This window comes from Chiloscyllium plagiosum, unplaced genomic scaffold, assembly GCF_037043375.1.
Source record: "Chiloscyllium plagiosum isolate Xiang-an unplaced genomic scaffold, Cpla_swu_hap1 HiC_scaffold_37, whole genome shotgun sequence".
Taxonomy (NCBI): Eukaryota; Metazoa; Chordata; class Chondrichthyes; order Orectolobiformes; family Hemiscylliidae; genus Chiloscyllium; species Chiloscyllium plagiosum.
This window is the reverse complement of record NW_028270175.1, coordinates 27,494,987-27,566,746: the sequence shown is the minus strand read 5'-3', so window position 1 is coordinate 27,566,746 and position 71,760 is coordinate 27,494,987. Positions and strand designations below refer to the sequence as shown.

Sequence of the window (71,760 nt, the reverse complement as noted above, 5' to 3'; positions counted from 1 at the left end):
TCACCAAAGTGGCCATTCTTCATTTGTGAGCCGAAACTGTGAGCTGTGCCAGGGTATGTGATTACTGGAGTCACAAGGACCAGGCTGGTCCTATCCTACCAATCTATGCAGGGTCCGATCCTGCCAGTTTAGACTGGCATCATGCCCGATACAGAACACCACTCACTCACTTCCTCCAATAAAGTCCCAAACTCTGCATCTCCAACTTTGGCCTCTTGCACATCCCCTGTTTCCATCAGCCCACAATCAAAAACCATGCCTTTAGCTGCGTCAGGCCTGAGCTAAAGAATATCTTCTGCAAAGCCTTCTGCCTGTCTACCTCTCTCTCTTCCTCTTTAAAATGCTGCTCTATATCTTCCTCTCTTTTGGTCTCTCACACATGGCCCAGTGTCCAATTTTAACTGATAACACGGCTTGAAGCGCCTGAAGATATCGTACAGTGTTAAGGCTGTTATTTCAATATACAGTGTTGTTGTTCCTGGGGGTGCCTGAAGGCCTGCACATTTAGCATTGTATTGTATTGATGCTCTGGTGGCAACCCCTTGCCAAGGACCACAGTAAAAAAATCGTCCAACCACAGGTATTACCAGATTGCCCCTCCAACTCAAGGAAGTCCTCATTGGTTAGAGAACGTACTTATTTTTCTTTAATCCCATCCTATTTGTGGGCGATCAGACCACCTTCCTCCCATGGGGTCCTTTCTGGAGGCTGGTAGGTCCCACTCATTATGTCCCAGTCCCATCCAGGTCAATGGAATAGAAAGTTGGAGTGCCCAATAGAAAGGTATGACAGCCTGTGTTAGCACCCCGTACACTGGAATATTGGGGAAAACATGAGCGGGAGCAATTGCTCTGTATTCTGTTTGTTTCATGGATGAATATTTTTTGGTCCCCCGGCAAGTCACCAGCATTTGTTCAGTTGGGCAAAGAGATCTGAATTGGCTTCTTTTATATCGGGTTAGGGAGTCAGTTGCAAGAGAGGGATACACAATCCATTGTGAAGGATGCAGAGAGGGACTGGATGCAGAGTTTGGGAAATGAAAGTGATATAGAGTCTGTGGGGTCAGGGTAGGAGGGTGGGGGGGGGGGGGGGTGTAGGAATGTAACATACCCTCTGGGTTTCTGAGATAATTGGAGGATTGATGCGAACCAATTGACCAATGATATCCCATGGTCAGCAGGGACCGATCACCAAGACTGAGTACATTTCACACTGTGATGACGATGTTAGAGAACTTCAAAAGGACATTGACAAGTTGGTGGATGGGGCAATTAGGGGGCAGATGGAGTTCAATATGAAGAAGTGTGAGGGAACTCATCTTGTTAGAAACAACTTGGATGGCATGGCGGCTCAGTGGTTAGCGCCGCTGTCTCAGACTCAAGCTCAATTCGAGCCCCTGACAACTGTCTGTGCAGAGTTTGCACGTTCTCCCCGTGTCTGTGTGGGTTTCCTCCCACTGTCCAAAGATGTGCAGGTTCGGTGGATTGGCCATGCTAAACGACCCATAGTATCCAGGGATGTGCAGGCTAGGTGGATTAGCCATGAGAAATGCAGGGTTATGGGGATAGGGTAGGGGGCTGGGATGCTCTTCAGAAGGTCAGCTGAATGGCTTGCTTCCACACTGCAGGGATTCTATGAGATGGTACATAAAGAAGATTACTACTCTAAAGAGTCTGCAGGAGCAGAGACACCTGGATATATATGCACATACATCATTAAAGGTGGTAGGACAGATAGGGAGAGCAGCTTTGGAGCATACAGTATTCTAGACCCCATGGGGGCATAGTGTATAAGAACAGGGAGGCTATGCTGAACCTAGATCCTAGTATTGTGTACAGCTCTGGGCACACAGTTTAGGAAGTATGTGAACACATTGGAAAGAGAGCAGAAGAGGTTTACAAGAATGGTTCCAGGGATGAGAAACTTCAGGCATGAGGCTAGATTGGAGAAGAGAAGACTGGGAGGAGATCTAATAGAAGGTTTCAGGCGACTGACTGTGTGGAGTTTGCACATTCTCCCTGTGTCTGCGTGGGTTTCCTCTGGGTGCTCCAGTTTCCTCTCACAGTCCAAAAATGTACAGGTTAGGTGAATTGGCCATGCTAAATTGCCCGTAGTGTTAGGTGAAGAGGTAAATGTAGGGGAATGGGTCTGGGTGGGTTGCTCTTTGGAGGGTCGGCGTGGACTTGTTGGGCCGAAGGGCCTGTTTCCACACTGTAAGTAATCTAATCTAATCTAATCTAATTTGATGGTGTAGATAGAGAGAAATTGCTCCCACATTTCCTTGACAATCAAGAACCAGAGGGCAGAGATATAAAATTGTTTTCAAAACCAGCAAATGTGAGGTGACGAAAAAACATTTCTGACAGCAAACAGTCTGGCAGACATTGCCTGGAAGTTTAATGGTAGCAGGTTAATTGAGACATTCAAGAGGGCATGAGATGATTATTTCAAAAGATACGATACGCAGGGTTACAGGAGATTCGCACTAAGTCAAAATGCTCAGCAAACGAGTGCATGAATTATTCAAATGGCCTCCTGCTCCATCACAATTTTGTGCTTCAGCAATAATCCATTCTTAAAAGATTCAAAGCTGCTGGATATGTGGATAAATAGACAACAGGATATAGGTAAACAACAGACTGCTAGGTACATGGGGAGACAAGGTTGATAGGTGAATCAAGACAGAGATAGGTAGGGAGGTACAAAGGTAGAATAAACATCAATGATACTTCAGTGTTTGCCACACAAACTCACAAAAGTTTATTTATTTTGGTGATAATTGGATGAAGTAAATGTGAGGCCTCTGTAGCAATCTTTAAGAGTCATTTTCACTTTCAGTGTGAGGACTAGGCTGAGTGTTGTGAATGGGCAGACAGCTGTACCTCCTGCTGAAGGGTTGCCTTCAAATTTCTGCATCTTTTCATTCCTCTCTCAAACAAAAACAGTTATCCAGCGATTCTCGAATAAAAGCACAATACTGCAGATGCTGAAAATCCAAAACACACAAAGAGACTGTTGGGGAAACTCTTCAGGTCTGCCGTCCTCTGTGGAGAGAGAAACTGAGTTAATGATTCGAGTCCGCTATGCCTCTTGTACATAGACGAGTTCAAAACAAACACGCTGTTTCTCTCTCCTCAGATGCTGCCAGACCTGCTGAGTTTCTGCATTTCTTCCATTCTGTTTCTGGGACTTTGTAGTGTGCTGCTGTGTTTGCCTCCATAATATCAGTCACAATGCTTCAACCTCACGTTATGCGATGAATTGACAAATGTTTCTGTGCAATGTGCTGTCACACTATATAAAGACAAATTTCTTTTGTTTTGAAATTTTACACCTAGGGACCAATGGAACCAATGAAGACATTTGGCAGAAAAGATCTCAGTTTCCATGAGGCCTACTCCTCACATGCACAGGGAGACTCCGAGGGGGCAGTGTCCAGAACAGCATGCAGCTCTCTCCAAACCTTCCCTGGGATAGAGGTTACTAATGTGTAGGACAGAGCTGGGCACTGGGGACGGCTGGAAGGAGTGTATACTTTTCCAAATCAACAGCCCCTTCGGAACATCAGGAGGAAAATGGAGGACTTTCCAACCAAATAAACGAGGTTCGCTCTTTTCACCTTGTCTCCAGTTGGCTATAGGTGGCCATTTTGGGAAAGCCTGAGGAGAAACTGCCTCTTACTAATTAGAATGAGCTCCATGTCACCGTCACTATACTGTGCCTCAGGACCAGCAGGTTTGGTTCCACTCTCAAACCAGCTTTCTGTTGGTGAAGGTCTTTATCTTGAATGGGTTCAACTGAACATAGGAGGGCACAGGAAGTGCACATGGCCCTTACCCTAACGACTGTCCAAACAATGTCCCTTTTTGTTGAGATGGAGGTGCTAATAATGTTCCCAATTGTGTTCCCTAAAAGGTGGGGGTATGCCTCAGCGGTCAACCTGTTGTCCACATTTTAATGGGGGATCCATGGAGCAGTCCTGACCTTCAACTAACTCTGGAGTACTGCACCAGAACCCAAACAGCTTCACTACGCACCATTGGCAAATTGCCCTCAGATTTGGCGAAAGGGAAGGAATCGATGGGGGAATCTTTTACTTCAATAAATTTCTTCTTTGTTACATGAAAGTGTTTCACCCATGCCAGGCATTCCAGTTAAGTCTTCTATTTTGGTGATAACCATCAATATTATCCTTGCCGAGAGTGGAGCCCTTGTCCTCGCTGCGCCTCTGCGTTGATGTGGGTTACGCAGGAACTCCTACACAAAGCCACGTTTCAGCAAACAGCCTGAGGGTCAGTCCATAACAGGCTGAACTTGGGGAGGCTGTGCTCCCGCTAGGATTGCAGCTTTCATCGCCCTTTGGTGTGGCTTCCCAGAGCTGGGCTGAGAAACACTGCTTTCAATTCTGCCATTTGCAAGGAGTCCCTCCACAGCTGGGCCTGACTGTCCCTGGGAGTGTTGGACATAGCGCATTACTGATTGGCAAGAACCATCCAGATTCAGCAGGTCAAACTGAGCCAGGATACAGCCTTTAATGGTATTGATCCGGAAACAGCATCAGAACCCAGGCTGCCATAAAGTGGGACATGTCTCAACTGGGCTGTGGGCTCAGACAATTCAAGGATTAAGCCCTGATCGGAATATCATAAGCTGTGACTCCTCCAGAAGGAAAAGTGAGATAGTACAATCCAGAAAGATCCCAGGTTCTAACCTTGGTGCCCAGCATCAGTTCGAAAGCCACGTTGCCCATGGTACACCCACAACATTCACCACCGCTCACATTTCACTGTGGAACAAATCAGAAATACCCTCAGAAAACGCTGAAGAGCGTGACCTCAGAGAGTCTGGCGAGAGAGCTTTGTGTGAGGAACTACAGCCACAAAAAATTGAATAGTTTCAATGTATTTGGTAAACATTGTTCCCTTTGTTCCCACTGTATCTCACGGTCTGAAGGTGCAGGAGGTTCTTAAAGAGGTTAGAATATTTCGACATCAAAGTGAATTCTATCCTCTTGAGGTCAGAGTTTAACAGTCCTCCCCAGCTTTACACAGTAACTAGTGAAAGATCCAAGCCCAGTTAGTGCCCTGATGGTGGGTCAGATTTCACAGAATCAGGATGAGGCCATTTGGCCCGTCATACATATGGTCGCGTGTCAAAGAGTTATCCACTTAGTCCCCATACCCTGCTCTTCCCCCAGAACCTGGGAATTCTCTTCCTTTTCAAACATACTTCCAGTTCCCTTTTGCAACTTCAAATCTGCTTCCACTGACCTTTCAGGAAATGCATTCCAGCTCAGAACAACTTGTCATGTTAAAGAAACTTCTCCTCACTACTCTACCCCCCTCATCTGTTGTTGTATGTTAACTTTGTGTTCGCTGGTAATCAAACCCTTCATTAGTGGAAACAATTTCTTCTCAATTGACTTTCAGAAAACCTTCATTACTTTGAACCCCTGTGATAAATCTGAACCTTCTCTGCTCCAAAGGAGAGAATCCTAGCTTCACTGATCTCTCTATATATTGGGAGTCCCTCATCCCTGGTCAGTTCTTTCAGCCAGTGAATTTTGCCTGTTCCAGCTAAGGGTTTCTGGATTCTCAAATCACTCAGAGCATCATCCATAATCGCACCAGTCGGCATCATGGGAGTTGTTTGACACTTTGACCTCAGCTCCCTTTTGTTTTCTGGGCACGTGGGGACGGAGAGCCAAGCAAGAGTGAGCGACCAAGTTACCCCTGGGAGACGGTTAGATTCAAAGCAGCTGGCAGCTAGTTGTACAGCGACATTTGGTTCAGCAGTTTCAGAGAATCTCACGCCCAGGCTGATCAGGAAAGCAACAGACTGCAGTAGCAAAGAGTAGAGCAAAAAGAGAAAGACCCACAGAAAACCATTCTGCAAGGGATTATGTTCACTTGTTCGTTAAGGTGCAGTCTCTTCAGTATGAATACAGCTTGACAAACTAACGGACTGCTCCACATTGGTGTTTGAACTGCTTGGCTAATGTACTTGATAGTGCAACCAGTCCAACACTAAGCCCTTCTATAACAAGGATACGACATGAACTGTTTCTAATCATCAAAGAATGTTAAACTAACTGTACTGATTTTATTTTGTATTCTGTGAATATTTGTTGAATAGAAAAAGGCAATGCTTTTTAAAAAAAAATTTAAACATACTCACAGAGATTTTGTTTTATTTTGACTTACTATGTTATTTGAAATGTTTGACAGAAATCTCCGTTTTCTCTGCCTTTGCTGTTTTCCCTCCAGTCCATTGCTGCTGGCTATCATGGTCACACTCACACTGCTTGCTCACAGGATCAATTCCATCTTTTTTAAAAAAGATATTCGTACAGCTCCTGGTTTCTCCAGTGCCACTCGAGATGCCTGGACATGTGTTAATGGAGGTGTCACCTCACCTCAATCCCACAAACCCCCAAACACTTTTCATTGACCAGCCAATCTGCCCCATCTTCATGATGTCCTGCCTGCCCCACTAATTAAAAAGGGAAGTGATGGTTTTCCGCAAATTTGTCAAGCAGTCAAACAGATGGTTTTCCCCTCACTTTGAACCAATTTACAAATAATCAGCAAGCCTGCTGAAAGTCATTTTGTTTAAAGTTAAAAATCACACAACACCAGGTTATAGTCCAACAGGTTTAATTGAAAGCACTAGCTTTCGGAGTGCTGCTCCTTCATCAGGTGGTTGAAGGCACACAACATCTGATGAAGGAGCGTCGCTCCGAAAGCTAGTGCTTCCAATTAAACCTGTTGGACTATAACCTGGTGTTGTGTGATTTTTAACTTTGTCCACCCCAGTCCAACACCGGCATCTCCAAATCTTCTTTAAAGATGGTTTTCTGATTTTTGTTTGAAGTAATGTCTTGGAGATTGGGGGGGGGAGCGGGGAGGAGTATGTTGCTGGATGAAGTGCTTATTCAGTGAGTCCTCCCAGGTACACTGGGCTGAATGGCCTCCTCCTACTCTCTCACGATCCTCAGGTTCTGCGATTCTAAATCCTTGGAGAGTCCAAGACTTGTCCATTTGTGTTGAGGCCAGCTTCAGATTTACTGAAAGAGAAAATGAACATAATCACTATTTGTAATCCTCAGAACACAGATTAGAAACCCCCAAAGCGATCAAAACGAAATTGTTTACTTTGTCACCATTTGTGAGTAGAGATGCCGGTGGAAAGTGACTCCTAAAATGGGAAGTGAAGATCCCGCTGACCCATACGGTCAGAAAAGGCAACTTTATTCAATCACTGCAAATGATCCTGAGGGCTTCCATGTCTTGTGTACGACCACAGAAATTTCTAATGCATTGATTTCACCATCAAATCTTCCTGATTTGATATACAGTCCAAACTCAGTACACACAATAAGCAGAGGAATCAGAGCAACAGGAGTATATTATGCAGCCTCTCAAACCTTTCTGTTGGATATTAACTGTTCACCACCCCTATTCCAGGACCAGCCTTGACTCTGTGTCAATGGAATATGTGCTGTCCCTGGTCTTTGCTTTCTCTAAACTGGGAGATCCTGACTGGAGCAGCATAGATAGTATAGTATCTATTCTAACCCCGACTACACTTCATCGTGAGGGTGAGCTTGGTGCTAACTCTGTGCAGTTTGTGAAGACAAGTTTTATTTCCATGATGACATGTCTTAAGAATGTGCTTAACAATTCACATTAAAAAAAGAACTAAAAGGCATCTCCCCAGTGGTTCTGCTGATGTAGGGAACTGAGCAACACAGTCAGATCCTGGTATTCAGCCACAGTAGGTTCTCAGTGGATGTCAGCCAGCGGTTGATCCATTTGCCTCTCCTACAAAGCTCTTGGGTGGGGATACAGGGTGAAGGTAGACTTGGCCAGGCCTGCACTGAGTAACCTACCCACATTCACTGGCTGAACCGAGGAGTGAGGACTGGCTGCCAGGTGGAGGTGTTGGAGGGCATCTTGCCCACCAGGAGCCAGCACCTTTAGGCTTTCTGATCCAGAGAGCAAATAAAGGGACCCAATGGAGCTGCTCATGTACTGGTGAAACATTGTCTTGTTATGACCTAACTAGTCTAATGTGCATTCATTACTTTGTTATTTCAGCAGTACTTCATGTAAATAAAAGATGTATAAATACAACGATACCAAACTGTGTCAGTCTCATTACATTCAGTTTTATCTCAGTGATAAGTGCAGAGTGAAGTGTTGGGGGTCGGTGACAAACTCACAGAGTGAAGTAAAGCCAGGCCTCATCTGCAGCCTGGGGCTGAGTCTCCTGCCCAATCCCAACTAAATCACCCAACTGTCTGGCAGGTAGCTGCAGACCCGGTCCCTGGTTGTCAGATAAGTGGATTGTGTTGGGTTGGTAGGGAGGGGACTGTGGATGTGATTGCAATCAGGGAGGTGGAGGGAGACAGGGGCAGTGCCAGATGAAAACAGTCTTGGCAGAGGTGATTAATGACTTCATCAGCCCTTCCCATGGTCGGTTAAGGGTCCATTACCTGCCTGTGATGGGTGATGTGCAGAAACAGTCAGCGTGGTTACCAAGTCACTTTTGCCATCCTGATTTGTAATTTTGTTTTACAGTGATGTTTTAACAAATACAAATAATGCACATAAAAAACATTGCAACTCCTGGACACTTGAATTCTGGCTGATCGACACCAGTGAACCATCCCTCACTGACTCTGAAGACAGTACATGAATATAGTTCTTGTGACTGGATCATGATGAGCCCCTGGTTTGTCAATCAGCTCCAGTCTCTATCCAGGAACTCTGTTCCAACCTGGTGTCCAGCTGCCCGAGAGAATGGTCTGCCAGGAAACACTTAACAAAGTAATCCAAGTACATTGAAACTAAAACAATCCAGTGAAGGCACTGACAATGTTCACCAGACGTCTCCGACCTTATGCATTTACACTGGCTCCCAGTGCCTCAAGTGTAAAATCCTAAACTCTGTGTTTAACTCCTTTAATGGGTCCATCACAGTTATCCTTCCCCAGACTTACAATCCCTCTGACATTGACCTCATGTAGATCTACCCCTCTTCCATTGGTCATCTCCTTGGATCACATGCTTTTAAATTCTCTCCTTAAATTCCATTATCTCTCCACCTTTAAGATCCATTTTCAAACAGCCCAACCCCCGGCCTAAGCGAAAGAACTGCGAATGCTGGAAATTAGAAATTGCCGGAGAGAAATTGAAATTAATATTTCGGGTCCAGTCAGCCTGCCTCAGAGTGGTTCTGAGGAAGCATCACTTCACCCGAAACATTAACTCTAATCTCTCTCCATAGATCTGCCAGACCTGTTGAGCGTTTCCAGCAATTTCTGTTTTTACCTCTGCCCAAGCTTGTGTTCATCCTTCCGAAATTCTCCTCCTTTAACTCAGCATCTGCCCAGTCTGGGACTTTCATTTTGACATTGAAGGTGCTCTATCAATTCAAGCGGTAATTGCTTTAATCGTTTCTTGGTAATGTCCCCTGACAATCACTGCCGCTCAGAACAATTGAACGTTGCTCTTCTTCTGATGCATAGTTTGCAATAAAAGTGATTATGTTTGTCGTGAGATTAGATCTGGTAATCAGCCATGTAGGGTAGGGATATAGATTATTGTTTAGTGATTATTTATCAGGGGATCTCTTTAACAATGGGAGATGTGATCACAGGTCTGGAAGCAGCCAGTTTCAACACACTGTTTGATCCAGGAAAATATGCAGCCAGCCAGGCATAGGGGAAAGAGATATGCTTTAGGATTGTCATATCAGTTTAACTGCTCAAAGGGACACACACCCCTGTCTCTGAGATATCCAAACTGGAATTGAGCACGACAACCCAGGGAAAAAAGATTTGCATTTATATAGTGCCTTTCACAGCCATCGTTTGCAGTCAGATGAAGTCCTGTTTGAAGTGTAGTCATAGCTGTACTGTAGGAAATGCAACAGGCAATTTGCATACTGCAGACTCACATCAAAACAATAACAACAAATAATCTGGGTTTTTTTGAGTTGACTGAGGGATGAATATTGACCAGGGGTAACTCTCCTGTGTCTTCCTTGAGAGAAGTGCCATTAATGGTCACCTGAAAGGACAGAAGATGCCTTGGTTTAATGTCTCACACAGGCCAGCAGCTCTGGCAGTGCATTACTCCCTCAGGATTGTCAGCCCTGATTTCACAATCAGCTCCTGGGGTGGGATTAGAGCTCTGAAAACTGAGTCATGCAAATTTAATCTCCAGACTCTATTGGGTTACGACTAGTGTTTTTAGAGCCACCCTTCCCCTTCAAAACTGAAAGTCGGATAAGGACAGGGTAAGGATTCATAGGATTTAGAAGGAAACCACTCCACAAAGCAATCCCTTTGACTCAATCCCTTTGTTTTGTATTATCCATTGTGCACAGAAGCAGCAGTTAATACCATATCTGCTCTGTTCCCATCTCCCTACACCTCTCTGAATCACCTATCCAATCAAAATACTTAAATACCAACATATCTCCCTCTATCACTAACTCCCACCTTGAGCTTCAGAACCTCACAACCTCCGTGCAAAGAAAATGTATCCTGTTCTCTTAAGTTTAATCTTTTATCTATGTTCTCTCATTTTAGACATGTAAACTGGCTGTTACATCTACTCTGTTCCCCACCCTTCATAAATTTTAAACACCTCTTTCAAGTAATCTCATTTGTTCTGATGAAACCTGCCTGCAGCTTTTCACACTTGTGTTGTGACTTGTACCTCCTCATTCCTGGCAGCCTGCTGGAGAAATCTGCCATGTAGCCTCTCTACTTCCTGAATGTCATGCCTATTATCTACGCACATATCTCCCATTACTGTAGTGCCTGAATGATTCACCATTCCATCTCACCTTTTAGATTTCATATTTTGTACCGGAAAACTCAGCATTCCATTGTTTACCTCCAGCAGTTACTGCTTTTAATAACATCAATCAAAGTCCTTAAATCTCTTCCTTATGGCCTAGTTCCTCCTCCTCCAAAGTAAAATACTGCATTGGAATTAAAAAAGAACATATTTACTTATATTAAATTGTTGAATTCCATCTACCACTTTTAGACCATTCTGCCATCTTACCAAAACCTGATTATAAATATTATTTTAGTTTAGTCTGCAACTATATAGACTGTTTTTCTCTGCCTTATTTTTAAATCATTGATGGTTGCAGTGAAATTAAGTGGTCACAGAATTAACTCCACGGGAATACTGTTACCTACTTCTAACCAATCTGAGAAAATGCTCTTGTTAGACCTTCTGTTATTTTTGACCTTTCTAACAGTTTTTAATGCAATTAGCTACCCATCCCCTAATTATCACTCTCTTCAACTTCACAAATAATCTCCTTAGTGGTACCTGGTAAATGGTTTTCCTGTAGTCCATATAAATTGCATCCACCACAATCCCACTGGCTAAGGTTGCCAGCTGTAGCTGGATGTACTCCCATGACCTCTATGCATACAGTACTCTGAATTTCAGCACCGCCTTGCCAATTGGAAAGTGCCGAGTAATAACCAGAGAGGATGATTCCTCTCTGCCAATCTAAAAGCCTCCTTACCTTAACGTCAGTCTCATTTTAATAAGCGAAGGTTACCACATATTAAACACAAATAAAAGTTGTTCCTGAGATTTCGACATTTATTGACCATCCTTAATTGCCGTTGAAAAGGAATCTGTGAGCTGTCATATTGAGCCATAGTGCTAGCTATAGCAGTTCGATGCAACTGCTGGGTGTGTAAGATTGCTTCAGAGACTGCTTAAGAGTCAATGACTTGCTGTAGGTTTGAAGTCACATGTTGACTAGACCAGGTTAGGGTGGCAGATTTTCTCCCCTGTGCGGCAATAGGAAATCTGATGTGTTTTATAATAATTAGAAGTTTTGTGGTCATTATTAATGAAGCCAGTGTTTTATTCCCAGTTTACTAATTAATTCCCATCGCTGTTGAAGTGAGATTTAATTTGTTTTCTCCAGAGCATTGGCCTAGCCCCCTGAATTATAAGTCCAGTGATATTGTCAATACTCAATCATCCCCGAATAGTTTTAATTCTTTTTATTTTCTTCCTGGGTCTGCCTGGCCTGGTGGTCTATCATCAGGGAGACAGTGGCAAGAAGTAAACTGACTGGTGGAGTATTTCAGAGACCCAAGTTAACGTTCTAGGGATGTGGATTTAAATCCCACCACGGCATTTGGTGAAATCTGAATTCAATTTTTAAAAAATTTGAAGTTAAAATATTAGCCTTTTGGTGACCATGTAATCATGGTTAATCATCATAAAATTCCATCTGATTCACTAATGTCCTTGAGAGAAGGATATCTCCCATCTTTAGGGGGTCTGGTTTTTATGTGACTCCAAACTGTGGTTGACACTTAATCCTTCACCCAGATGGTGATTAGGAATTGATAATAAATTGGAGGGGGTCGCTGCACAGCCTCAGAGAGAAAAGATGACCTTTGACAACTGAGATAAGGAGGAATTTCTTCAGCCAGAGGGTAGAGAATCTGTGGAACTCATTGCCACAAAGGGGTGTGGAGGCCGAGTCATTTGAAAGAAAGTTAGATAGGTGCTTGACTCATAAGGTGATTATGGCTTCCAGGGAGAGGGCAGGAGAATGGGGTTAAGAAATTTGTCCCCCATGTTCGAATGGCAGAGTAGATTTGATGGGATGAATGGCCTAATTCTGCTCCTACACCCTTCTGGCCTAAATGGGGGACTAGCCAGAGATGCCCATGTCGTGAATGAATTCAAAGAAATCATTCTTGGGCAAATACCCTGGAGAGTTGGCAAACTCTCTCCCTATCATTTCATAGTTTAGCCTCATTACCAAATACACCCATCCCCACCCCAAGGAGAGCAATGTTCGCCCAGAATTCCTCCTGGGAAAGTAGTGCCCTTTGTCATTAGGCTTTCTGTCCCTGGGTTTTTTTTTTAAACTGGAGCAGGCTTTTGGAATTATTGTCAAGATTGCGCCTCTTTCTTTCAACAGGCGACCTGCTGTGTATCTCTGCTCCTGCGTCGGATTCAGTTCCTTTTTGCAGTGTCCCTCTTTAGCCAGCAGGAGGAGACAGCGATCTCTCCTGCAGTTGGGCGTGGATTAGGTCCAGGGAGGGCGTTAGGACCCTGCGGGAAGGTGGAGCCCTAAACCAGTCCAGACTAATAGCAACGTTGAAGTGAACTATTGCTGCTGCGGGCTGGGGAGGAGACGGTTTCAAGGGTGAATATCGAACGGAAATTTGGTTCCACAACATGGGAGTGGAAGGTGAGTGAATAATGGGGAGGGGGGTATAGATCGGAGCTGTCACAGAGGGAAGCAAAATTTGAAAGGCAGCTTGGGGAGAAAAGTTTCTCCCAACTTTTCAAACTTGGGAAGATTTCCGGGTGGGCAGGTTGTACAAACCAACCCTCTCCTCCTTTTGTAAGTTTCAGGCTCTGGGCAGTTTTACTCTCCTGTAAGGTCGGAAACTTTTCCGGTTGTACTCTTGAAGGGGGCGGTTTTGTTTCCTCTCCTTCGTCGTTTCGAAAGACAATTAATGGTTTCACATGAAGTTTGACAACGTCTGATCCGAGTTTCTTAACTTTTTTGTTTTGTTCTCGCGGTTTCTTGCCTGTTGCAACATCACTCTCTGATGGGAGGTTGGTTTCTGAGTGCTCTGACCTCACCTGAATCCATTTGAGCTGTATCTCCTGAAGCCCCCTTGTTAACCCACCCTGTTACCTTCAGCCCGGCATTTGTCCCTCATACAGTGGATCTCATCGCCCCTTTCACTCCAGTCTCTCTGAAGACTTTTTGCCGAATTCCAAAACTGCAGATTTTTTTGCGCTTATTCATAAAACCACAAAATCAGCAAAGCTGCACTTCATTTATCTGTGTCCACCTCAGTTTCTCAGCCTTTTAAGTGGTATCATTCACCTTGGGCTATCAATCCATAGGGTTAGTCCAGGAATGGCTTCCTCCTACATTGTTAAAATTATTTGAATGAATGGGTTTGAAATTTTGAATGAAGTAAAATGTCATTTTTTTTCTGCATCTGTTTTGATTTTCAGTTTGGTTCTTAATTTTATTTGGGGTGGCTGTGCTTATTTTTGTTTTAGCAACTCATCTTGTCCTTTCCCCACCCAGTTCCTTTGCTCCAGGAACAGCACTTCCCAGACCTTGTCCCACTCTGAGGTTTGGAATCTGTCATGAGCCCTCCGGTGAGAGTGCGGAGTGGGTTTGGAGGAGGTGTGGGTGTGGTGCTGAGAGAGCAGGGGCTTGTCGGAGAGGGGACACAGTTGTTTATAACTCAGTGGGTGCTATGTGACAGCTGTCACTGCCTCAGCTTTGGGCCCCAAAGTTCTGGCTCACCCCCCACCCTGACCCACCCCCCAACTCTGTTTTGGAAGCTCCAATATTTTGAATTTGGAGATGCTGGTGTTGGACTGGGGTGTACAAAGTTAAAAATCACACGACACCAGGTTATAGTCCAACAGGTTTAATTGGAAGCACTAGCTTTCAGAATGCTGCTCCATCAGGTAGCTAGTGGGGCAGGATCACAGGACACAATTTATAAGTAAAAGATCAAAGTGTCATATAACTGCTGTGATGTATGAGACAAATCTAGATTGCAGTTAATCACTTAGAATGAGGATAAATTTTGTGTCCTATGCATGAGTACATTTCACACTACAGGTGACTATGCTACACTATAATTGGACTATAACCTGGTGTTGTGATTTTTAACTATATTTTGAAGTAATCCCTGAGAGATATCAAGTTATCAATGGCTATTGCAGGTACTCACCAACTCTCTCATTCTGCTCTTTTTAGTTCATGATGTGGAGGGGCTGGTGTTGGACTGGGGTGGATAAAGTTTGAAAAATCTCTCAACATCAGGTTATAGTCCAAGCTTTTGGAGGGCTGCTCCTTCATCAGGTTTTTAGTGGGGAAGGATCATAGGACACAGACCTTATGGTAAAAGGTCCAAATGCCATACAACTGATGCGATCTGTTGGACAAACCGAGATTGCTGTTAAATCTTTAATCACTTAGAATAGGGATGCAGATTTTGATTCATTAATATGTAAATCCCAGAATTTCTTTTAAGTTACAGCTCTTGAGCTAACTTCAGGTTTTATCAGTATGAAAAAAAGTGACATCTCCTCTCGGACAATGCATTAAAGGTGTGAGATTAAAGTCTGCCTCTTTCCCAACCTGGAGTTCAACTGGTTCTATTTCCAAAGTAGGAATTTATAAAATGTCACATTGGCTGCCTACCGATTGTGTGCTTTTTGAACAAAATAGAATGAATCTGCAAATACAAATTCACCGCATCAATTTTTGTGTGTGTGTGTGTGTGAGAGCATATAGTGTAGCATGGTCACCTGTAGTGTGACATTAACTCATGCATAGGACACACAATTTATCCCCATTCTAAGTTCAAGTTATGTGCAGATAGACATGGAGGAGGAAATGGCTGCACGATTACTCATACTGCCTCTCACTGTTACAATCATGTTCTCAGTAACTTACTGAAAGTCTGCATTGTTGGCTAAGCCTGTGTTTATTGGCTAAGCCTGTGTTTATTGTCCATTTCTAATTGTCCTTGAGAAGGTAATGGTGAGCCGCCTTTTGGAATTGCTGTAGCCTGTGTGGTGAAGGTACGCCCACAGTGCTGTTAGGCAGAATGTTCTGAGATTTAAACACCACAACTTTTAAGTAATTCATGAATAAAGTATATTTTTGAAATTAAAAACAAACCCAACAACAGCAAAGGAACAGCAATGGAGTTGCATTTGAGGAAACTGAGTGGCTTGAAAGGAAACTTGCAATTGGTGGTGTTTCCATGCCCTTCTAGGTGGTAGAGATGGTGGGAATGGAAGATGTGGTTGAAAGAGCTTTGGTGAGTTGCTACATGGCATCTTTGTCGATGGTGTTCAGTCACTGCCTGTGGTGCAGACAGTGAATGGTTAGAGGTGTTGAAGAAGGTGGTGATGGAGTGGGCTGTTTTTGTCATGGGTGGTTAAGCTCCTTGAGTGTCGATCCTGCATCTCATCCAGGGAATTGGACAGTATTCCACCACGCTCCTGACTTGTGCCTTTAAAGGTGGTGGGCAGGCTTTGGGAAGACAAGATCTTCCATATTACCTCACAATTCCCAGTCTCTGAGTTGCCCTTTCAACAATATGTGAAAGTTAAGGTTCTGTCTAACTGTCGGACTTGGAATATTTGATGCTGTGGGAGTTTGGTGATAATGTTGAATATCAAGGGAAAGTAGTTAGCCCTGTCAGCAAGTAGCATTCACTTAATGCCACATCAACCCAAACCTAGATGTTGTGTAGGTGTTTACTGCTTCATTATCTCAGGGTTTGTGAATGGAACAGAATGCAACCATAGTCAGCAAACACATCCTGACCTCTGGTATTTTGCATTTATGAATGCTGGACCTAGGTCAGTTCCTTGTGGAACTCTGGCAGCGATGTTCTCAGACCAAGAAGTATGGCCTCCAACAAGCACTACCAACTTTCTTCATGCACCATGTTACTCCAGGCAGTTTTCTACTGATTCACACTGATTTCCTTGGACTCCTTGATACCACTCTTGATCAGATACGGTGTGTCTGTGTGTCTCTGTCCTCTGATTTCGGCTCCTTTGTTTGGACTGAGGTCTTGAACTGAGTGACCCTGTACAGAATATTGATGCATCAGCACTGTTGATGACACCTTCATTCTGTTTGTTTAAGTGTTCGGGGTGTCAGTAATTCACTGAAATGAATTTGCCTTCCTTTTTATTGTCAGGACATTAGCATTTACCCAAAGTAAAACAAATTGTTTGCCAATGTTGTAGTGAACTGGAACAGCTTGGTTAGAAGTGCACCTACTTCTGGAGCATGTGTCTTAAGTACCATGACTGGGGATATTGTCTGGGCGGCACGGTGGCCCAGTGGTTAGCACTGCTGCCTCACAGCGCCTGTAGACCCGGGTTCAATTCCCGACTCAGGCGACTGACTGTGTGGAGTTTGCACATTCTCCCCGTGTCTGCGTGGGTTTCCTCCGGGTGCTCCGGTTTCCTCCCACAGTCCAAAGATGTGCGGGTCAGGTGAATTGGCCATGCTAAATTGCCCGTAGTGTTAGGTTAAAGGGGTAAAGGTAGGGGTATGGGTGGGTTGCGCTTCGGCAGGTCGGTGTGGACTTGTTGGGCCGAAGGGCCTGTTTCCACACTGTAAGTAATCTAATCTAATCTAATCATAGTATCAGTGTGGTTGTGAATGGTTCTGCCTTGTCTATTTACTTGCATGTCAGGATCTGTCACTAAAGGGGGGGCTTTTTGTGGAGCTCCTTCTCCTGTTAATTCTTGATATCCTCTGACACTAATGACTAGATATAAGGCAGGGGTTCAGGGCCTTGATCCAGCCTGTTGGTTGTGGAATTGCTTAACTCTTAAGCAAAGTATGCAGAAGCAGTATGTACACAGCCCTGAATTGCTCTGAAGAAGATTCATCTAGAGTCAACGTTAACTTGCTCTCTCTCTCTCTGGATGCTGTCTGACCCACTGTGATCTCCAGCATTTGCTGTTTCCAGCCCTGAAGTGCTCCTTCAGTTGGCATCTCCTCCAGTATGTGTGTGGTGCTACCCCTGACATAGTCTTCTGAACTTCCTATTAAACCTGGGATTGGTCCCTGGCTCGATGGTAATGAATGCTACTCTAGACCAGGAGGATGAACACTTTATTGAATACAATGTTGCCGTTGGTGCTTCGACACCCAGAAGGAGAACATTAATGGGAAGACAGGTCGGCATCTCCACAATGATTGTGTATTGATTATTTTTTTAAAATTCTGTTGTGGCCAGATACCCCCTCAAGTCAAAGTACCACTTACTTCCTTCCCCACCTTGCCCACTCAATTGGCCAAAGGAATGTCCATGCATTCAGGATGTGTAGGTGAGCATTCCACTCAACTCTCTGTAACCCAGGCTGTCTCACTGGCATAGTACTGAGGGAAGTGTTCTGCTGGGAGCTATTGAAACCATGGTGTCTCCAGCCTGTCCAGGTGAGGTTGAAAGATTCCATAACCCGGTTAGCAGAGGAGTAAGTTAGGTTAATATTTTTCCCTTCAACCAAGATGACCAAATTTATAAATTGTGGTGTCCCCCAATCTCTTGTGGGAGTGTTTGTGTTGCGGTCAACCAAGGACAGAGGGAAGAGAAACTCCACTCTTTAAGAATTGAACCAGCCATTGACATAAGTTTTTTTTTAGGGTATCAGATGTCAAGCTAATTCCAAAGTATTTCAGTCTGTGCACTTTGAACAGTTGCCTGCTGATGTGAAATTGCTGAGGAATCAAAGACTTGTGGCAAATCTGCTGAAAGGAAGATTCTCCCTGCCCAGAATGTGGGGTGTGATTTATAAGTGGTACAAAATGGGAAATGATGACAAAGGTATCTTTTATATAGTGCCTTTTATGTAGTAAAATATCCCCAGGTACTTCACAGGTGAGATTTCAAACAATGTTTGATACTGAGCTGTGTAAGATGCTCACTGACCAAACACTCAGTTGGAGTTGAGGGTTTTTTTTTTAGGTGAGTTTACAAGGAGGGAATTGAGGTAAACAGGTTTGTGGAGGATTTCCAGAGGTCAGTGTCGTCAGCTGAATGTGTTGGAAATTTAAAAGGAAATCGAAGGACTGCGAATTCTAGAAATCAAAAACAAAATGCTAGTGAAGCTCAGCAGGTCTGTCGGGAGGAAACAAATAGCATTGACCAGTGACCCTTGACCATCCCAGTTCTGCTCTGGTCTTTTGGAATGTGCCCCCCCCTCAGTGGGTGGAGTGATTAACGTCAGGGTTCTCGAGAACTGACATAGAGGAAGACTTGCAGGGCTGTTGGAGATGTGGAGGGCTGAGCTCTTCTAACCTGCTCTGTTGCCTAGACCTTCAAGTTCTGAAAATCTCTCCTTGTTTTAGATTAGATTAGATTCCCTACAGTGTGGAAACAGGCCTTTCGGCCCAACAAGTCCATACCAACCCTCCGAAGGGCAACCAACCCAGACCCATTCCCCTACATTTACCCCTGACTAATGCACCTAACACTACGGGCAATTTAGCACGGCCAATTCACCTAACCTGCACATCCTTGGACTGTGGGAGGAAACCAGAGCATCCGGAGGAAACCCACACAGACATTGGGAGAATGTGCAAACTCCACACACTCAGTTGACTGAGTCAGGAATTGAACCCGGGTCCCTGGTGCTGTGAAGCAGCAGTGCTAACCACCGTGCCGCCCATCATCTTCCTTTAAGATGCTGCTCTCAAAAATCTGTTGTCATAATATCTCATTACCTAGCTCAGTGTTGTACTATGTAGGAGCAAAATACTGCAGATGCTGGAATCTAACTGAAAATTTTAAAATGCTGGAAATCAGTGGGTCAGGCAGCATCCGTGGAGAGACAGCAAATCTAGAGTTCAGTCTAGGTGAGCCCATGTCAGCTCTGAAGAAAAGTCACCTAGACTCGAAACATGAGCTTGCTCTCTCTCCACGGATTCTGCCTGACCTGCTGTGATTCCTAGGATGTTGTTTTGTTCCAGTACGTTTATAGTACTCCTATGAAATGCTTTGGGCCATTTTGTTGTGTTATAGGCACTGTACAAGTGCAAGTTGTTTAGCTGGATCAAGAGCCAAGGTAGGTCGGTGGGTGAATGGGACTTTGAAAATTCTGCTACCGTATCCTAAGTTATGCAATGAGCTCCCGCTTACGCTGGGTTCAGGGTGAAACACTAGCGAGCAGAGTATTGAGTCTGCAGACTATGGAAAGTGAGGGTTTCAGTAGTTGATGGGGAGGTTTTACGAAGTTTGAAGTGGGCGACAGGGTTGAAGTCAACCACTAAGAAACCAACTTAGTGGCCAAAAGTGAGGACAATGGTTTCCATTTTCCCCGCAATTAGTTGGTCATTTTCTACTGCTGTGCTGAAGGCCAGATAGTGTGGTAGCTGAGAGAGATGGGGTGAGGCAGAGTTCTGTATGTGCAGGACCTGAAATTGGTTTTGGTAGATGAGAATGAAATACTACAGATAAGTAGTTGGGGAGCCCCAGTGTGGGATGAGAAACCATTTCTGGTCTTGCTATGACAGAATAGACAAGCGTGAAACTTGGCAAGAATAGTTCCATTTAACTGAACAATAGGGAATTGTGTGGTAAGCTGCATCAATAGCTGCTGACAGATTGAAGAACGTGAACAGGGTAGTGTATCACAGTCACCCTGATTTGTGACTCTATTGAAGGCTATTCCCATCCTTTTGGCGGTAGTCAAACATGGAGCTGTAGGCAAGGTGAGTATAGGCTTGGAAAGGAAACGTCAAACAGCGATTAACTCCATTGAGGGCTGCCCCTGATGAGCATGGATTATTTGAGTGGGACCTGTAATTGGTCATTCATTTCATTACTGCCAAAGAAACTACTGTGTGCAAAAGGGCTGCAGCATTCACCTTCTGAATAATCAGCACGTTTCAAAGTGCTTCATTTGTATGTGAGATGTGTGAGGTTGCTGAGATATAGTTCCATTAACATGCAAATGTCTTTCATTGGTTTCTCACCAGCATGAGCTGGCTGTCCAGGACTGGTGAGCCACCTGCTGGGCTCTGATTTCTTTCTCTTTGTTCAGAACCGAAGAGTTGCCAGAATTTTGAGCTCCTCCAAGACTTGGAGCAAAGTCTGAGATGGCTCTGATCCAACTTCAAGTCATCTGCTTGTTTAAACTTTTTTTTAAAACCAATGTTCTTCTCCCCTCTTCTTTCTCTCAAGGATTTGATTTTAGGAACAAGAACAGAGCTTGCTGGAGAAACTCTGGTCTAGCAGTATCTGAAGAGAAAGCTGAATTCAAGTTTCAAATCCAGGGACACTTCTGTTTTTATTTCAACAAATCCTGCCAGACTGAGTATTTCCTGCGCTTTCTGTTTTTTTTTGTGTTTCAGGATTCCAGTCGTTGCAGCTCTTAGTTTTTATGGGAGGGGTGCTAGCCACTGTCACCTCCTTACCTTACCCATGGGACCCTGCTTTTTTTTATTTCAAAATATACTTTATTCATAGAAATAAATCTTTGGTACTTGTACAATTTGTCCTGTCGTTCATAGATATATACATTGCATGTCTTAACGTTACAAAGAACAGATTGAATTAATCGAATTTACAGTTATCCTATTTACAGTTCCCTTTATTAACCATCCAGTCTCTTAGTATTTAGCTGTGGCTTCAGCGGAACCCACCTACTGAGTGGGTGCACTGTTATACGATAGCAAAGAAAACTTCTTTAACCCCCAGTTTATGGGGTTACCATTGTCCATTTGACTGTCCTGTCTCTGGGGTAGCTGTCTGCATCCCCATGGTGAGCATGAACTACTGGACCTTCGCTGGGCTGAGGTAGCTATCCAGGCTCTCACTGGGGTCATTTACCTGCTCTGGAGCCATTGAGCCAAGGCAAGGGTCCGCACCATCCAGTTCTGTGTCTGACGATGGGACTGTCAGAGGATCACAGCTCTGGGACCCTACTTATTTTTTTTTATTTCAAAAATATACTTTATTCATATATATTTAATCTATACAATTGGACATGTCATCATTCTGTAAACATTCCATTTCTTTGCATATCGAAACAGGGTGATCATTCGTATTCACAGGTTGGTGCGATTACATTGAGCTCAGACGCCAGCGGAGCCCAAATGACTGCGTGGGCCCCCTGTCCTTCTTAGGCAGGCAGATGTTAGACGGTGGTCTTTCCCCACCGCGCCTTGGCGGCAGCTGCCCCAAGCTTCAGCGCATCCCTCAACACGTAGTCCTGGACCTTGGAATGTGCCAGTCTGCAACACTCAGTCGGGGTCAACTCCTTCAGCTGGAAGATCAACAGGTTTCGGACCACCCAGAGAGCGTCCTTCACCGAGTTGATGATCCTCCAGGCACAGTTGATGTTCGTCTCGGTGTGCGCCCTGGGGAACAGGCCGTAGAGCACGGAGTCCCGCGTCACAGCGCTGCTCGGGACGAACCTCCACAAACACCACTGCATTCCTCTCCAGACTTCCTCTGCATAGGCACATTCCAGAAGGAGGTGTGTGACAGTCTCGTCCCCCCCGCAGCCGCTTCGAGGGCAGCGTGCGGTGCGGCTGAGAGTCCGGGCGTGCATAAAGGATCTCACAGGCAGAGCCCTTCTCACCACCAGCCAAGCCATGTCTTGGTGCTTGTTGGAAAGTTCTGGCGATGAGGCATTCTGCCAAATGGCTTTGACAGTCTGCTCAGGGAACTGCTCGATAGGATCCGCCCTCTCCTTTTCCCGAAGGGTCTCAAGGACACTGTGCTGACCACTTCCTGATGGACTTGTGGTCAAAGGTGTTTTTCTTGATAAATTTCTCCACGAAGGACAGGTGATACGGAACGGGCCAACTACTCGGAGCGTTCCACGGCAGCGAGGCCAGGCCCATCCTTCGCAACACCGGGGACAGGTAGAACCTCAGTACGTAGTGACACTTGGTGTTTGCGTACCGGGGATCCACGCACAGCTTGATGCAGCCACACACAAAGGTGGCCATCAGGGTGAGGGTTGCATTGGGTGTGTTTTTTCCCCATTGCACCGGTCTTTGTACATTACATCTCTTCGGACCCGGTCCATCTTTGATCTCCACACGAAGTGGAAGATGGCCCGGGTGACTGCGGCGGCACAGGTTCTGGGGATAGGCCAGACCTGTGCCACGTATAACAATACTGAGAGTACCTCACACCTGATGACCAGGTTCTTACCCACGATGGAGAGCGACCGTTGCTCCCATTTGCCCAGTTTCTGTCTCACCTTCCTGATCCGCTCCTCCCAGGTCTTGGCGCACGCCCCAGCTCCCCCAAACCAAATACCCAGCACCTTCAGGTGGTCAGTCCTGACGGTGAAGGGGATAGAGGATTGGTCGGCCCAGTTCCCGAAGAGCATGGTTTTGCTCTTGCCTCGGTTTACCTTGGCCCCCGAGGCCCGTTCGAACTGGTCACAAATGCACATGAGTCTGTGCACGGACAGCGGATCCGAGCAGAAAACGGCGACATCATCCATGTACAGGGAGGCCTTAACCTGCAGGCCCCCACTGCCAGGAATAGTCACCCCTCTCAGGCTCGCATCCTTCCTGATGGACTCGGCAAATGGCTTTATGCAACACACAAACAAGGCAGGAGAGAGAGGGCAGCCCTGCCTGACTCCAGATCTGACTGGGAAGCTATCTGATTCCCACCCATTGATTGAGACTGCACTGACAATGTTGGTGTAGAGCAGTCTGATCCAATTAGTGATTCCCTCCCCGAAGCCCATTTTGGAGAGGACATCCCTCATATATGTATGCGATATCCTGTCAAAGGCTTTCTCCTGGTCCAGGCTGATGAGGCAGGTGTCCATCCCCCTGTCCTGCACGTAGGCGATCGTATCCCTGAGGAGTGCGAGACTCTCAGCGATCTTCCTGCCCGGTACAGCACAGGTTTGGTCAGGGTGAATCACCGATCCCAGAGCAGACCTGACCCGGTTGGCGATGACCTTTGACAAGATTTTGTAGTCTGTGTTTAACAGTGAGATCGGTCTCCAATTTCTAATTTCTTCCCTCTCCCCCTCCTGCTTGTAGACGAGGGTGATGATGCCTTTCCTCATGGATTCACTCATGGTACCTGCCCGAAGCATACTGACATACACCTCCAGCAGGTCCTGGCCAATCAAGTCCCACAGAGCGGAATAGAGCTCGACCGGTAAGCCGTCGCTTCCGGGAGTTTTATTCTTTTTGAAGGACTCGAGGGCCTTGGTCAGCTCATCCAGAGATAGCGGCTGGTCCAGCCTCTCGCGTGTTCTGTCGTCTAGGACCTCCGTGATAGAGGACAGGAACGACTGGGAGGCCGCGCTGTCGGTCGGCTTCACGTCATACAGACTGGCATCGAAGGATTTACTGATCCTCATGACGTCAGCCTGAGATGACGTTACCGAGCCATCTTCTTCCTTCAGGCTGCTGAGCACAGAGCTCTCTTTGTGCACCTTCTGGAAGAAAAAAACGTGAGCACGTCTCGTCCTGCTCCACCGAGCGGACCCTGGACCGGAAGATTATCTTGGAGGCCTCCGAAGCAAAGAGCGAGGCTTGCTGGCCCTTCACCTCCTTGAGGTCCTCCGTGACATCGACCCCCAACGTCTGCAGCAGGAGCAGGTTCTGCATACTTTCCTGGAGCTGGGACAGTTTTCCCCATCTCTCTCTCGCCTCCTGAACACCTTTGAGGATGAAGAACCTCTTGATGTTCCCTTTTACTGTTTCCCACCAGTCTGCTGGAGACTCAAAGAGGGGCTTCACGGTTCTCCAACCTGCGTAATCCCTCTTGAGCTCCTCAATGTTTCCTGGGGTCAACAGCTTGGTGTTCAGTTTCCACGTTCCCTTACCAGCCCGCTGCTCATCCTGTAGGTGACAGTCGGCCAGCAGGAGGCAGTGGTCAGAGAAGAACACCGGCTTGACATCGGTGGATCTGACCGAGAGCGTTCGGGACACAAACAGGTAATCTATCCTTGAGCGGATAGACCCGTCTGCCCGTGACCAGGTGTATCTACGCTGCGCTCTGTCTGCAGGGGTGCTGAAGACGTCGTGCAGCTTGGCGTCTTTGACCGTGTCCATCAGGGCTCTGGACGTGGCGTCCAGTTTACTGTCCCCCCCCCCCCCTGCCGGATCGTCCGTCTGCATCGATGATACAGTTGAAGTCTCCGGCCAGAATGACCGGCCTGGACGTAGCCAGCAACAGTGGAAGCTGCTGCAGGACGGCCAGCCGTTCCCTCTTACCCACTGGGGCGTACACGTTGATTAGTCTCACGGGAGCGTTTCTGTATGTAACATCAGCAACGAGGAGGCGCCCGCCCACCACCGCCTTAACCTTGGAGATGGTGAAGTTGCCTCCCCGTAACAGAATACCCAGGCCCGAGGAGCGGTTATCGTTACCCCCCGACCACACTGACGGCCCATGGGCCCACAAGCTCGACCATCTCCTGTAACTGCTGAGGTGCGGTATCCCACACTCCTGCAGAAACAAGACATCGGCTTTTACGTTGGCCAGGAAGGCCAGTGTTGAAACACATCGCGCAGCAGATTTTATGCTGCGCACATTTATAGTTGCAATTTTAAACCCCATTTTGTTAACAGGTTGTAAGGTTACCCATGTCCGATTGTTGCTGGTCCTGCCCCTCTGGGGTAGCTGTCTGCATCCCCGTGCAGCATGCAAACTGCTGGACCCTCGCAGGGCTGAGGTAGCTGTCCAGTTCCTCACTCGGCCCATTTGCCCGCTTCGGTGTCATCGGGCCGAGACCAGGGTCCACGCTGTCTGTTTCTATATCTGACAGCGGGGCTGTCAGAGGGTCGCTGCTCCCAGTGACCTGGAGCTGTGTGGCAGTGGGGCCCTCCTGGCTTGGGGGGTGGTGGTTTCCCATTTCCTCAGGAGGCTCGTCCCTTGGTTGGCAGTTGCTGCTCTCCTTTCTCCTCGCAGCGCTCTGCCTCTTCTTTTGGTGACGACCCTCCTTACGTCCGTCCTCACTCTCCGAAGAGCTGTCCGTGTCTTCCACCTGCAGCTGCCTTTTCCCCTTTTTCTGGGAGGTCTTGGTGACCGGGTGGGTTTTCCTCTTCCTGTTTTTCACCACGGTCCATTCCTCTGCCTCCTTCTTTCCCTTCTCCGCCTCCTCCTCCTGTCCTGTCGGAGCTTCGCTCGGCAGCTGTACCTCTCCGGTAACTGTCATCTGCTCTGCTCCGGCCTGTCCTTCCTGTTGCGTGCCCCCTGACACCATTCCCTTGCCGGTTTGCGGTGCCTTGCCGTCCTTTTGTGGCCCGCCTCTGGCCATCTGCGCATAGGTGGCGGCCCCTCGTCTTGGGCAGGCCCTGTACACGTGGCCCACCTCCCCGCACAGATTGCAGTTCTTTTCCTCCTTGCACTCTTTGGTCGGGTGGCCCTCCTTCTTGCAATTGCGACAGATCGTGACCTTGCAGTCCGCCGCCATGTGGCCTGACCTCCCACAGGTTCGGCACACTTTCGGCTGCCCTGCATAAGTCAGGTACCCTCTGCTCCCTCCGATAGCAAAGCTGGAGGGTGGGTGGAGGATATTCCCGCTGGCGTCCACCCTCCGGGTTACCTTGACCTGTCGTTTGCTGGTCCAGATCCCGAAAGGGTCAACCACGTCGGTGCTTTGACCCTCGACCTGCACATATCTTCCCAGGAACGTCAGGACATCAGTTGCTGGCACGTAGGGGTTGTACATGTGGATTGTAACAACCCGGCTCCTCTGTGCAGGAAGCACGCACAACGGGACCGCCGACAAGATGGAGAACAGCGGCTCCCCTTCCTTTTCTTTGAAGACCTTCAGGAGCTGCTCACATTGCTTCACGCTCCCGAAGGTGACGTCGAAGTAGCCTGCCCCAGGGAAATCCTGCAGGCAGTACACGTCTGCTGCGGCGAATCCACAGCACTCGAACAACACCTTCTTGACGAACACCGTCCGATCGACTGGTGTACGCTCCTCCACCTTCTTGACAGACACCCGGACAGTGTTTCGAACCCCCTGCCCAGGGCTGCGCGCAGCTGTTGAGGCCATAGCTCTGAGGTTGGCTGGTCCCTGAATTGGCGTTAGGCCGAAGCCAGCATGAAGATCCACCAATAGCAGGTCAGCACAACCAAACGATCCTCCAACATCCAATCACGATCGCAATCCAGCGATGATCTCCACTAGCTCTGATGACTCGCAACTCGACCCCCGTCCTGATAAGAACAGACACTTGATCTTAGCCAAAAGGCTGAGAAGCTCTGGGACCCTACTTATTTCCCAGTGTATAGGCTGAGGCCTTCCAGCTGTACAGTATATCCTGCTCGTGTCTTCAGCTGCCTTCCAAATGCTTTCTGTTCTCAGTACAGGTGACTAGATTGAGGAATGCTAATTAATTCCTGCCCTTGGCAGCTAGTTAGTTGTAGTGACCCTGTCGTTGCCCTGACTAAGATCTGCTAATGAGAATTGAACCTACTGGGAGCCTGAGATTTGTGGCCTGAAGACTCAAATGCCATCCTGGAATAAATAGAACAGATCCATCTCGGATATGATATTCTTTAAAGCTCATGTTGGGGTTTTGTGGAATTAGGATTAGAATATCCTTTTTATTGTCATATGCATTCAATATAAAATAGTGAAAAGTGCGTGCCATCACTCATACATAAGTGCTATTCACAGAATAAAATAAAGGTAACTTAGAGACTCCAACTTTTCCTTCTCTGCAGCTACAGCATACTGCCCCCGGGAGAGTGCCCTGCTCTAGCTCCACCGGCCCACTCCATGCCCCAGGGGGAGTGCCCCGCTCTGGGCCCCAGGGAGAGTGCCCCACTCTGGGCTCCACCGGCCCACTCCATACCCTGCTCTGGGCTCCACCAGCCCACTCCATGCCCCGGGGGAGTGCCCCGCTCTGGGCCCCAGGGAGAGTGCCCCTCTCTGGGCTCCACCGGCCCACTCCATGCCCTGCTCTGGGCTCCACCGGCCCACTCCGTACCCTGCTCTGGGCTCCACCGGCCCACTCCATGCCCCAGGGGGAGTGCCGTGCTCTGGGCCCCAGGGAGAGTGCCCCTCTCTGGGCTCCACCGGCCCACTCCATGCCCTGCTCTGGGCTCCACCGGCCCACTCCGTACCCTGCTCTGGGCTCCACCGGCCCACTCCATGCCCCAGGGGGAGTGCCGTGCTCTGGGCCCCAGGGAGAGTGCCCCTCTCTGGGCTCCACCGGCCCACTCCATGCCCCAGGGGGAGTGCCGTGCTCTGGGCCCCAGGGAGAGTGCCCCTCTCTGGGCTCCACCGGCCCACTCCATGCCCCAGGGGGAGTGCCATGCTCCCAGACCTGTTGAGTTTCTCCAACACTTTGTTTGTAATAAAAACTCTATTTGTTTTCAAGTTGCCAGGACTGCAGTTAGTGTGTGGAGTGTATCTCCAGTCCATGCTGTAGGAGTTTTAAATTGAATCGGAGGTGCAGGCTTTGGCTAGGCCAACATTTCTACAAAGCACATAAAGGAGCAGGAACAGGCCCTTCGGCCCACTCATACTGCATTGATCGGACACTTGTCTAAACTTTTGAAAGCTTTTAACTCAGTGCTGTCTGTATGCCGCTAGTCCCTGTCAAGATGCCTGTTAAATGTTGCTATTGTATCTGCCCCCATCACTATGCCTGGCAGTGCATTCCAGACACTTGCCACCCTCCATATTTGTTTTCAGAAACCTAACTGTATCATCTCCTTTTAAACTTGCCCCTTTTTACCTCTTTCTACCCATTTCTAACCATTCTATCAGGTCGCCTCTCATCCTTTGTTCTAATGAAAACAAACCAAGTTTCTCTAATTTCTCCTCCTAGATAATACCTTCCAAACCAGACCACGTCCTGCTAAACTGTACCCCCTGTATCCTGGAAAACGTGCACCTAGTTTGTGGCACTTGATGCCAGCAGTGTTTGCTTGTGGTGTCATGGCAGTGGCCAAACCAGGTGAAGGTAATGTGGGTTAGCGGGCACGCAGCTCACAGTGAGGGGGCAGAAAGCTGGTTTCCAGCCACCTTTTCTCAGCTGCACAAAGAAAAGCAGTTTTTATGAGGTGTGGCAGAAGAGATGGCGTTCAAACCGGAACTGAAGGTTATCAAGGCCCAGCTGCTGGGGACAGCATATGGCACAGATCATCTAGTGCAGGAGACTGCATATCCTGTTGTCTTGTCTCGAGGACAGGCCTGTGTCCATTTAGAGGTTTTATAAGAATAAGGGATGATCTTATTAAATCATACGATCTCTGGATGACTGGATGAGGTGGATACTGAAGAGATGTTCATCACACAAGGAGGATTACAACTACTGCACAGCCTTTCTAAATAGTCATTTAAGTCACAAAGCAAAGTATTTGAGTCTGGGGAAGGGGGTGGTCGAGGTAGAGGCCGTTGAATATCTTTAAAATCAAGGGAGACCAATTAGTCATGGAGTCATAGAGATGTACAGCACAGAAACTGATCCTTCAGTCCAACTCGTCGTTACTGACCAGATATCCCAATCTAATCTAGTCCCATTTGCCAGCACTAAACTCTTCCTATTCATATACCCATCCAGATGCCTTTTAAATGTTGCAATTGTATCAGCCTCCTCCACTTCCTCTGGCAGCTCATTCCATACACACACCACCCTCTGTGGGTTGGTGGGGTGGGGGGGGGGGTTGGGGGGGGGCGAAGCAACTGTCTTGCTTCCTTGAATGAAAGGAATCTAAGGCAATTTAGGGTAAACAGGAGAATGGATTGATGCCACAATCCAATTTGTCATGATCTTGTTTGAGGGACCAAATTGCCTTCTGCTGCTCTTTAGTACATGGATGTGTCAAGCCATTGGGAACAAACATGCAAGGCTGAGTGGGGCAGGTAGATTAGATTAGATGAGATTACTTAGTGTGGAAACAGGCCCTTCGGCCCAACAAGTCCACAACGACCTGCCGACGAGCAACCCACCCAGATCCATTCCCCTACATTACACGATGGGCAATTTAGCATGGCCAATTCACCTAACCTTGCAATCTATCTTCCTGGTAATTGGCTTGTGTGCACTTTACCAAATCCTGTGTGCACATCCCACTTTGGACCTGGAGCACTCTACAACTCTTACAACTCTAGCCTTCCCATTGGCATTTGCTTGCGGATGATGAACACACTCTGCCTGTTTATGGCTTGGCTGCACCCAAGTGTTTTTTTTTAACCTTGCCTTCTACCTATGCATGAGGAGAGGGTGGATGAAATTTGTAACTTTAATGTATATCTGGAGTCCCATGTAGATCAGACAGAATTAGAGTGGTGATGTACTACTCGGCATATTAGTGGTCCAGATGGGGTTTTGACACCAGTTTATGACCATTATTGCAACTTGCATTTTTTCAGTTTTAGAAATAAAACTGGAATTTAAATTCCTCCTGTGTACCTTAACTCCAGAGCATTATTCTCATAGATGTTTTAATCAATCTGTTCAGAGATGTTATGATACACCTCTAGTGCAAGTAGGACCTGAACCCAGGCCTTCTACCCCATAGCTAGGGACACTACCACTGTGCTACAAGTGCCCAGAATTAGTCCAGTGACGTTAGCCAATTGTACGATTACCCCTTTGGGTCTGAGCTAAGAATAGGATGAAACATTTGGCTGTACTGCATTTATGATTCAATCACCTTCTACCACTTGAACTCTGATGGGGAGAAAAGTTACCTGGCCAAGGGCTCCTAGTATCTCTGGAATTGTGGAACCACTCAAATGATCATCTAAGGAGGAGATTACAGTTCGTACAGAATTTTATGACAAACAGTCTGCAGCAGTTGCCTCACTTCCTCTGACTCAGCACTTTGTGAACATGAAATCTAGACCGACTAAGAAATGTATGTTTATTGTTTCCATCCTCCACACCCACTCTCACTCTCTTCCCTCCTTCCCACGTCCATTTCAGGGATAATCGGAAGCAAATCTACAAACATCAAAATTTTCCTCACTTTTCCAATCTCCAGATCTCTTCTCTCAACTATATTGACGGAATAGAATGTGTCTGAATTGGTGGCCTTTTTATCAAGGCTGTGTTTGCTGCAGTTGAGTTTTAGTTACATGTTGGGCATGTGTCAAGGAGTGTCATTTAAGAGGGGAAAAAAGTGTTTAATTTTTGGATGGGAGCCCTGGGCAGTGGGCTCTTGGGACACTGTAGTAGTGTCCCCTGCTGTGGGACAGAAAGCCTTATTGATCATCCTTTAGCCTCATCTGATGAGGAAGATGTGTTGAGCCAGTATATTTGATTTTACGGCGAAGGTATTTCCACCTTGGAAGGTAGGGTTGGTTGAAAAGTCTGATTGTGGGTTTTTAAAACAGTTACGATAGACTATTGCAGGCTTGTATTTACCAGTGACCACGTAGACAGAAACTTCTCTCTTTGCTGCATTACTTCCTGGCAGCCAGCCAGAGAGAGAGAGAGAGAGACACTCACACACTTGAAGTGATTTCTCAGTAATCATTATATCCTCCAAAGGTGTATTCAGGCCAGTAACGAGCAGATGTAGAGACCTACTTTATCCCTATAGCACAGATGAGGTAGGGATATGAAATCCATACCATTGGATCCCTGTGGGTCCCAGAATGTGAACTTCTGGCTGGGTTTAAATTACCTAGTGCCCACAAAGGGACTGGTATCAGCCGACAAATCTACAAGTCACAGGAATTCCTGACATCATAGTACTTCATTCAGTAGCAAAACACCCTTAGCTGTCGGTGCACTATGATATGTACAATATAATTGGCTGTGTATGTGTGTGTTTAGGGGGGGGCCATGATTTTCAGCAACTTTAGTGCGTTCCTGCAAATTCAATTTCTTGCCTTAACTAAAAAATGTGTCTCCCTCATTAAAGCAGTGTGAGAGCCTGAGCCATTTGTAATAGTTACAAAAATAGAGTTTGTTCCAGGTGTAGAACAAAAAAAAATCACTCGAATGGTTTTAGGTTGAGGGACTTCAGTTATGAGGATATGTTAGGGAATTTAGGACAGTTTTGGGTGAGTTTGATAAAGCTATTCCGAGCCATGAGGGGCTCTGAGCAGGATGGGGAGGGAAGAACTCTTTCCACTCCTAACCAGTGATCAAGAACATCAGGGCACTGAAATAGCTACAAAGAAGCAAAAGTAGGAAGAACATCCATGCAGTAAGTTATCAGGGTCTGGTCTTTACTGCCTGAGTGTAGTGGTGGTAAGTTCCATTGAGGCTTTGGATAGATATTGGACAGTTATCTGAAAAGGAAGAATCGTGGAGGATTATGGGGAGATGGTTGTGGTTTGGGATGGAGTGTGGTGTTCTAAGCATGGTGCTAAGTGAGTTGCTTATTTGACAAACTGATGCAGACAATGGACCAGATGGCCCCATTCTGCACTGAAAAAAATTGAAGATTCTATATTTGTACTTTGAGGATGAAATATTGGGTACAGCCCGGTTTAGCTCAAGTATTTCATGCCAGTCAAGGTGTTAGCCAGTAGAATCAAAGCAGAAGGTTTTGATTTGGATGCTGCTTATATTTACAGAAATATAGATATACTTTACACTTCCACCTTACATCGTCCAGCTTCCCCATTCCCTCTGTGTGAGCATATGACTGAGACCAGACTAGATCTTTAGTTCCTTTCTGACTGTCTCACTTTTGTATGTGACTAAGTGGTGTTGTAGGTTGGTTGTCTGAGAGTCCATGATGACTGCATTTGGTTCGACCGTCTATATGTGTAGAGGTTACAGGGTTAGAGGCAAGACCTTGTGGATGAGATTTCTACGTTTCCCCCATTTACCTCCCAGTTTGGATGCACTGGGCATCATTCCAATTGCTACCTCATTTTGCTTTAAAACGTTTCCAGTCGAGGCGATAGATCAAACGCTAGAACTTGACTAATTCTTTTTTAATACCATGCTTTCCACTTTCTAAGCGCGTTTGAGTCTGATTTATTGTTATCACGTGTACCAAAGCAGTGAAGTGTGTTTTGCATGCTGTACACGCAGATAGAGTGCAGAATCCAGAGTTACAGCTGCAGAGAAGGTGTGGACAGAGATCAGAATTAGCATTTGAAAGGTTCATTCAAAAGGCTGATAACAGCGAGGAAGAAGCTGTTCTTGAATCCGTTGATTCCCGTATTCAAACTTTTATATCTTCTGCCCGATGGAGGAAAGTATAACCAGGAGGGGAGAGGTCTTCAATATTCACTGCTTTCCTGAGGCATGAGGTATAGACGGAGTCGATGGAATAAAGGCTGATTTGCGTGACAGACTGTGTTCATGAATCTGTAGTTTCTCGCGGTCTTGGGAAGCCCCGTTGCCATACCACGATGTGATACATCCGGATAGGATGCTTTCTCTGGTGCATCAATAAAAATTGGTAAGAGTCCTTGGGGACATGTTGCATTTCCTTAGCCTCCTGAGGAAGTTGAGACATTGTGCTTTGTTGACCATCACATCGATGTGGGTGTACCAGGACAGATTATTCAGGAGCATCACTCCCAGGAACTTGATGCTGTTGACTCACTCCAACATTGATGCAGTGCCCTCCACTCTGCTTCCTGAAGTCACTGACCAGCTCCTTAGTTTTGCTGCTGTTGCTGGGGAGCTTGTTGTCTTTACACCATGCTGCTATGTACTGAATCTGTTTCCTGTCTTCTGTCTCATTGTTTGAGATTTGACCTACAACAGTGTTATTGTCAATATTTCAACCAGGTCATTCTATTATAACTTGTTTCGTCAATGCCAATTCACTGTAATGCAATTGATGAATTGGAGACGCTGTTTCTACAGCATAAAGTTTTAAAATGTGTTAGCTGTGATGTGATTACATTGCCGATATTTTAAGTACTGTTTCTAAAGCGTGATTTTTCTATAATACAGGGTTGCACATGAACGCAACGATCACGTTATAGCAGAACTGACTGTACCAACAAAGATAGTAACGAGTTGATGCTGCACATTGTACAGCAGTAAAGAACAGACTAGGACTTGGGATCAGTATGGGTCTCATCAACATCAAGGAAGATAAACATGACTACTAGAGTCTGACCTTTTTATCACCTGCTGTGACTTTTAAGTACATGACTTCATGTACTCCTGTCCATCTTATATTAATCAGCAGTGACCTATTTATTTTAACTAGTGAACACCCAATTTCACAGCAGACCAGAATTGCTTTTTAATCTAGTGTTCCATCGTTTCACTTCTAAACCCAGAAGATTTAAAAATGCTTTTCAATTAGCCCTGGAAGATGAGCCACACATTGGCAATTTACACTATAGGAGGGGCAGTAAAAACAAGAAGCTGGTTAATTCCCCCCCCCCCCCCCCCTCACTCAGTAGCAGTTCTACTCAGCAGCTCTGTCCCCGGTATAGTGCCACCTCCTTTTCAAGAGTCCGGGCATACCACCTCGGTTAGTATACCTTCCTCCAGAGATAGAGCTGTGCTGTAAGGCAGTGCTCTTTAGATCACGCTGTGAAACCTTTTCTGTTTCCAGGCGTTCACTGATGTTAAAAGCCAGCGAGAGACTATTTGAAAAAGTGCACCAAGCTTTGTCCAGACCAAATCCTCTTCTCCAATGCCAGGAAATAAACAGTCTGGTCGCTGGGTGCAATACTACCTCAAATTGTCTCTGTCTCTGTGCTGAGCAGTTCCTTAGAAAGAAGGAAAGAGAACTCCCATACTATATCTAAGGGTCTTTTTTTGCTTGTTAGGGATGGTAGAGGATAGACCATGGGTGAGTCTTTAACAAGATATGCTTTATCTAAACAAGATATAGTTTGTTTGTTTTTCTGTTTATTTGATCCATCCCTGTGAAAGTTTTTTTTTAAATTTAACCTATTTTTGTAATCAAACTGTTCAGAAATGTTGTTACACCCCTCTGGAACAGGAGGGACTTGAACCCAGGCCTCTCCTTCCTAGGGAAGAGATACTACCCCTGCACGACAAAAGCCCTCTGGGTCTGTTTAATTTCCTCCACCTTTCCCCATCCCCTGAGGTAGGGACACTACCACTGAGCTGCAAGCAAGCCTTCTCCCAAGCTAGCATCTGGTTTTATCCCCCAGATCAGTTTTTTTTCCCCTTCTTTCCTCTTTGTTTCTAAAACATAGGACAAATAGTGTCCAAAATGTGGTTTATTGCACAATAGCAATCAGTGCAAGTTGTATTGACTAATTTGGTTCCAATCAATTTTTATTGTTCTGCCTGAAATGGCTTATCTAACCCCACTGGGATCCAGAGCTACCCAAAGACTGCTAACACTTAGGTGGAGTTTAATGTGTATGAATAGTCTAAGTCCAAATGCCTTCCAGGACCTGCCTTTGTTTGGGCCCCCCTGAGCGTCCCCTGGAGGTAGACAGGAACAACTGCTTCATCCTATTGCCAGTCCAGTACGCTCTGCAGCTGCCAGGAATGGATGATCCCGGGGCATTTCTTCAGCAATCGGGGGTTTTCGTTTAAGAGCCAGGTCCCCACACCCACAGAAACAAATCATAATGCAGAAAATGTGGACTAAGAGCAGAAGCAAAGTCTGAGATAATATAAATTGCTGGGAAATACATAGATCGGGCAGCAATTGTTTATTAGAGAGAAATTTTGGTGCGTTGGGTTAATACTTACCTTGAAGAAAATCTGAGCTGTTTTAAGTCTGCTTTGTCACCTATCACGTCTTTCAAACCGGGAATGCTTCAGCCTCATCGGTAAGTATCTTTCTTAACCTAGTCCGTAATGTACAACTTACTTGTGCCAGCCCACAGAACCAGTTATTTTAACAAGGCCTTGTCATTTTAAAAGCTCCAGGGCTGAAGTCTGATGGCAATAATGTTTTGTTTTGGGTGCAGCTTTCTAATAGCATCTTGTCATCTGAATGCATCAGATTTTGCTTCCTCTGTGGAAGTGTATGGCTGAGAAAAAAATCTGAGAATCAGAAGATATTGATATCTGTAGAATACAACTGTCCCATTCTAAGCTTTAGCAGCTTGAATTTAAGATATTCATTTTGAATAATTAATTGCTACCCATTGTCAGATGGATATAAAATTTGACTTTCTGCCATTCCTCGGGGATTACCATGTTCATAATTGGAGTCGATGCTGTTCAAGAGCCATCAGGTAGAACAGTTTACTGAGAAACTGGTTAACAGTGACCATCTCCCCACCCCCTGCTCCTTGTCATTGATCTCAATCTGTTGTTAGCTGCTTTGGTTGATTTTAATTTGCAATGTCATTACTGGGATTTCATCAAGATGTAGCAGAAGTAAGTCATGGGGTTTCTTTTGCAATGAAAGCTTTAAATAGAATGTAAGAAAGTTTAAAATAGCACTATTTGATTTTTGTATTGTCATGTACCCAGATACAGTGAAACGTTTGCGTGCAGTACCAGGCAGACCATACCATATAAAGTACATGACTGTAATGGAATAGAGTGTTACGGTTGCATAAAAGGTGCACAAAGAGTGGGTTCAACATTAGATTTGAAATTTGAGTGCTCCGTTCAGAAGTCTAACAACAACGGGAAAGAAGCTGTTCTTGAACCTGTTGGTATGTGTACTTAAGCTTTTGTATCTTCTGCCCGATGGAAGAGGTTGGGAGAGACTATAAGTGGGGTGGGAGGGGTCTTTGATGTTGGCTGTCTTCCCTAGGTAGTGGGAAGTGTAGATGGAGTCAATGGATGGATGGAAGATTGGTTTATGTGATGGACTGGGCTGTGTTGCCATAGAAAACATCAGGAATGGATGCTTTCTGTGGTGCATCTACTAAAATTTCCTGAGGTCTCCACTTTTAGCTAGTTGCTGAAAGAAATCTTGCAAATGAAAAGCACTGCTGAAAATTGGAAGTGCTCAGTGGTGCAGTCAGCATCTGTGGAAATAGCAGATAAGCATCTGAAAGATTAACTTAATGGTCCACTTGTCACTCTGATTTGAGGTGAAAACAAAACACTTCGGGTGAGTGCTGGTATGAAAGGGAGGTTTGTCTCTGTGATTTGTGGGCAATGCAGGGTTTTGAATCAGAATGCCTGAGCCACTGTGCCACCTGGCTTTGGCTGGTTTAAAATTTTCAGAACAATCTGTCACCACCTGGACAATCCTTTTTTGAGTTGTGCCCTCTTTGGGATTATTAGTTTTGGTGGCACTAGACATCTTCTACTGTCCCTATCAGCTCAGAACAAATGAACACTTAGTGTAAGGAACATCCTGTGTTTTGCTGCCTCTGCGTCCTTGCATTAGGGGGATTGAGAGATTTCGGGAAGCTTTCACTTAGATTTGGGAAATTGCCCATCTCTTTGTTTGCAGCATTTGGATGCCAGTGAATTGTTGAGTAGGGGTCCCTCACCAGCCCATCCAACTGCTGTTTATGGTCCAACATTGAAGCTTCCAATTGCAGTGTCTTCTCTCACTCGCATTCACCTGCTGTATTCAGTGGCTGTTTTATGTTGTGCCTCCTCGTTGTCACGAGTTAGAGTTGGCTTTTATTCCTTGTGTCCACACACACTCTTCTCGCCGAGAGCCCAGACTCCGGTTGTGTCTTCACTGTGTGGAGTGGAAGTCAGCCGCAACCTTGGAAAGTGGGAATTCTTTAGGAAAGTATGTGATCACGCTGTGACGTTGTTGGTATTGACTCTGGAGGGTGTGGAGTGAGAACCTAAGTTGGTTAGAGCGAATATGTTAAAGAGCTCGACAGAAAAGCTGCTTGCTTTTCGAAAAGTTGACAGGCGTTCTCCTGGTGGTCTGGTACTAAGCACTTAGCAAAATTCCAAATGTTGTAAAATCATTAACAAAAAAACGAAAGAACAAATATCTCTCCAGCTCAACATTAGATCTCCACTCTTGCGTTACAAAGTGCTGAGGTTACCGATCACAAACTCGTTTTGATTTGCATCTTCAAACTACAGGTTTTTTTTCCGTTAGTCATGTGTGAACATGTTGGCTTCTCTCGTGGCAACAGCTGTTTATATAGGCTGTTACTTGCCACAGATTTCACACTGAGCACTAAATATCAGGCATACAATTTGAGAATAAAAATAAGGATTATCCTTAACACTTGATGAAAAATGTTTTTTTTTGTTGTTGGGCCAGCAGAGTTGGAGTCACAGTCACAGATGGACAGCACTGAAACAGACCCTTCGGTATTGCTATACTTAGCTGGGGACAGTAGCAAGTAGTGGTAGGTAATATTACAGGAGGAGTAATCCAGAAACTGTTATTCCAAAGGCATGAGTTTGCATCCCACCAGAGCAGGCAGATGATGTAAAGCATATACATGGCTCCAGACTTCACAGCAATGAAGCAATCAAGTCGAGCAAACAACTCCATAGTATCACATTGCTATAGAACGAGAAAGCACTGTGGGTGTGCCATTACTGCAATGGGCAGCTTGCTTAAAGTAATTTAGGGCTGGACAATCAACACCGACCTTGCCAATGAATGCTTGCAGACCAAGAATAGAGAAATGGCTCTGGGGCAGGATCAATGGGCCAGCTGATCTCTTCCTGTCCACACGCCCAATGCCAAAGGTGATTCAGAAATGAGTTCTACCACATTGGAAAGCATTTCCACTTTGGATTTGATGGAGGAGTGTGGCTTTTGTTCAATATGTTGATTTAGAGGCTGAGCATTTGGAATTTATCAGTAAAATATTCCTGCAGATGTTTGCACATGTTATTGCTTGTGGGACCCATCTAAATTTCTCAACTGTTGTTGGAAGAATATTGCCGACCTGAGTTTAAGAACTGAGATCAGTAACAATTCTGGGTTTCAGAAATATTCAATTACAGGAAGTTGTTAAAGGCATTAGGTTTGTTTAGTTGTATTTCAGAACAGGAAACTTTGAAATGAGTAAGTGGAGTTCTTCTGGATTTTAAGCAGAATTAAAATTTATACAATTTTTATTAAAGCAATCTCTGCCATTAGCTCCTTCAGAGTTCATAATCTGCCCAGCCCAGGCTCCTCCTAAAGGTAAATAATGATTACATTCATTTGAATGCAGTCTTGCTGGTTGGCAATAGCAACAATCAATGAATGTTCATTGAGCCTTGATTGTACACCACTTATCGGGAAAACTGAGAAGGTGGGAGATAGTACCAGGGATGAGCTCTGGTTTTGAGGAATGAAGGAAGCAAAGGATTCCATGGCAACGAAATAGAGAGATTTGTGTGACTTAAGGTAGGGATGAATCCTTTAGGAATCCAAGTCACAGCAAGTGCTTTGCAGCTGGAGGTGGTCATGGAAAGATTGGGGCAAGAATCTTTACGTGTGACGACCAGAGATTGAAAATTATGCGGATCGGTGAGGGATGCTGGCTGGATGGGACTCTGGGTAGGAGCAGAGTTTTGGGAGATGGACTTTGTGGGAAGCAGAGTATGCAATACACTGAAGGGGTGGGGAAGGTCAAGTCTCCATGTGATAAAGGTGAGCTGGTTCCAGTGAAGAATGGGCTGTAATAGAGTGAAGATGGAAGGTGATCTTTGTGTGATAATCAGCAGAAGGTGGCCTTCCATCCTCGGGTAAGGAGACCAAAACTACACCCAGTACTCCCAGGTGTACCCTTACCAATGCTGTGTATAATTGCAGCAAGACCTCCTTGTTCCTGTACTTGCATCCTCTGGCCATGAAAACCAGCACCCCATTTCCCTGCAATGCTTCCTGCTCCTGCAGGTTTACTTTACACCCAGGGCTTGTTGAGCATTCCCCTCTCTGAGTTGATAACTTCATAACATGAAGAATTTGGTTCAGTCAGATAATGGTTTGATGAACTCTTCATTTTGAGGTTTTGTCAACCAGGTGCTAGTTAAACTTGTAAAATATAACTACGTGTAAATGCCTGACATGATATATAGACCAACAAAAGGCTTTGTCTCATTGGACTTTTGTACAAGTTTTGACTGAGAATGGCTTTCTGTGGGACAGTGAGAATTGTAAATGTGGTTTCTGGTGGGGGTGGGTGTCTGTGCTGTGGCCTCATGGGACTCTGACCATCCAGCTGCAACCACAGAATAAATTTCCTTCATCCATTGTGGTATTTTGCTGGAAGGATTCCTTTCAGGATACTGGTCCTTGCTAATCTGGCAAGCGTACACTGGATAACAGCCAACACTCTGTGTATCTGGATCCAATAGGCCTTCCACCAGCTAAAACTGAAATTATTGGAAAATCATTTGGCTCTGTTAGCAGAGGTTTGAGGTCAGTGACCCCGAGGTAGGCAGTATCAAATTTTCCAAATGTAAAAGCTCAAATGCTGCCTCCTCCCCCTCCCAACCTCGCAAACTGTGAAGAATTGGCAGATGCCTATCTGCATTTTTCTTGCCTTCCATTGAATGCTTTGATCAGAATTGCTACGACTGTGCTCCTTTGGCGGGTGGGGGGGTGGGGAGGGAAGAGAGAGAGAGAGAGAGATCTGCCGCTAATTAAAGCCATCCTTTTCATTCTGAGCTGCCAGACTGAGAGAGGTGTTTCTCTGAAGTTTACTCTTCAGCTTTGTGCCATGATTGGCTGTGGTCATTGGCCAGATGTGAAAAGGTGCTGGAGGGGCCGGCTTTTTGCACGCCTCCCATTGGGTCACCCCTTTGAGCTATTCTCCTTCTCAAACTTGACTTTGCTGAAGATTAAACACTAGGATTGTTTGCCCAGCTGCTGTGGCGGGGGGGCGGGGTGGAATGGTCAAATTTCTCTAATGCACCTTTCTCTCTCTCTCTCTCCTTGGCCTAAATGTAAGTGTACATACCAGCTCACTCCTGTGTTTGAGTTGCTGCCAGCATCCTGTGTAGAGCCAGAAAACCACAAATGCTGGAGGTCGCAGCAGGTCAGACAGCAACCACAGAGAGAGGACGCTAACGTTTCCAGTCTAGATGAGTCTTTGGAGCTGAGGTGAAGTGTGCAAAGAGGGAGGCGGAGGTGTATGGTGTTGGTAGAGTGCTGATGGAGAAAAGATGCCAAGAGTTCAGATTTAACTGATCGGAATGTGAGGATGGCAGAACAATAGTGTCTACCTGCCAGACTTGACAGAACAGGCAGGAGGCTGGAAGAACACAGCAGGACAGGCAGCCTCAGGAGGTGCCGATGTCAACACTTTGGGTATAACACTTCTTCAGGACTGGACCCGAGTCGTCGACTTCTCCACCTCCTGGTGCTGCCTGGCTCACTTTTCTTCCAGTCTCCTACCTGTGGAATCCTTTGGATCCCAGCATCTGCAGTATTTTTATCTCTAGACTTGAAAGAACTGGGGTGAAGGAGGAGAGCGAGGATGTGGTAACAGAGACTGTAACGAGTACAAGTTAAAGGAAAGGAATGGGAATTGGTTCACAATTTGAAAGTGATGAGCTCCATAATAAGTCCAGAAGGCCTGAAAATGCCTCATCTGAGGGTGAGATGTTGTTCCTCCTGTGATTCACTGGAACGCTGCAGCATTCCGAGAACGGGAATGCAAGCAGGACAGTGTGTTAAAATGACCGGCTACAGAAGGTTGGGGTCATCTTGTACTGAAACGCTACCCCCTCCACACTTCTCTTCAGCTCTGAAGACTAATCTCGATTCAATGTTAACTTGTTCTCTCTCCATGGGTGCTGTCTGACCCACTGTGATCTCCCAGCATTGGTGGTTTTGAGTACAGATTCCAACATCCTGTAGTAATTTGCTCCTATATCCTGCATAGATCCTGCTTGGTTTAGTGTGGTAGTTAAACTAGAAGTGGTTTGTTTAGACTCTCATATTGTTAACCAGAGATCTTTTGGGGAGACCAGTTGCCAGGATCTCTAGATTAATCCCAAAACTGTTCTGATCCAGTTCATGTGACATCCTGTTGGGTGGTGATAATGGCATACTTCAGTGTTAATCCTTTCTGTCCCACATACTAGTGAGCATGTTCAAATTCTAATTCATGCTAATTGACCATAAAGGCTAATGGCTTGTATGTTTTCTCTCTCATCTGTACCTGCTGGCTGGCAGATTTAGGGACTAAAGTGTGGAGCCGAAAAAGCACAGCAGGTCAGGCAGCATCCGAGGAGCAGAAGAATTGACGTTTCGGGCATAAGCCATTCCTGATGAAGGGCTTATGTCACAAACGTCGATCCTCCTGCTCCTTGGATGCTGTCTGACCTGCTGTAGTTTTCCAGCACCACACTCTTGATTCTGGTCTCCAGCATCACCTTTCTCCTGGCAGATTAGGGAGAATGGTTATTAAACTGTTCCGGTTTGTCGCTGATTTTAATTGCTGTGTCTGTGTCTCTAAAGGTGTCACTATCATTAAATCTTGAAGGCTTACATCCTAAACAATGGGCTTGCACCATGTGCTAGGGCTGAGCAGGTCTCTGTTCTGATAGTCAGAACTGAATGCGGGCTTTCGGAAGCTGAGGAAATGCAGCTTGGCCTGACGGTAGAGCCTGGTTTTGTTGAACCTTTTGCCTTAAGTCTTGCTTCTGTCTCTCTAACACTGGTGACTTGGGGAAGTCGAGCAGCTAGAAACCATGAACCTGCTAATGTGGGATCTTTTAAGCTGCATGGAGGGCAATTGACTTGTTGAAAACTTGTGCACTAAAGCACGATGTTTTGAATTGGAAGCCACATCACAAACCCTTCGTGAGCTGAATTGAGGGGCTGTTATGTGTTCATGTGTTTAGGTGGGATAGGAGGGTGAGTATGAACTCTGTGGCTTTGTTTTCCTATTAAACAATTTCCTTTTGGGGTGGCACGGTGGCTCAGTGGTTAGCACTGTTGTCTCACAGCACCAGGGACCCAGGTTCAATTCCCGCCTCGGGCGACTGTCTGTGTGGAGTTTGCCCATTCTTCCTGTGTCTGCGTGGGTTTCCTCCGGGTGCTCTGGTTTCCTCCCCCAGTCCAAAGATGTGCAGGTCAGGTGAATTGGCCATGCTAAATTGCCCATAGAGTTAGGTGCATTAGTCAGAAGGAAATGGGTCTGGGTGGATTACTCTTCGGAGGGTTGATGTGGATTTGTTGAGCGGAAGGGCCTGTTTTCACACTGTAGGGAATCTAACTTAAACTGTAGTCATTGGAGGTAGAGCTGTGATTGTTACAAATTGGCCTCCGCTAATGAGCAATAGAAAATAAGCGCAGCAAGAGTCAGTGGAAGTAATCATTTCTCTCAGTTTACACAAGGTATATAATGGTTACCTTGAGTGTCAGAGCTGACAAGAAAAGGGCAGATACATAATTGGAGGGGACAGCAAGGAAAATTAGCTAACTCAAAGTTTGAGGGGAAAATATCTGGGGAGGTAAGATGTATAAAATTTTGAGGTTTTGCGGAGTGCAAAGTAAAGTTCCTGGAGTCTGTCCAACAGTGATGGAAGCAATTGCACAATTGGGGGAATTGAGGTGGTTTGACTCTGTATGTGCTTTAACCTTCATCAGAATAAAACCTGAAACCACCATGCACAACGTCCCCAATCTGCCGATATTAGCACAATCATGGTATCCTCTGATCTTCTTGACACACTGGTGCAGTGGTAGGTTCTCCTAAAATTGGGTGGCCTAATATATCTTGGGCTCAACATTGTCATGAAAGACTTCACAGCTAAGAGTTAGGTTTTATCACATCGGCCATTGGTTACATTGGCCTTTTACCAAAGTTATCACCTGCTTTCCTCCACGAGTATATGGTTGGCATTTCATATGCCTTTTCATAAACAGCATTGAAGGTGTTTACAAATGCCACTTTGCTTACAATAGCTGCCTTGTGAAATGGCGGGATATTGTAAATCTGATGAATGCACAGGTGGGATGGAGCGAATGTTGTTTTGAGGTTTCTTGAGCGAAACACTGACTGGACTCGGTTTCCATTCTGCTTTGGTTTTGGATGGTGGTTGCTCATGTTCTGAAACAGGATTATTTCTGCCTCTTTACAAAGAAGTGAAGTGCTTTGCTTTTGCAATTTAAAACAGTAATGAAGAACGAGTGGGTTAGTGTATGAGAGATGCTAATGATGTCAACTAATAGGAACCATGTTGTAAGAAAAGCCGCTATATGCACAACAGGAAGGTAGTGAAAAGGTGAGCTTGCTGTTCTGGGCCCCTCGCAAATATTTCAAATGGAATCCTGATGTCACTCTCGCTCTCTGGGACACCTCCCTCCCCTTCCTGGACCCCTCCATCACCATCTCCGGCGATTGGCTAACCACAGATATCTGCTAAAAGCCTACCGCCTCCCACAGCGACCTGGACTACACCACCTCCCACCCTACCTCCTGTAAAAACGCCATCCCTTGTTCCCAATTACTCCACCATATCTGTTCCCAGGATGACAAATTCCACCTTCGAAAATCCCAGATAGCCGCCCCCTTCCAAGATCACAATTTCCCTTCTGACGTGGTTGTTGATGCCCTCCAGCGCCTCTCCTCCACTTCCTGCACCAACGTCCTTGAACCCCGCCCCTCCCAACGCAACAAGGACAGAATTCCCCTGATCCTCATCTTCCACTCCACCGGCCTCTGCAAACATTGTATCATCCTCCGCCACCTACAAACGGCACGGACCTGACCACTAGGGATATATTTCCTTCCCCACCCCTATCAGCGTTCCGGAGAGACCATTCCCTCTGCAACTCCCTTGTCAGGTCCACGTCCCCCATCAGCCCACACCCCAGTCCCGGCACTTTCCCACCTTTTATGGAACCTGTGTTTGGAGGTCTCTTCTTAACAAGAGGATGTCCAAAGTGAGGATGAGAGGTGGTACAAATGTCCTCTCTTTTGATATAAAAATGAGCTCCGCCCTTCTTCAAGAGGCCAATGACTGACCCAGTCTGATTGCCTACAAGCCAATTGGCCTCTTGCTGACAACACTCCATCTTTGGAGATGGGAGCAATGCCAACTTCCTCTCTCCTCCTTTTAACCCCACAGCGCCCACCAGAGCTCTCCACTAGTAAGTGTGGTCATAGGCACCACAAGACCTTCTCCACCCTGTGATGCAAGGAAAGCTTTAGTGTTTTATTCTCCAATGTTTTTTCCCCACCTTCACCTCTCTTTGGTTTGCACATGTTGTTCCTCTGGTTTAATAGGATCTCCTGATGATGTCAGTACTTGCCAGAAGATAACTTGTCTATGTTTAAAAAGACTGAAATGGAACATGATTTTAAAAACGATTGATATTCATGGTCAAGTCGTCTTAACTAGTGAGATGTTGTGAACTTAAAATGCCTTCCATGGCAGATGTTTTGACAGTAAAGAATTTATTTGCATGGAAGAAAGCCCAGGGGTTTGGACAGTGCATGGGATTAATCAGTTCAAATGAAAGAAAAGCATGATGGGCTGACTGGTCTCCCATGCTTCAGTGAGCTCTTTAGAATGTCTGCCTGGTTGTAGACTGATTTTTGCCTGGGAGGAATATTCCACAGGAAAGCAGGGTCAAATTCCATAAAATTGGGTAAGGATCTAGGGTTCCTGTTTAGCGTTCCTGTGTGCAAACTCTGAACTTAACCCCGGCTACTGTAATGACCCTCTACATGTTTTGTTTCTTCCCCCATCAGCTATGTTGTATTTTATCTATTAACCACCAGCAGTAAATAACCCGCATTTTCCACTTGATTAGTTTACGTGCAAAGCCAAAAATGATGCCACTGACTTTGAGATTTGGGATTAATGCTGGAGGCGCTAAATAGAAACAAAATCAAGTTTCGGGATGAACTGCAGAGCCCCAGCAGGATTCTCCAGGTGAGATCCTAAATCCAGTCAACACTGTTTAGTCTTTCAACATGCAACTTGGCAACAGCACAAATTTGATAATGTGTCTCTGTCATCAATAGTGGAATAGAAATGGGTGATGTTGAGTTGGCAGAAGTTGGAATAATGAGGGTAAAGGCAAGATTGTGGAGCTATTAGAAGATCAAAGTTGGTGTTTGGGTAGTGGCCATTTGGGATTGGCATAGTGATCAAGTGTAGATCAGAAATGGTGCTGCGCTGTGTCAGTGATTCTGTAGCAGGTGGGAGGGTGTTAAAGAAGTTCTGACATGACAAAAAAATCATACAGGGCTGTGGTGCTGGAAATGCAGCCCTTATTGGATAAGAGCACAGTGGTTCGCACTGCCTCACAGCACCATCGACCAGGGTTCAATCCCAGCTTCGGGCCACCATCTGTATGGGGTTTGCACATTCTCCCCATGTCTGTTTCCTCCAAGTGCTCTGGCTTCCTTCCACAGTCAAAAGATGTGCAGGTTAGGTGGATTGGCCATGTTAAATTGTCCATAATGACCAGGGACATGCAGGCTAAGTGGGTTAGCCATGGGAAATGCATGGTTACAGGGATAGAATTGGGGTGGGGGTGGGGAGGGGGGTTGGGGTCTTGGTCTGAGTGGAAGACACTTTGGACAGTTGGTGCAGACTCAATGGGCCAAATGACCCCTCCGCGCACTGTAGGGACTCCTGTGTGGAGTTTGAATTCAGCCCTTGGTCAAATAGGACTGATCTCCCCCACCCCACCCTCCCACTGGCAGTTGAAAACCAGGGAGTGAATGTATTTGAGTTAAAGGAAACAGTGACTGCTCACTGCACGAGTTGATGGTTATGGGGTTGAGAAGAGGTGAGCGAAGGAGATGAAATTAGATGCCACCTCAGATCCACACAGACCCGTACCATTGTAAGTAATGTTGATGAAGGTAGTTGCGGGTGAGGAAACCTGGCGGTGATGCATGGGCAGTTGGAAACGTATTGTGGAAGTTGCATTAATTGGTTTCACTTGAGTTTGAATATATTCAGGAGTATGGAATGGCCATCCAACTCTGCAGGAGAGGGTGGTGATAGAGAATGATAATGTTTGCTGCACAGAGTTTGAGGTTGATGTATGAAGTACTGTGCTGTCGATTGTTGAAAATAACATTAAACCTAGCAACTTAACAATGTCAGAATCAACTGGATTACTAGCAGGTAATCCCCTAGATAAAGTGTCAGCTTTCCTTTTTAACATGCTGAGGAAAAGTTATTCAAATGTTCTTTTAACAGGCAGTCACTTGTGCAGGAACCAACTCCCAATTGCTCCATCCCCTATTAAAGAATAATTCACCTCTTGCACATATCCCCGAGAGTGACTGAGCTATAGGTTTCCAAGGACAGTGGAAGTACAGCTCTGAACGGAAACTTAGTGATTAGTATTTTCATCTAAATCGAAAGAAGGTTAACCTGATCAAGGTAGAGGCATACAGCATGGAAAAGCCCCCTCAGTTCAACTCATCCATGCTAACCAGATATTCTAATCTGATCTAGTCCCATTTGTCAGCACTTGACTCATATTCCACCCACCCACCCCCCCCAACCTTAAACCTTTCCTATTCATATACCCATTCCCTAAGCTTAAGAGGGATGTGAACGCGAGTATGGTTAGTAAGTTTGTGGATCATACCAAAATTTGGAGGTGTAGTGGATAGTGAACAAGGTTCCCTCAGACTACAATGGGACCTTGGTCAGATGGGCTGATGGGCTGAGGAGTGGCAGATGGAGTTTAATTTAGAGAAATGTGAGGTACTGCATTTTGGGAAAGCAAATCTTGGCAGGACTTATACACTTAGTGGTAAGGTCCTAGGGAGTGTTGCTGAACAAAGAGACCTTGGAGCGCAGGTTCACAATTCCTTGAAAGTAGAGTCCCAGGTAGATAGGATAGTGAAGGAGGTGTTTGGTATGCTTTATTGGCAGTGCACTGAGTTGGGAGGTTATGTTGCAGCTGTCCAGGAAATTAGTTCGGCCACTTTTGGAATATTGTGTGCAATTCTCGTCTCCCTGCTATAGACAGGATGTCGTGAAACTTAAAAATGATTGCCAGGGTTTGAGCTGTAGGGAGAGGCTGTATAGGTTGGGACTGTGTTTTCTCTGCAGCATCGGAGGCTGAGGGGTGACCTTAGAGATTTACATAATCATGAGGGGGAATGGATAGGATAAATAGACAAGGTCTTTTCCCTGGGGTTGGGGAGACTGAAACTAGAGATCATGGGTTTAGGGCAAGAGGGGGATGATTTAAAAGGGACTTAAGGGATAACTGTTTCATGCAGAGGGTGGTGAGTATATGGAATGAGCTGCCAGAGGAAGTGGTGGTGGCTGGTACAATGACAACATTGAAAAGGCATTGGATGGGTATATGAATAGTCATAGGGTCATAGAGATGTATAGCACGGAAACAGACCCTTCGGTTCAACTCGTCCATGCCAACTAGATGCCCTAACCCAATCTTCTGTTAGGATGGAGACCAGAATTGCATGCAATATTCCAAAACTGGCCTCTGACCAAAAAAGGAAAGCATACCAAACGCCGCCTTCACTATCCTATCTATCTGTGACTCCACTTTCAAGGAGCTATGAACCTGCACTCCCAAGGTCTCTTTGTTCAGCAACACTCTCCTAGACCTTTCCATGAAGTGTATAATTCCTGCTCTGATTTGCTTTTCCAAAATGCAGCATCTCACATTTATCTAATTTGAACTCCATCTGCCACTCCTCAGCCCATTGGCCCATCCGATCAACATCCCATTGTAATCTGAGGTAACCTTCGCTGTCCACTGCACCTCCAATTTTGGTGTCATCTGTAAACTTACTAACTATACCTCCTATCTTCAAATCCAAATCATTTATTAACAAAAAGGAAGTGTTTAGAGGGATATGGGCCAAATGCTGGCAAATGGGGCTAGATTAATTTAGGATGTCTGGACAGCACAGATGAAATGGACCGAAGGGTCTATTTCTGAGCTGTACAGCTCTGACTCTAAGTAAATTCCTATTTGGTTGCACTTTCAGGAAAGGTTGATTGCAAAGTTGCATGCAATCAGTCACAGCTACACTACACTCTGGAGGTCTGCCTTCCTAGTTAAGTTACATGTTCTCTTTTCCTTTTGTCTCTGCAAAAGGGAATGAGATGTAATCAGCTCTCAGGGTATGGTAAAAGTTAAGAAGTGCTTGGTTGTTTCCATTGGTTAAGACAGTAACAAGTGGGCACAAGAAAGACTAAAAAGATTAAAGGAACACTTCCCAATGCTTTCTTTCAAAGGCAGTTTGAATGCAGAGTTCTCTCAACATCCCCAACCGTGCTTCAGCAATGTCTGCACACCCTTTCAGTATATTTTCTGTAAAATGGTCTGGAAATTAAGCAAGAGAATGGAGTTTTGTCAAAGTTGTAGACTTGACAAGTTCTCCTGCTTTGACAATGGTCTGTCTTTCTGTCTGAGTGTTGATCACTTCATCTTTAGCTTTTGTCTCCTACTCTCAGGCAGTTCACGAGTAATGGTGCTATATGAATGCAAATTATTCTCAGCTGGGAAATGTTATTATAAAAGTTTAAAGAGTATAGTAAATGTGACAGAAGTTAAAAATAAATCTTAGATGATATTGAAAGCATTTCCTTTTGTAAATAAAGGCTATAAATGGCTTGACATAAGTGGCATACAGTATATTGTTTATATCTTCAAATTTCTTGTAACAGGAATTAAATTTTACTGATTGACATGTTGGTATAAAAGTACTCCAGATTCAGTTGAAACAAATTGAAAGACCATTAGATTTGTTAAAATACTGTTTGAGCATGCAATGCTCAATTAAATAGCAATTCCAGGATTCAGTAAACCCCAGTCCCTTTTATTTTTGTTTTCAAATCAGTGAGGAATATTTTAGCAGAGTCTTTGTTGTGTGTTTGTTATCTTTTTAGTTCAGTTGGTCGAAGGCATTCCCCAAGGGTTCAGTCCTCCCAAGGTGTGCACTAGGCAAAGAGGGAATATTCCGCAGTCAGAGATGCTGCCCTTGACCGGAAGCACTAATTTGAAATCCCCATTTGCTCATTTAAATAATCCTGTGACTCTATTTGAAGAAAACCTGAGTTTGTGATATGCTCCGACTGCATTCCTCCTGTGTACAAGAGAAAAAAAGATTTGTTCTTTTTTTCTATTTGTGGGGTTTGTATGAAAATTCATTGCGGAGGTTGTCAAACAATTGAGTGCTTGACTTTGGAGAGTAATCCATTCTGTGATAAGCTCTTTCTGACGTCCTTTTGAAAACTGTGCTACATACACCTGTTTCATTTCTGTCTAATTTCTAATGTAAGTACCTATTTTGTTTTGCAGGTTTGTGTTAAGGACCAAAGCGAATTGGTGAACATTTGTCTTCTCCCATCGCTACTGGGAATGCCGAAAGCCTAACTAAGATCAAGCCCTTCTCCTTGGAGCCTGACGTCTTCCTGTACATGAGGGTCCATGGCATCTGAAAATTCCAGTGGCTCTCAGTATGCCCTCACTGCCCTGGGGGTTGGCATGCTTGCCCTGGGAATCATCATGATGGTCTGGAGTGTTGTGCCAGGATTTGGAAAAGACAACGCCACTTCAGGTGGCAACAGCAGCTCGCCGACTGCAGAAGAATCGAAAACGAAAGTGTCACAAGTGTCCTACATACTGTGCGCTGGAGGAGTGGTCCTGCTCCTGCTGTCCATCTGCCTGAGTGTCCGTGAAAAGAGGAGGCGTAGGACACAGGAGGGAGTGCACAATGCTCCCTGCGAGTCAACCATGCTGCCAGACAAGTCAGTTGTGCCCTACGTTTGTTTCTTTTAACTACCAGCGTGTTTTTGTCCCCTCACCCCTGTTCCCTCTCCTCCAGCACTCACCCTGCCCATCTCTTCGGAAGGTGCTGTGCTACATATGCACATGAAATCATGCCCAACATGTTTTGTTGTTCTCTTGTGGCATGTTGGCATTACTGGTTACACCAGCATTTATTGCCCATCCCTTGTTGCCCTTGAGAAGGTGGTGGTGAGTTGCCTTCTTGAACCGCTACAATCCGTTTGCCGTAAGAAGCCCTATAATGATGTTAGGGAGGGGAATTGTAGGATTTTGACCTAAAATTATTGATTATGTCAGTGACTAGATTACCCAGCTGCGGTCTGGCTGCCTTGGCCGGTACACCCCTAATCCAGCAGCCATCAGTGGACACTTCTGGCCATTTGGCCCATGTGCCCTGCTCTCCCATTCAGTAAAACCACTGTGACCTTGACTCCATATTCCACCTAACCCCCATTTTCCTTAACTTTCTCCCTTCTGTCATGAATCTCATACAGGACTGGTCATCAGTGTAATCTTCATTTAGTTGAAGGTCTAAGATTGGTTTGTTCATCAGATTTAATAGATGTGAAGTTCCGTGCTTGTAGAGAAACCTAGCCATTCATCCTTGCTTCCACATGCTGCACTGTGGACTGACTGGCTGCTGGTTACATGATCTACATCCTGGTTTTGGCTTATTTTAAACTTGATTGCAAAATACTTCCCTTTGTTTTAAATCAACGGCCTCCCCTCCAATGCGCACTGGGCAAGAGTCTTCAAAGACTCTTGACACTGGCCAAAGGGTCTGTACTGCGTTATGTTCTGTTTTCCTCATTGTCGCCTTTTAATGGATCACCTCTTTATTTATAAACAGTCCTCTGCTCGTCTGAGTTCTAGTCTCTTCACCCACCCAATCAAATCCCCATGTTTCAATGAGATCATTTTGCTCCCGCCCCAGTCTTGCCCAATCTTTGCATGTTGGATGTGTGATTCACCCCAGGGATTCTTTAAACGGCTTCTAATGTATTGTAGTGATTTATCCACAACAAGTTACCTTTAATTTGGCTGCTTGTTAACAAGTCTCCAGACAATCGAGTACTGAAACAATGATTTTAAACTGTATTCCATGTATCAACAAAAATAAGACCCCATCAAGTAAATGAGTTAAGCCTCACAACCCTTTGGCTATTACCCAGTTAATGGTGGAACTTGGCCAGATTCCACCAACACTGCCTGTCTCGAAGTGTCCAGGGTTCAATCCTGATACAATGTTATTCTTCGAGGTTCTCCTCGCGAGTTCTGGTGCTTGACCCTTATACAGATTTTTATCCTTCAGGTCTATGTGATACAATTGATTTCTTAAGTTCCTTCATCTAAATTAGCCCTTTTTTTTTATCAGAAGTAACTTCTTTGTTCCTTGTTACATTTGGCTATAACTTTGTTTGGAGACACGTGGCTTTGCTTCAGGGTAATCCTTGCCCTTTGACACTAAAGCATCAGTTTATCAAGCTGGTGTCAAAGCTGTTTTGTTCTTGTAGCTTTCACTCCTCTTCCTTTTGCCAGACCATTCTTATATAACTTTGTCCTTGTTCTTTTTTAATAGTTTAGTCCAGACAGAGTTATTGCTGCTGCCGTCTGTGTAACAATAGTTTATCTTTGTAACCCAGTACACCCAGATCTCTACAAAGCTTTTCAGTACGGAATCTCTCATCACCTTAATGTTGTTTTCTAGTCTTCTGCCAAGTGGATGAGGTCACATTTCCCCACTTTGTAATGGTCAAGTTACTATCATCCCAGGGGACCACAGGGCCTCCCCTTCCCCCTCCACCATTCCAGAGAGAGATGACTAGTGGTGAGTTTAATTGGAGAGGAGCCTATGGTGAGGTTAAGAACAACTGTGTCTTTCATGGTAACCTCTGCTGGTAAGGAATGAACACCGCACTGTTGGATCACAAACCAGCTACCCAGCTAACTGCCTGCCCCCTTTCCTCACACATGCCAAGGAGATCATGGGTTCCAGGGAGAAAGTGGGAGGATGGGATTGAAACACCTATCGGCCATGATTTAGTCTGCTCCACCAATCAATGGGCCAAATGACCCAATTTCTGTTCCTCTGCCTTATGGTCATATACTCTCCATCTGTCAAGTTTCTGCCCACTCACTTCACTTACATCACTTTGATTGGTTAATTGTTGTCTTCACAACCTACTTTGCTTACCTATCTTTGTTAAATTTGCTGACAATACAATCCCTTTGTCTAAGTTATTGATATAAATTGCAATTAATTGAGGACCAAACACTGATGGCTATGGCACACACCACTCATCGCATCCTGCCAATCTGAACTACCTTTCTTTCTACGCATTATCCTATCGGCCAACCAATCCTCCTACCCATCTGCTCTTTTACTTTGTAGAGTGACACTTTGACAAATGACTTCTCAAAATCTAAGTATTGCATAATCTACTCGCTCTATACTGTTCATTACTCCTTCAAACACTATTTTGCTTAATCACTGCTGGATTGTGGGCATTGCTGGCTCGGCCAGCACTGTTACCCAGAGGGCAGTTGAGACTCAACCGCATTGCTGTGGGTCTGGAGTTACACGTAGGCCAGACCAGCTAGGAATTGCAGTCTTCCTTCCCTGGAGAACATTGTTGTAAAAACCTGTCGAGGACACTAATCGACAGTAGTTGCATTGTCACTATTAGATGAGCTTTTCATTCCAGATTTTATTTCCATTGAATTCCAATTCCACCAGTTGCCATGGTGGGATTTGATCCCATGTCCTCAACATTAATCTGGGGCTTTGGATTACTACGCCAGTTATTACTATTGCACCACTGCTTCTGGTTTCCTTTAGTTTCCCTCTGTCATTAAGAGTGAGTGATTTTTCTTTCCCTTTGTTCTTGGTCCTTGATCCACTCTGTATTTGACCCAGCTGTAATGCTGAGAATAGATTCCACCATTGTCATAAACTGTTCAATAGAAAGCTGGTATCTTCTATCATGTTCGCCTCGATTCCCATCTAAATGCGTTTTTTGGTGCCGGGGTGTTTGTCTCTGTCAGTAGTTGGTACATCTTCAAGAGACGTACTTTCTGATATCACTATTGGAGCATGTGACGTGGTCTAAAGATCTCCATCTTAACCAGGGCCACTTAAAGCATGACAGCGTGTTGCTGTTTATGACCAAATGAGAGCATCTGATACCTGAAAACGAAACAAAAAATCCTCTCTGTTCTTACATTCAAAATGATTGTACATCATTCCTGTGCTACTGACATCATTCCCACCTGTTGACTCATTGCATTTATTTGGGTGCTGCTGTTTTCTTTTCCTGGTAAAGTTTTCTCAAAGCTGGGATAGATTTCAATAAATTACTCGCACCCAATTGTTTACGTTACAGGGATTACGCAAAAATTGCTGTTTCAGATCTAGGTAACCTGCTGGCGGCATTAGGAGGAGGAAGAGGGTGATTTTTGGATTTGTAGACTGAATGATAAAATAGCCAAAATGAAGTGTCTGAATTGTCAGGAAGAAACTAGGCTGGCAAGTGAGGCCAGTTACAAGTGTACCCCAAATCCCAGCCAGTGCTCAGTGGAAATGTGTGAAGAAAAATGCTGTTGATATCACTAGCATATTTTCATTTCCCGAATCCTGGTGTAGTGTGGAGCCATTTCTAGGCAGAAGTGGCTTCACTTCCATCCTCTCCTTGCCTGACTTGAAGCTCCATGTTCACCAGGAATGTGCCAACTGATTTTTCACTTGTCACAGTTCACCCTGTGCCAGGGAATACAGAAAGGTGAGCAGCATACCTTCCCTTGGCCACTACAGGAAATACTGCCTGTTGTAATACAGAAAAATGGCCCAGAGCACATCACCTGATTGAGTTATTACACTTGTTTCACATTCTTGACGTGAGCAGTGCTGACTGGGCCAGTATTTATTACTCATAATTAATTATCCTTGAAGATAGTGCTCAGTTCTGCCCAGAACCATTCCTGTCTGTGGTGTGTCCGTATATCCACTACGTGCTTTTTTTTTCGTTTCTGTTGTGACTTGTTGCAACATTTTTGCCAGGCCATTTTTACAGAGCAGTTAAAAATCCAAGTAGGAGGACGTGAGGATTGCAGATGCTGGAAAAGCATCTCTGTACTTCCACGTACGTCATCTACTGTATCTGTTGCACCCAATGTGGTCTCCTCTAGGTTGGGGAGACAGGACGCCAACTTGCAGATCATCCCAGAGAACATCTCTGGGACACCTGCACCAAACAACCCCATCGCCCTGTGGCTGAACGCTTCAACTCCTACTCCACCAGAGATATGCAGATCCTGGGCCGCCTCCCATCACCAAACCCTAACCACCTGACGCCTGGAGGAAAAACGCCTCATCTTCCACCTTGGGACCCTCCAACCACACGGCATCAATGTGGATTTCACTATTTTCCTCATTTCCTCTTTTTTTCCCCCCAACCTTATCCCAGTCCCAAGTCTCCAACTCAGCACTGCCCTGTTAAACAGTCCTACCTGTCCATCTTCCTTCCCAACTATCCGCACCACCCTCCTCTCCAACATATCACTTCCACCCCCACCTTCATCTACCTATCACATTGCCAGCTACCTTCCCCTCAACCCCACTGCCCTCCCATTTATCTCTTAGCCTCCCAGCCCACAAGCCTCATTCCTGATGAAGAGCTGATGCCCGAAGCATCAATTGTCCTTCTCCTCGGATGCTGCCTGATCTGCTGTGCTTTTCCAGCACTACATTTTTCACTAAAAATCCATCACGTTGCTGTGAACTTGGAGTTACTTGCAGGTCAATGGATGTAGACGGCAAATTAAATCTCACAGTGGATATTGATAAACTATTTAGGGTTTTTACAGCAAGTCTGTAGTTCAATGGTTTATTAATGAGACTAGCATTTTATCCCATATCGTGAAACTGAATATTTCTGGTTTTCTAGGCTGGAGGGATTTGAACTTGTCTCTGAAGCAGGTGATCAGGTCTCTGGTTTGTTGGAAGGTACACATTTAGAATCTAAGTGGACACTCTTCAACTTGCCTCTGCTTCTATCCTCTCTATCTTGGACGCTGGGATACGGGGCATGGCAGGAAAACAAAGGGGTGACTGTAATACTGCCTGCACACACAGCATTGACTCAGCTCTCCGCTTCCTATCAGATGTTTTCAGCTGAGGGGTTTGAATACCTGTCCATTGGCTGTGTGGATGGACCATGTATTAAAGCACCATCAGAGTAGGATGCCACAATTGGAGACTCTCTCTCTCCTGTGTGGGTGTTCCTTTATTGATTCGACTATCCAATGGCCCCCATTTTTAATACGTGCTTGAGTAGAGATGCTGGTGGATGGGGGGGGCGGGGGAGTAGCATCTAGCTCATCCTCGATGCTCCACTTGGTTGGTCGTCATCTGGGCTTGTGTATGAACAGTGAACTTGTGGGACTGCATGTGAGCCCACAGAAGAAGAAACAGCGACCATTGGAAATGGGGAAACCATTTGGGGTGTAAATGTTCTTGTGTCAGTGTTCAATAAGGACATGTTGACACACCCTGTTCTTGTCCCACCCACTGCCCTCCGTGTTTGCCAGTCTGGTGCTGCTCCGTCGCACCACGAGGAGCTCTGTCAGTGTGAGCAAGATCTAACGCAGCAAAAGCCGTGGCTGTACTTTGACCACTCACCCAGGAAAAGGGTGTGCTTAGTACAGGAACGGAAATACGAGCCCTTTGTTCTGTAATATTGCTGTAGTAACTCTGATTGCAGACTCCAACCTTTAACAACACTACTAAGTGACATTAAACCAGATTTTCCTGCCTTACTCGTGTGTATGTGTGTGTTTTGGGGGGATGGGGGGGTGCTATGGTGCAAAGGTAGGATAGAAAGAAGGGCGCATTGCAATTGAGGTAGTCCTCTGTTTGCTTGACCCTGTTCCAAACTGGGTGGTGTGTTCCCAGCTACTGAATAATTGCTGTGTTCCTCTTACAGTGATTTTTATCACCACCTAGTCAAATATTTTGCTAGTTTTCATTCAAGTTATCTGATTGCATGTCCTTGCCAACAAACATCACTGTCTTGAAGTTGGATCAGGAACAGTAATTGAATTGAAATCTTTTCTAGACCCAGTTCTTTTGCCTTTCGATAACCGGATTCTCTCACTTTGTGTGTCGCACTCTTGAGATGTAACCTTTTTGAAACTTGGAGTTTTGTTTCTCCATATCCAAAGTGCGAATGTTTATTCTGAATAGGCATGACTTATTTGTTTTTCTCCCCGCCCTCTCAGTTTGTGTATTTCAAACATTAAACCGAGGCCGTGTCACTTGGCTGCTAAAGATCTCCAGGAATGTCTGCTCGTGACCTGATTCCTTCCACATCATCGAAACATGGCCGCCTCGCTGTTTGTGCGATGTTGATGTACATCCATTGGTGATTTATCCTTTAGAGTGCTTCAATTATTTTTGTATTATTTATTGTATAATAACTTTTGAATCTTTTTCTTGCCCCCTCACTTTTTTTTTTAAATCCCAGGGATGTGAGTGGCAGTTTTCCCAGGTGACTAGCCATGTTGAACCTTTCCTACTAACAGCGATGTTTGTGAGGAAGACCTTTCTCTGACCCTGCACCATCTTCTCCTGGCCTGGGCCCATTCAGTGGCGTGGCTGCTATATGAAACCCTCGAGCTGGACCCGCTAGTACAGAGCTCAATACACCCACCAATCTCGTTTGCACTCTCTCTGGTCTTTGCACCATATTTTGGCTAAATTAAATCTCTATAACTATGTGAAGCGCTTCACACAACAGAAGACAAAGTTAGGTTTTCCAATCCTAATCTCTCTCATTCTTGTGAACTGCTCTATAACCAACCATTGCATGTTGGGAGAAAGCGAGGACTGCAGATGCTCTAGATCAGAGTCAAAAAGGTATAGTGCTGGAAAAGCACAGCCGGTCAGGCAACATCCGAGGAGCAGGCGAATCGCAGTTTTGAGCATAAGCTCTTCATGAGGAATGTGATTGCATGTTGTCCATAAGAAGGCTCTATTAATATCTTTGGAATCATTTAGGTCATAAAGGTGTTAGAGCTGCTATTGGGGATATGTAGGAATGTGGAGTTGAGGTTAATCAGATCAGCTATGATCTTAATGGAGCAGGCTCTAAGGAGAAACTGCCTACTCTACTCTCTCCCTCGTTCATTTGCTTGTAACATCCAGGTCCTCCTCCACCTCTGACCGTGTCTATCATATCAGTTTAACGTGTAATTAGTTGCAAGCCCACAAAGTAATCCTAACTGCAGTTCATTAAACCAGGAATAGGTTTTCTCCTGCCACGTGAGACCTCTTATTTAGATTAGATTAGATTACAGTGTGGAAACAGGCCCTTCGGCCCAACAAGTCCACACCGACCCGCCAAAGCGAAACCCACCCATACCCCTACATTTACCCATTACCTAACACTACGGGCAATTTAGTATGGCCAATTCACCTGACCCTGCACATCTTTGGACTGTGGGAGGAAACCGGAGCACCCGGAGGAAACCCACGCAGACACGGGGAGAACGTGCAAACTCCACACAGTCAGTCGCCTGAGTCGGGAATTGAACCCGGGTCTCTGGCGCTGCGAGGCAGCAGTGCTAACCACTGTGCCACCGTGCCGCCCACGGTGTCCTGCAATAAAACAAAGAACTACAGATACTGGAAATCTGAAACAAAAACAGTAATTGGTGAAACTCGGCAAGTCTGGCAGCATTAATGGGGAGAAACCAGTATTCGTTTGGAGTTTGGTGACTCTTCAGAACTGTTAGCAGTTAGAAAAGCATAGTGTTTGTGCTGAAGACAAGGGGGAGGGGAGGGGGAAGGGGAGGGACAGGTGAGTGGAAGGATGGATATGGAGCCCAAAGAGAGAGACATGAAGCGGGTAGGCAATCAACGGGTCTTCAGCTTCAGTTCTGAAGAGTCACTGGAGGGTAATGTTAACTCTGTTTTCTCCCCCCCAGATGCTGCCAGAGCTGCTGAGGTTTGACAGCAACTTCTGTTTTTGTTGCTGTAGTGTGCCACGATCCTCAAGTGACCTTCATAAACTGCAACTTGTGCATTGTAGTGAGCTGGCATGTCCACGCAGCTGTGTTGGTCCCCACACACACACAAGTGACTTGTGTAGCCATAGCACCAGCTGTCTGAGTTACTTTTATCTCTGGGTTGTATGGATGGAGCCTCAGGGCAGGGTGGGAATGTGCAAGGTTCAAAAACAACGTTCCCTTTTAATGTGCCTAACTTGCAAATTGCAGGTGGGGGAAAGATCTTGGCACTGAGAGACTTTGGCACATATCTGACAACAACTTTGTATTAGGATCGTGCCTTTTAACATTATGAATTGCCCCAAGAGGTTATAAAGCTATGCCTGACACATTAGGTTAAGTGACCAAAGCTTGGGCAGAGGGGTGGGCTTTGAGGAGGGGTGAGTATTCCTGAGCTTGGGGCCTTGAAGGTGTGGTTGCTGGAGTGATTTGAAAATGAGCCCCCTGTTTCCACAGCTCCTGCAGCACCAACCAGCAATGGGGGTTTATCAGTGTAACCAGGACTGAGCTGATGTGGGTACAGCCCCTTGCTGTTACTGGATGTCCTGGCTCTGGGTATTCACTCTCATGATGTTCTATCTTTTCTGCAGTGCCCCAGACCTCAGCGAGCAGTTGGCTGTGCCGAGTTACAACGAGGTCATGCAAGGGGAGTCCTCCCAGCCAAGAGGAGATGCCGAGGCCACTCTGGGGGACCAAACCATGGCTGCTCTTCCCTCTTACGAGTCGCTGGTGGACGTTGGTGTGGTGCTGCCCACGACCGGGGTCGCAGGGCCTAGTGCCACTGCTCAGCCAGGGAACGGGCAGACATCAAGCCGCCCGGGCAGACGATTCAGCTCGAAGAGGATCCGCCGAATTCTGTCGGATAAATCGCACCTCAAGAATTTCAGGCTCCACTTAAGCAACCTCAACAGCACGGTGGTCAATCTGGAGCCACTCACCCCTCCCCCACAATATGAAGATGGAGTAGAGAAGAGCTTCGAGAACCTAAAGCCATCTTGAGTTGGCGCGAAATGTCAACAGCAGCCCACCAAGCGGCGGGCGGGGGGAGGGGGGGGTTACTCGTTGACTATGTGTGGATCCTGAGGATCTGGTCTTATTGATCTGTGCATGTTTTATGAAACGTGAGCATTTTCCCTATTAACAGGACTTCCGTAGCTCCCGCAATTACTTTCCCACAGCATAAGGTTCCCAGGAGTTTATCCACCCATTTCTTTGCCATTTGCAGCTATGTTACAGTCCCACACTCTCTGCTGTGTTCTATGTAGATCTGAACTGTCTGAAATGAATGGGTGGCTGAATTGCTCCAATGCTTACTGTCCTCTATCTATCCCACTGCCTTCATGGACAAACTGGCCTGTCGTTAGTGGAGCTCAGTATTGGGCAGATGGAACAGCTGTGATCCCAATAGAAATCTGAAGATGTTTAAAGGCATTCTGAAAGGTCACTTGTCTGAGTTACTGTACAGCCTTCCACCTCCCCCTCTGTCTGACAGCTAGTACTAGGGAGGAGGCTGGAGAAAGGGGGCATTATGCCATTGGTGCCCATTGGCTGTGCTGGTTTCCAACTAGCACTCAGTCACTTAACAGGAGACTGGTGATTCTGAAGTTATTTCTGTTTCATACTGGCCTCAAATCCTATTCGAATTCAGTGAGGAAAGTGATTCTATCTGGGGCAATTCTACCTCTTGGTGCAATGAGTTGATTATCATTTGTACAAAGGATTAAATTTTCAAATTGAGACGAGCAACATACTGAACAGTTTCAGAAAGAGAATTGTGCTCTTGGTCAATAAAAGCCTAACCAATGGTGGCAGCAACAATCTCTGGACTGTAAGCTCTTATTTCATAGAGAAGGTTCTTCAAATTGAAAAGCACCACATTTCTTCGTGACTTGGGAGAAATCTAAACCAACATCTACGGGGACCGCTGAACACTGGTAAAAGTGAATGCCCCAAAGGGGGAGTTTGAGATCCCTCTCTTTTTGTATTTTAAATTGAGAAGATTCAGAGTCATGTCTCCATTCTCCAACTCGACCTATTAGTAAAACTGGATGGTCAGGTCTGCTATTCCAAACCTGCTCTTTGAGCAGGTCATTGACAAATCGATGTTTTCCTGACAGGACTTTGCCTATTTCTACGATAATTAAAGGCATTGTGTGATTTTTAAAAAATTTAATAAAACTTAAGGAGACTGATAACTGAACTACCATTTGGCACTGGTGTGGTGGGCACAGGTTGTGCCTAGTGTTCCTAGCCTTTGCCAGCAGGAAACAATAGGGCAGGTGTATAACCCAACCTTTTTTGTTTTAAACCCATACTAGCTATCGGTCTTTAAATGTTATGAAACACTTGTCATTTCCTATCTCCACTCTGTCCCTCCCACACCCCCTCCGATGTTCTCCAGCTCAGTTTTCATTATATACAGTAACATACACATGACTAACAGTCATGTATGACTGCATCCTTCATTTTAAAAGGGTAATTTTCTCCCCCTCCAACACTAGTTATTTTGTAGTAATTCACTTCATGGGTGAGGGAAATACACTGTTCTACTGTGCTTAATTGTTTGAATATCATTTCTGGTCTTTCCCTTTTTTAAGAGGCATGTGACTGAATTACACTGCCGTTTCAAATGATTATTCACAAGTGGTTTTTTGTGTCAACTGTCTTCTCTCTCAATTGCATGTAATTCCCATTTGACTTGGTGCTAAAGAGCCTGACATCATTGCAGCATAGACAGACAAAAGTGCTATTCACCTCTTGTGCAAGCTACACACAGTAGCTGAGTGTCCAATAAGCTTCCAATGATTGATATTGATGGACTTGGATATTCCCCCTGCCCCTAACCTGCAAAAGCTATTTGTCAAATTTAACCCACCCTCCTGTATTTCACTCCCCTAATGTTGGACTGCTGACAGTGCTCTCCAGATCAAGTTCAAAGGTGGAATACAATTCCAGAATCTTGGTGTGAAAACTTTACAATTCCCATGGTTACAATTTATTTGACTTTTTTCCCCCAGTGATCCATAATTCTCGCTGTTAACTCCTATCACTGATGTTAAAACTCATTGGTCTAACCTCTGAGCTGACTGGAGGCCGTTTCTTATACATTTGATGCTCAAGGCAACTTGTATGAATTCTTTATTTATATAAAAAAAATTGTACTGCATTGTGAACTTAACTGGACTATACTACAAACATTTAAAAAAACGCAAAGAAATTTGAAGTCAGATATCTGTCTGGGAGTCGGTGGCTGATTTCAGGAATCTGTTTAGGAAGTGGATTGGGAATCAGTGTTAGGCCGTAAAGTTTTGGGCTGAAGTGTCATGACCGGAAGGTCTCTTGTTTGTCCTTCAGTACAGTTTATTATCTCGAACTCAGGTAAAATCAGCCAGCAAAAATCACCAGTGTAGTCCTTTCTTGGGTCGAGACTGTGTACCAATGCAGGATAGATGCATTGGGGTGGGTGGGGGGGTGGGGTGTGAAATGTTTTTAAAAGGTTGAATCCCCTTCTAATAAATTCTGATTTAAATTGTGCGCGGCAAGATCAATGTTTTTGTTTGTGAATAGAAACACTACCCCATTCTCTCTTCGATTCTAAAGTGTGAAATTGTTGCATGCGTCTGCTATGTAAATTTGGCTAGACTTTTTTTTTCCCCCAAAGTGAGCTCTGTCTGCACCCTTGCAGTATTCACTCTCCTCTCTGCCATCTGAACCAGCACTTTGTTCCCCACCAGTAATCCTTTTTAAATTCCAACAATGGCATCTAATTGTGGGGGAGCTATTGAGTTGTAAAGCCAGCCACTGCTCGATTATTGATGCTGGTTCAGTTTGGATTCCTGTTTTTATACCAAACCCAAGCAAGAATGAACAGAATGTTTTTTTTTAAAATAACTGCACTTGGGAGAAATGTTGTTTCTTTTTAATTCTCTTTATATTTATTCATTTATTAAAACTGTATGAAAATTAGGTTCTGGCATTTTGAATTTTGTGATCCCATATACTGATAAATTTTCCAGAGAACAAGTGGGCACCAATTGGAAGATCTGCTTAGCTTCACTTGGAGGCCCACTGAAGATGTTACCTAGTAGGGTGACGAAACATCTGGAAATAAACCTTCCAGCTCAGCGAGCAAACCTACATCCAGGTCTGCTTATTGAATGGGCAGAGGTTTAGCATGTATTACAAGAGCTTAAATGCTGGAAAGGACTGAGAGTTGAGGTGATAAACCTGGAATTGTTTCCTGGGTGTTCTGGAATTTGAGTGACTGTCAAACCACACTCACTGTTCAGTTTAACCCATCAAAGCACTGCTATTTTGTGTTCTGAACTAGTGCTTTCACTGAGCATGCAAACAAAGATTTAACATCAGAGTGGCCAACTCAAAATGACTTTCAAAGTCAGTCACTCACTGGCCTGGACTTGAAGCTAGAGTCCAGAGGCCAAATGTGTATTCTCCAACGTGAGGTCATGTCCTCATTCTTTCAGGTCTCGGGAAGTGTTTTTGGATGCTGTTTCCACATCTGGGACACTGGCATTTAATGACAAAAAACTGACAGCTGCAAGGCTTTGCCACGTGTTTTCCTTGTTTTGTTTGAACCGTGGTGATGGTGTAAAATCTGGGAGTGCTGACAGCTTGTCTGCCAACAAGGGCACTTCAGGTTAAACTTGCAAACGCATCAGCACCTCCCCTTCTTTTCACAAATGTTGAACTTGTTAATGTGACTTTTTTTTTAGCTCGCAGAATGGTTTGGTTAGCAGATGGCAGTTATCATTCATGGTTTTAAATTGATCCATTGTCACTCTGCTCAGATTGTACATGCAAGTTGGTGGTGGGATGTGGGGTGAAATCTACTTTTGGGTTTGTATTTTAATCTAAAACACTCCTTTGTGCCACCTCGGGGCAGGATCTTTAGAATTGACTTCCTGTAACTTTCTCCCACTGTCTCACGTGAAGGGCTTTTTGGTTGTTGCTGCCTGCAAGGCCCTGCATGTACAGGCAGCAGCTGGCCCATTGTGGAGTTTTAATCTTCATAGAGTGCCCTGGCCCTTGTTGAGTTGATATTACAGTTACTGAATACCTTTCAGCTAATTGGAGTGTTGCTTTCTCACTAGATAGTAGAGGGTGTTAGACTATGGAAGCTGAGGGATAGACTCATTTGAAACATGCCTATTCTATCCCAGCAGCTGTTTCCTGTTAGAAATAAGGACCCAAGAATGAAAACTGCCTGAGGGGCTACAGATGAGACAATAATAATAATAATGTCAGGCTTTGGTGAAATATCTACCTATCCTTTTTGTAGACTGCTGTGTCTATTACAAACAAACACACCTAGATCACATCCATATTGAAACATTGTGTTTACCTTGTGGAATCTGTCTCATTGCAAATGTAAGAGACTTTAAATGAAGGGTAGGGTTTGTTTTTAAAAGACATACTAGGGTAGATCTGTGATAGGATGGAAGTCATGCAGCACTTGTGATGGTTTTTCTTTCTTTCCCACCCACCAAACACCCTTCCTTCCTTCCTCCCTCACCCCCCCCCCCACTTCCCTGCCACACAACCAAAAATGCAAAACCACACTGGAGTTTCCTATTAAGCTGATCATTCTTTACTGGCTCTGCCACCATCAAACTCTGCTCCCACAACTTGAATTATCCTGAAGGGTCTGTTTCTTCAGAATACCTCAGTCCACTCCTCCATCCCATCCCTTCTATCCACATGAGGTGTAAAACATGGCCTTTAACCTCCCACTTGCTCCCACCCTGCCATTCTCTCCTCCATCCCTTCTTCCCGAACTGCCAGATGAGATAGCAATTTACTTGTGCTTTCAATGTTACGTTGACGGCACACACACCCCTCACAAAGGGGAGACCTAGTGACTACCTGTCCACCATCTACAAGGCACAAGTTCGGAGTGTGTGATGGAATACTCTACCTTTGTCTGGATGAGTGTAATTTCTACAAACATTTCATAAGTTTGACACCATCAAGAGCAGCAGTCCTTCACTACTGCTGCACGATAGCAATATTATGTATGGGTATGCTGAAAATCACCAATGCTCCTCTGACAACAACGTCCAAACCTGTGACCTCTGCTACCACGAGGGACGTGAGGAGCAGAACCATTTGAAACACCCCCCACCTGCAAGTCACACGCTGTCTTAAATTATTGGGACTTTGTTGCTGTTCCTTCGGTGTCGCTTGGTTCAAATCCTGAAACTTCCTCTCTCGCACCTCTTTGGGTGTCTCTCACCACAAATACTGCAGCAGTTCAGGAAGCTGGCTGACTATCACCACCTCTGGGCCAATAAATGCATAAACAAATGCTTCCTCTTAAATATAAAGGACAAAGCTGCAATTACTGAACATTGATTTACCCTATCGTTAATGGTCAGCAGTAACTTGCCTCTAAGTGCTGGACAAATGATACAAGGGAAAGTGACTGTTCACTTAAAAGAACCAATTTACTGAAAGTGTATATCCTTTTTGTAAAACAGCTGGATTATAAGATTAGTCAACTCCTGTATACTCAGTAAGCCTGTGTGATTTGGTAATAGTAGGTTTCTTCAATTCCAACCTTACTGATAGAGGGTTTGAGCCGTAGAACTGCCTTATAGTCTCTCACTAATTGAGTCAGGGGATTGCACTAATATTACTGATAGTTAAGATTCAGCCAGTGCTCACTTGGATCTGTATCTCATCCAGATTTTGTCTGGGATGGCTCAGTGGTTAGCACTGCTGCCTCATAGCACCAGGCACCTGGGAACAAATCTACCCTTGGATGAGTGGAGTTTGCATTTTCTCTCCGTATCTGCGTGGGTTTCCTCCCACAGTCCAAAGATGTACAGGTTAGTTGGATTAGTCATGCTAAATTGCTCTGTATTGTCCAGGGATGAGGTGGTGTTATAGGGTTAGGATAGAGGGTTGGGTCTTGATGCGATGCTCTTTGCAGGGTCGGTGCAGACTTAATGGGCTGAATGGCCACCTTCTGCACTGTGGAGATTCTATGTATACCTTTTATTCAATCGTAGGACATGGGCATCTATGGCTGGGCCAGCATTGTAATGGCTATCCTTAGTTGCCTTTGTGAAGGTGGTGGTGAGGTACCTTCTTGCTGCAGTCCTTGTGCTTTAGGGAATCAGTAAATTCTCTAGGGAGGGTCATTCAGGGTTTTGACCGAGCAACAGTGAAAGAATAGATATATTTCCGACTCAGGATGGTGAGTGTCCCACATAATTGGCATCACTCAGTCCCAGCTCCCCAGCAGACAAGGCAATCTGCATTGCCGTTTGAGCACTTGTGTGTTTTTAAGTGGCATTCTTAATCATCACTATATGTAAAATATCAAGGCCATAACCTGCAGTGTCCCTCACAAGAGGAGATGGGCAAAGTGTCCAGAGATGATCAAGCATGTTCATGTTGTCTATGAAAGCTGCTGGGAGGGCTGAATCATTAGCACCACCCCACAATTAAATGTTGGGATGCTTGAGGTCATTATCTTTACATCTGCACTGCTTTAACAAGCACAACGTATCACACAACAGTTGGCCTCCCTCAAGAAGGGAACTGCTTGTCACTGGCTACTCGGATGTTTCCTTTCTCCCTGGTGATGGAATATAAATAAAGATTTACACATTTGTTGTTTTGTCACTGTGTCCGACATCTGCACGCACAACAAAAATAAACATTAAAAAGAAACAGGAGTGTCAGACACCTTGTTACTCTGAGGGAGCTGGATCAGTGAGAGTGAAAAAATACCACAAACGCAACATAGCACAGAGCATTGCCCTCTCGAGAAGGGAACTGCTTGTCACTGGCCACTCGGATGTTTCCTTTCTTCCTGGTGGTGAATATAAATATAGATTTACGCATTTGCTCACTATGTCCGACACCAGCGCACACACACATGACATGTGTGCTGGGGAAAAATAAGCACTATTGCTGTTAGGCAGTAGTGTGGGGAGAAAAATAAATAAAACAGGAGTGTCAGACATCCTGTTCACGCTGAGGGAGCTGGATCAGTGTGTGAAGGACGCTCCATTTTCTAAAGAAGAAAAAAAGCATAAAGTCAGTGCCCCATTTGACCAATTCCATCCTCCTTCCTGCCGAAAGACGCCGCACTTTTGACACCTTCAGACGACTATTCTGAATCTTTCCCAGCTCGTCTCCCATCCTCCCAAATGTCAGCCAAACCAAAACTCTGCTGTTCACATCCCCTGTTCTCATCCTGACTGACCCACACTGTATCCTGACCCAGTAGTGCCTCATTATAATCCTCACATTTAGACCCTTCCTACCCCCAAATCCCAATGAGCACCCCCCAGCCCCTGCCTCTGGCCTCTTCCGCCCCTTTGCTCTCCACAGCAGTAATGTCTTCAGCTTCTTCTCTCTCCCTCAACCTCTCTCCTTCAAAATCCTCCTTACAGCCATCCCTTTCATCTCTTCGGTCTTTAGTAACTCCCTGTTCAGCTCAGTGATGCAGCCTGAGTGGGCTGTTTAGAGGAACTGTATTTAAAAAAAAATACAAATCAAGGAAAAAGATGAAAATAAAATTAATTTCAAATCAGGAGTGGGGAGGAGCCTCACAATACCAGATTTGCACTTTTGGCATTTTCAGTAAGTCTGTTGATAAAGTAGACACCGAGTCCAATCGTATGGAGATTTTCATCTGACTCTTTGGATGCTACTGTAATGCAGAATGCAAGGGAGTGATGGAGAGGAGCTTTGAAAAATCTGCTTTCCTCCAGGAAGGAACTCAAGAAAGAGGAGGCCATTTGGCCCATTTAGTGGTGATGGGAGATTTTAATTTTCCTAACATTGACTGGGATACACTTAGCGTCAGAGATCTGGATGGGGTAGAATTTGTAAGAAGTGTCCAGGAGAGTTTTCTAGAGCAATATGTCAATAGTCTGACGAGGGAAGGGGCCATATTGGACCTGGTACTGGGGAATGAGCCAGGACAGGTGGTAGAAGTTGCGGTGGAGGGATTTCTTTGGGAACAGTGACCACAATTCTGTAAGTTTTAGATCACTCATAGATAAAGATGAGTGTGGTCCTAAGGGACGAGTACTAAACTGGGCCAAGGCCAATTATATCAAAATTATGCAAGAGCTCAGAAATGTGGATTGGACAAAGCTTTTGAAGGAAAGTCCACATTTGATATGTGGGAGGCTTTCAAAGATAGGTTAAAGATAGTGCAGGATAGGCATGTCTCATTGAAGGCAAAGGATAGGAAGGGCAAGATTCGTGAACAGTGGATGACAGGAGAAATTGTACGACTGGCCAAGAGGAAAAGGGAAGCGCACATAAGGTCTAGGCAGCTAAGAACAGAACGGACCCTGGAGGAATATCGGAAGAGTAGGACAAGTCTTAAACAAGGAATCAAGCGGGTTAAAAGGTGTCATGAAATAGCTTTAGTGAGCAGAATTAAGGAGTATCCCAAAGAATTTTATTCTTATATAAGAAGCAAGCGGGTAAGTTGAGAAAGGATTGGTCCACTAAAGGGTAATGAAGGAAGGCTGTGTGTCGAACCTGAGAGAATGGGTGAGATTCTGAATGATTACTTTGCATCAGTGTTCACTGAGGAGAGGAACATGATGAATGTTGAGATTAGAGATAGAAGTTTGATTAGTCTGGATCACATTGATGTAAGTAAGGAAGATGTGTTGGGTAGGCTAGAGGTTATTAAGGAGGACAATCCTCAGGACTGGATGGGATCTATCCCAGGTTGCTGAGGGAGGCTAAAGTGGAAATAGCTGGAGCCCTGATAGATATCTTTGTGGCATCCTTAAACACAGGTGAGGTGCTGGACGACTGGAAGGTTGCTCACGTTGCCCCCCTGTACAAGAAGGGTAGTAGGGATATTCTGGGTAACTACAGACCAGTGAGTCTGACTTCAGTGGTGGGAAAGTTGCTGGAGAAGGTACTGAGAGATAGGATTTATTTATATTTAGAAAAGAATGGGCTTTTCAGTGCGGGGGAGATCATGCCTTACCAACTTAATAGAGTTCTTTGAGGAAGTAACCAAATTGATAGATGAAGGAAGGGCTGTTGATGTCATACGCATGGACTTTAGTAAGGCGTTTGATAAGGTTCCCCATGATAGACTAATGGAGAAAGTGAAGTCACATGGTGTGCAGGGTGTTCTAGCTAGGTGGATAAAGAACTGGTTGAGCAACAGGAGACAGGGAGTAGTAGTTGAAGAGAGTTTCTCGAAATGGAGAAAGGTGACCAGTGGTGTTCCACAGGAATCAGTGCTGGGGCCACTGTTGTTTGTGATATACATAAATGATCTGGAAGAGGGCACTGTTGGTATGATCAGCAAGTTTGCTGATGACATGAAGATTGGTGGAGCAGCAGAAATCATAGGGGACTGTCAAAGAATACAGGAGGATATAGATAGACTGGAGAGTTGGGCGGAGAAGTGGCAGATGGAGTTCAATCCAGACAAATGTAAGGTGATGCATTTAGGCAAGACTAATTCTAGAGCGAATTATACAATGAACAGAGAGATCTGGGAGTGCAGGACCATTGTACCCTGAAGGTTTCTGCACAGGTGGATAGTGGTCAAGAAGACATATGGTATGTTTGCCTTCATTGGACAGGGTATTGAGTATAAGAATTGGCAGGTCATGTTAAAATTGTACAAGACATTGGTTCGGCCATATTTAGAATACTGTGTACAGTTCTGGTTGCCACATTACCAAAAGGATGTGGATGCTTTGGAGAGGGTGCAGAGAAGGTTTACGAGGATGTTCTTCATTCCTGAAGAAGGGCTAATGCCCGAAACGTCGATTCTCCTGTTCTCTAGATGCTGCCTGACCTGCTGCGCTTCTCCAGCAACACATTTCCATCTCTGATCTCCAGCATCTGCAGACCTCATTTTCTCTTCAAAGATTTCAACCTACTGCAAATCCTCTTACAAGGATGCCTTCCTTGAAGAAGCTCTCTTTCTCCCTCTACAAAGGTTTCAGTGAGTCCCTTTCTCACTGTACCCCCCAGGTCATCTCCTCTGCTCAGAAGCTCTTCAGCCACATTCTCAAACAGACTCGCTACCACAGCCACATCTCCTTCCTCAGCACCTGCCTACGGAACCGACTTATCCCGCACGGACTCCGGACTACATTCCGACCAACAAAACTTGGACCCAACCAGGACAACCAGTACCTACAACAAATCAGAAGCCTCCAGCAACAGACGTCCCTCCGGATCCTCCGCTCCACGCTTGCAGCCATGCACCGCTACCTACATTCTCTGCAACTCGACCTACCCCAGCTCAGGACAACACTCTCACAGACCTGTAAAGGACCTCTACTGTTCTTCATTTACAGAAGGATCCATACACTAAACAAACAGTTCTTCCTGGCCATATCAGAAATCAAAGACAGTAAGTACCAAAATCTTTCATGTACTTACCCCCACACTCCAGATTCCTCAACTGTTCGAGAACCTTCCATCGGCCTCCGAAATCAGTCTGGCGCCATTACACACGCGGCCGCTACATCGCCCGCTGCAATACCTGCCGCCGCCGCCGATGACGTCACCTCCGCCCCCACCGACCTCGCAGCCTCCGCGATCGCCGCTCAGACAACCGCCTCCGCGATCGCCGCTCAGACAACCGCCTCCGCGATCGCCATGAAGACAATCGCAGGCAGATTCGCGACCTCCGCGGCTATGGGGAATAACTCTGTCTCTGCGGTCGCCACAGCCACTTCCGCCCCACTGACGTCACTGAACTACAGGCCCACAACGCCGCATGTGTCTCCGCCCCCACGCCGATCTCCACGCCTAACCACGCCCCCCCGGCGAGTTCCGTCACCTCGCCTAACCCCGCCCCTTCGCCGATCTCCGACTTCATGCCTAACCCCGCCCCTTCGCCTATCGCCATCAGCACGCCCGACCCCGCCCCCACGCCGATCTCCGTCCCCGCCCCCAGACCTAACCCCGCCCCTACACCCAGCTCCAGTCCCACACCAGGTCCTCGCTCCCATCCCTGCCGTGTTTTCACTATCCCTCCAGACCTACCCCTCTCTGAGGATGAAAGATCAGTCCTGAGCAGAGGCCTCACCTTCATTCCCCTACGCTCCCATTCCTGAAGAAGGGCTAATGCCCGAAACGTCGATTCTCCTGTTCCCTAGATGCTGCCTGACCTGCTGCGCTTCTCCAGCAATACATTTCCATCTCTGATCTCCAGCATCTGCAGACCTCATTTTCTCTTACGAGGATGTTGCCTGGTGTGGAAGGTGCTAACTATGAAGAGAGATTGAGTAGGTTAGGTTTGTTTTCATTAGAAAAAAAGAGATTGGGGGGGAGGACCTGATTGAGGTTTACAAAATCATGAAGGGTACAGACAGGATGGATGGAGACAAGCTTTTTCCCCAGGGTGAAGGTTTCATTAATGAGAGGTAACACTTTCAAGATGAGAGGTGGAAAGTTAAAGGGGATACACGCGGCAAGTACTTTACACAGTGGGTGCTGGGCATTTGGAACACGTTGCCAGCAGAGGTGGTAGAGGCAGGCACGGTAGATTCATTTAAGATGCGTCTGGACAGATGCATGAGTAGGTGGGGAGCAGAGGGTTGGGCGACAGGGTTGAGCTTAGGAGTTGGGCGACAGGTTTAGACAGTAGATTTGGATCGGCTCAGGCTTGGAGGGCTGTAAATTTTCTTTGTTCTTCTCTGTATTTAATGTTCCACCAGTCAATACAGCAACAATCAGTCTGCTGTTACATAGACCGAATTCTCCATTCCCAAACCCAGATGAACTGAATTGTCTCTTACAGAAACCCCAGCTGAAGAGGAGTACTTGTGGCATAGTGGTAGGGTCCCTATCTCTGAGCCAGGAAACCTGAGTTCAAATTTTACCTGCTCCCCTCCAAAAGTGTGTAAGAACATCTTTGATTTGAAAACATTCATGAATTCCAGCTGAGGATAGTATTGCAATGGAATAAAAAGTTATTTATAAAATTCAAAAACAATTGTGTGTATGAGATATGGGAAATATTTGGGGAAAGCAATATTACTCCCACTGTTTTTGGATTCATTCATGGGATGAGGCGATCACTGGCTAGTCCAGCATTTATTGCCCAGAAAACAGTTGAAAGTCAACCACATTGCTGTGGGTCTGGAGTCACATATAGACCAGACCTGGTAAGGATGGCAGTTTCCTTTCTCGAAAGGGCATTAGTGAACCAGATGGGATTTTCCGGCAATTGCTTCATGGTCGTCTTTAGCAGAGTTTTAAAAAGTGGAATTTTAAAAATTCCACTGTGGTGAGATTGGAACCCAGCTCCTTAGCGTAACAGTGCAGTGCTATTACCACCAGGACATCACCTCCCTGCTGTGGGACCATTAAAGCCCACCCAGGGCAGACACTGCGTTGGCAGGAGATGTGTCAAGATTTTTCCTGGAACCTTGACCTTGGGTGGGTGTGATTTCTTCCCACAGCGATTGTTTCCTGCCTCTGCCTCTGCCTATGCCTGAGTCTAGGAACATATTTACACTGGAATATTTTATACCAGCTCTATCAGTGGAGTTTATTCTAGACGGGAAGTCATGATGTACATAGCCTCGACAGAATTCAGCTTGCTCCCTGTTCCTCCACCATCCCATTTTTTTCTCCTCTCTGTTTAGTTC

At 45.5% G+C, this 71,760-nt stretch overlaps 2 protein-coding genes across 9 annotated transcripts in view; both read left to right on the top strand.

The window, feature by feature from the left end:
* The window catches only part of LOC122540243 (kazrin-like), a 719,824-nt gene extending 713,173 nt beyond the window's left edge, over positions 1-6,651 (top strand). For 6 of the 7 annotated variants that reach the window (XM_087980531.1, XM_087980530.1, XM_087980528.1 and 3 more), the window contains one exon: positions 3,339-6,651. In XM_087980531.1, the coding sequence (XP_087836657.1) occupies positions 3,339-3,494 (156 nt within the window). In that variant the 3' untranslated portion in view covers positions 3,495-6,651. The remainder of the gene's footprint in view (positions 1-3,338) is intronic. The other variant, XM_087980533.1, reaches the window with a different exon arrangement.
* A 6,490-nt stretch (positions 6,652-13,141) lies between these two features.
* On the top strand, positions 13,142-62,092 carry tmem51a (transmembrane protein 51a). Of its 2 annotated transcripts, XM_043675664.2 has the most exons (4): positions 13,178-13,263; positions 45,074-45,195; positions 49,574-50,022; positions 58,717-62,092. In XM_043675664.2, exons 3-4 carry the CDS (start codon positions 49,703-49,705, stop codon positions 59,123-59,125), a joined length of 729 nt encoding a protein of 242 aa, XP_043531599.1. In that variant the 5' UTR covers positions 13,178-13,263; positions 45,074-45,195; positions 49,574-49,702; the 3' UTR covers positions 59,126-62,092. The 2 variants fall into 2 exon arrangements, with proteins under 2 accessions (XP_043531598.1, XP_043531599.1); XM_043675663.2 differs by lacking the exon at positions 45,074-45,195 and having other exon boundaries at positions 13,142-13,263.
* Positions 62,093-71,760: the final 9,668 nt, after the last annotated feature.

Coding starts and splice junctions, on each gene's coding strand:
- tmem51a (XM_043675663.2), top strand. CDS start 49,703: ATGGCATCTGAAAATTCCAGTGGCTCTCAGTATGCCCTCACTGCCCTG. Junction 50,023..58,716: donor TCAACCATGCTGCCAGACAA/GTCAGTTGTGCC, acceptor TCTTTTCTGCAG/TGCCCCAGACCTCAGCGAGC.